The sequence below is a fragment of the Zea mays genome, chromosome 2 (assembly GCF_902167145.1).
Source record: "Zea mays cultivar B73 chromosome 2, Zm-B73-REFERENCE-NAM-5.0, whole genome shotgun sequence".
NCBI lineage: Eukaryota > Viridiplantae > Streptophyta > Magnoliopsida > Poales > Poaceae > Zea > Zea mays.
The window spans coordinates 28,249,162-28,321,250 of NC_050097.1; the positions used below are offsets into that span (position 1 = coordinate 28,249,162).

General features: G+C 42.7%; 2 protein-coding genes across 5 annotated transcripts; one reads left to right on the forward strand and one right to left on the reverse strand.

Annotated features, from left to right (window-relative positions):
- The first annotated feature begins 34,536 nt into the window (after nt 1-34,536).
- On the forward strand, nt 34,537-35,613 carry LOC103646190 (alpha-amylase/subtilisin inhibitor). The gene has a single exon (XM_008670912.3). The coding sequence runs from the start codon at nt 34,641-34,643 to the stop codon at nt 35,307-35,309; it is 669 nt and encodes a 222-aa protein (XP_008669134.1). The 5' UTR covers nt 34,537-34,640; the 3' UTR covers nt 35,310-35,613.
- Nucleotides 35,614-36,061: 448 nt separating this feature from the next.
- On the reverse strand, nt 36,062-39,400 carry LOC100193629 (uncharacterized). 4 transcript variants are annotated; one of them, XM_008668974.3, is made up of 12 exons: nt 39,134-39,400; nt 38,835-38,932; nt 38,645-38,723; nt 38,467-38,561; nt 38,292-38,363; nt 38,096-38,205; nt 37,543-37,653; nt 37,363-37,455; nt 37,169-37,237; nt 36,894-36,982; nt 36,534-36,631; nt 36,062-36,435 (listed from the first exon to the last, which is right to left on the reverse strand). In XM_008668974.3, the coding sequence occupies exons 1-12, from the start codon at nt 39,369-39,371 to the stop codon at nt 36,316-36,318; spliced, it is 1,272 nt and encodes a 423-aa protein (XP_008667196.1). In that variant the 5' UTR covers nt 39,372-39,400; the 3' UTR covers nt 36,062-36,315. The 4 variants fall into 4 exon arrangements, with proteins under 4 accessions (XP_008667196.1, XP_008667195.1, XP_020402994.1 ...); XM_008668973.3 differs by having other exon boundaries at nt 36,062-36,438; XM_020547405.1 differs by lacking the exon at nt 38,835-38,932 and having other exon boundaries at nt 36,062-36,438; nt 38,645-38,799; nt 39,134-39,277.
- Nucleotides 39,401-72,089: the final 32,689 nt, after the last annotated feature.

Here is a 72,089-nt window from a genome sequence, read left to right on the forward strand (position 1 = left end):
TAATAAATTTATGGATTCACATATCATGTTAGAAATGGCTCATGAGGTTGTGTTAACTAATTTGAAATCATACCAACCTCACATGTGCACATGTGTTGAAATTGAAACTATATTACCATGTGCTAACAAATGTTGCTCTCAAGAAAGCCAATCTTCCATTGAGCTAGACATTTCAGGAATTAGTGATATTTCTATCACACAAGAAAATAAAGAGCTCAAGGAAGAAGTTGGAATGCTAAGAAGGAGCTTAACTCGTTTGAAGGGAAAGTGTCATGCTCAACCTTCTCAAGATAACCATGATAATGTGGTGAAAAAGCTTGAGAAGGGGACAACCGTAGCATGCACAAAACCCCTTCAAAAGAATACCAAGCTTTCCAAGAAGGGCATGAGCAAAATCCATGGTGAGAAAATTAATGCTCATATGATTTGCTCTAACAATGTACCTATGTGCTTCAACAAAGAAAGATCAAAGAGAAGCGATAGGAGATGCTATGGATGCAAGGAGAAGGGCCATGAAATTGATTCATGCCCCCACATGAAGAATCAAGACCTTGCACGATCAAGAAAGATGACCATAAAAAAGGATGAAAGCAAAATGCAAAAGCATTGCAAGGACAAGCATCGCATTTGCTACAATTGCCGTGAAAAAGGTCATCTATTCAAGGTTTGTCCAAAGGGTAAAACTCCTAAGCCTAACATGTCAATACATTCAAATATGCTTAGGAGACCCAAATTTGACTCTTGTGCTAGAAAGGTGATGAGTTCACCACATTCTAGGACCAAGGCTATTTGGGTGCCTAAGTCCTTATTGGCTAACCTTGATGGACCTATCATGAGATGGGTACCAAAATGTACTTAATAAGTTTTGTAGGTACCCAGAGATGATATGAAGCTTTGGGGTGCTTGAGCGGTTTAACTCAATTCTTACCTCAAGCTATCAATCTTACATTGTCTATCCTTTAAGATTGACCCAAAGATGAATTGAGTTGTTATATCACTAACTTCATATTCATCTCTAGCAAGAACTTGTGTTGTAGGGAATAAGGATTAATCTTTGTGGGAATCAAGCAAAAGGCCTACAACCAAGTGATATCCAAAGGATGGTAACAATTAATTCTTAAGTGCACATTGCTTTTAATTGGTATATTCCTTGTGTCTTTTGTATCCACATAGGAAAAATGAAGCACTTGAGAATGAACTTAAAAGATTTTACCTTGCTTTGGAAAGGATCTAATTATATGGTAGATTGCAAGTTCATATTTTTATATTGTGACAATCTACATGCTTTAAATTGATTGTATGTATCTTGTGGCATATTTCAAGTTAATCATCATATTATTGCCATAACCTAGACATAAAGAGTATTATCCCATGTTCTTAAATGAATAGAGTGCTAAGTAAGAAATTCAAATTCTTAAAGCACTTACCAAAAGGGAAATTCTCTATATGACTAGAGTTGTGAGACTAATGTTTTTATCTAAGTGATTTATGTAGTTTCACAACATGAGAATGTGTTTCTCAAATGGAGTGTGCCATTCAATCTATGCGTACATTTTAAAATTTGAAATGAGGTTTATTGTGAAAAAATTATTTTAAAATTCATTCCTAGCTCAACTGGTTTGACCAGCTGAACTTTCTAGTTCAGCTGGGAAGACCAGCTGAACTTCAGTTCGGCTGGTATTCACCAGGAAACCCCCTGGCTGAAACCAGTTGAACTGGTGTCCAGGACCGGTTGAACCGGTCTGGCACAGTTTGTCCGGCCAGTCTGACCATTTTTTTCGGACTGCGTCAGCCCTTTTTCAGACGCCTTTTTTCAGTCTGCAACAGCACCTTTTCAGCTTTATTTTTGCAGACTTTTACTGTTTCATTTGGTATATGACCAATTATAGTTCCTTTCAAGTGGCATTCTTTCAATTGGTAATAATCTATTTTATGAAGAAAAAAAATGTCAATATGAAAGTTAAATTCTTTTTGGCTTAAATTTGTAAATTGGTGCATATTATTAATTCACTCATCCATGTGCATTAATTTAAAAGGAATTTAATTTATGCCTTTTCGCCTAATAAATGATGATTTGTTTGCCATTCATATATAGATATCATCATTCATTAAATACTTCCTTGTACTACTAATACCTCTTTTCAAAGTGTTTTATCGACTAGTTTTAAAAGGAAAAGAGATAACAAAGAAGGAAGTCTCCACAAATGATGAAAAGAAGAATGCTAAAGTGACACCACCACAGATAGTAAGATCTTTCAAATTGGTATAACAGATGGTACGCTCTACTTGGTGGTAAGTATTCTTAAGGATAAGTTAATTCATTGCAAATTTGTCATGCCTTGACCATGATATGTAATGTACTCCTCATGAGACTCTTAACTGAATCGAAAGTGCATGTGGCAAGTCATTCAAATACTTGATGCACATATCTAGTGGGAGAACATTATATATCTTGTGTCATAGAGAATAAGTTTCCCTTGAGTAAGCTATACTAAGACAATCCAGAATGGTAAATTTGTATCTCATTCATATGGATTGTAATCTTTGTTTTCTAAATAGCTACTCTTGATGCAGTTTAAAATTCCCTTATCGTTAAATCTAAAAGTGCATAAGAATACTTTTTGTTGATATTCATCACATACATATGCACTAACATGGATATGATTTTTAAACTGTAAAAGGTACAATTAGTGATCCATACTCTCTAAATTTTGGAAACCCATATTTTGATATCTTAGAAATCTACTTCAATCGATATCCATATGCTTCACATTGAATTGGATCACTAAGTTGTAAATTCCATGCATAACTTGTCTTTATGATATGAATGCTTGTGCGACTAACCTTGATAAGCTAGGTGCACCCAAGGTCAAGCTAGGTTCATCATCAAGAAGGCAACACAATGATGTATCAAGAAAAGGAGAAAAGACTCCTATTCTTAACTCTAGTTTTTATCTATGTAATTAAATATTTACTTGAAACCATGTAAGATGGTTGTCAAGTATATGTGGGTGCCTACACAAAGAGAAAGGCCACAACAAAGATTGTGTGGGTACTCAAGGCTCTTACTACTAATCTCAAAGGACCCAATTCAAATTGGGTACCAAGATATGAGGCTTAAACTTGTTTTGCAGGATCACTCCTTCAATGGATCAAGTTGGGTGCTCGATAATGAATGTATAAATCATCTTTGGAGATAGTAGCAAGGGTGGTAACAACTGAATCTTAAGTGCAAATTATTTTCAAATCTTATCTCTTTTGTGACTTGTGTAGCCACTAAGGGAAAAGAAGCACTTGAGGATATACATCAGTTGTTGATTATGAAATAAAGGTCTAATTGGAAGTTGAATGAATATTATCATATGGTGAACAATCCAAAATTATGTGATGTATTCTCTATCTAGTTAATTTGGATTTGATTCTTCTATATTAGACACACACCATAATATGGATTAAGTCATCCCTCTAGGCTTCATTGAATAACCATGCATATTATCCATGTCATTCAAAATATATTGTGCATGAGGGTTCAAGGAAATTTAGTCTATATTATGAGGTTTCTCTATTTTAGCAACTCGCTTGCCTCCCACATATAAAATGGTTGCTAAATAAGAAACTAGTGCTTGTGCTACTAATGCCATCTCTTATGTTGAGTTTATCCATAGAAAATCTATGTTAAGAGATGGTGCTTGTTTTACATTGGATAAACCACAAGCTTAAAGGATACTATTCAACTAAAGTAAGATGAAGTTGATAAGAGGCCAAGGTATGAAAACTTCCTCTCCTTCAGTTGTTTTAGTATTCTATCCTTAGTGGGATGTTCCATAGTATAGGTTAATTTCCTTGCAATATAAATTGTTCAATAGTGCATATAACTTTGACATCAACTATATGTGTGCACTAATTTAAAGGAATTTAATCTATCTTTTTGGGTTTCAAGAATGATGATTCATTTTCCATCCACATATAAGGATTATCATTTGTGAAACCCTCCCTTGTGTTTCTAATGCTCTCTTTTCTAAGTGTTTAAATAAGGTCCTTCCAAGTGCTTTCAAGATGGATTCAAAATCCACGGATATAAGAGTCTTGGGTGTTTCAATCATTGAGTTTCAATGGGTCTCATATCAAGTTTGATTGAACCAAGCCAAGATCAATGAAGTTCAAGATCGCCTGGTTGGATGAAATCATAAAGAGAAAAGAAATCACAGTGATTCAAGAAGGGAGTTACACTTTTTGTCAACCTAATAATGAAGATGTAGTGACATATTTATATGATATCCTTCATTATGAGGTTTAAGGTTCATATTAGCATGCTTTACCCTCCAATATTTCAATTGATATACTTTTAGTTCTTAAACTTTTAATTGGTTTAATTTTCATCATCTATGTAAAGCATGTTATGTTAAACCAAGATATAGTGCAAACATCTCCTTTAACCTCGCATTGTTAATGTGCATAAGTGTACTTTGTGTACTCTTGCATGCACAAATTGAGGGGGAGTTTAGCCTATATCTTGTGAGGCTAATGATTTCTTCAAGTTCATGTTTTGTAGTCTCACACCTTGGAGAACATCAAATGAGGATGAGTGGTTCCAAGGAAATGATCAAATATTTACCACATGTCACCCCATGGATTAGTTCTATTGGGGAATGATATGTGTTCTCTAGCATAAATTCAATTGTTTCATATATATTATGCCTTGACCAAGATATATGATGAACTCCTCTAAGAATCTTATTTGAATCAAGTGCATGTTACAAGTAATTCGAATACTTGATGCATACATTTAGGGGGAGCTCATTCTATATCTTGTGTCCTTAAAGACTAACATTTTCTTTTAGTGAATTTGTGTAGTTCTTTGAAGAGAATGAGTTTCTCTTGATCGTTTAAAGAGGATAAGTTTCTCTTTGAAATGTCAAGCCTATCAAAAGCTAAGATAGAAATTCATGATTATAATGAAGACCATATGGCATGGAACAGAGGTGTGTCACTCCATGAACTATTGTATTACATTTGTGTATCTAGGCTCTTACAAGTTAGTGTATGCATATATATGCAATATCTTAAGTCACATCATAAAGTTGCACTTGAATCTTGGCTTAAAATATTGCATATCATGTCGATTAGTATACCGTTTGATTATGAGTAATTCCTTAAATTGGTGCAATTTCATATTTTCATACTTTATTTGTACCAAGGTTCAAATTGTAGAACTTAATCCCCTGGCCTCACAAGTCCAAGTGCATAAGCTAAACAAGTATTCATCACTTGTATGCACACATTTAGGGGGAGAATGGTCTATAATTTGCATCTTTGAGACTAACTTCATTTTCAAGTCTATTATGTGTGTAGTCTCAAATTAGAAAGGAATCTTCAAGCAAAGACAATCGCTTCCACTGCAAATTTTGATGAGTATCAAAGATTCTTTGCTCCAATAAATGTAACTTCTATACATTTCATAAGAGAATGAGTTTCTCTTGTATATGCTACTCCAACGTCATCTAAAATTGGTAAATATGTATCACATCTTTTTGGATTACAAATATCTGAAGTAGCATAGCTTATAGATTCTCCTGTCTAGAACTTAATTGATTAAATAGTGCACATGTTCCTTATGTTGCATGATTATGTTCAGTTGATACTCCTTTTATGCTAATGGTACTATAAATTTCAAATAAGTACTCTCAACATATATCAATTGAATTCATATATATATATGTGTGCACTAAAACTTGAGGAGAACTTAGTGTAATATGCTATTAGTGATCTATTTATCTATCAAATTGTATCAATTGGTGTTTTTCAATTGATATTTTTCATACATGATCACTAGTTGCATAATCCATACTTGTGCAATTTTCATGTTGCCTCTTGTTGTGATAAGAAAATGCTAGGTGACATCTAGACTCCAGGTATCAAGATTTATCTTTCAGTTAGTATGACAATCTTAATTTGATATCTTGGACCTATGTCACAATTATGCCAACAAGAGCTTGCAAATGAATTCTAAATCCAACACAAGTCTGGAAACCCCTTGAAAAGGTAAAACGCAAAGGTACATCACTTATGACACTTATCCATTACCTTTGTGCCATCTAAGGATCCCTTTCATGATAGTGTGTTCACATCTCGCTTAATCATAATTTCGATCCTTTATATTCTTTGTATCCTTTTGGAGATTTATGACAAAGGGGGAGAAATTTTGTATTAAAGCTTACCTTTAGTCTTATGTAACTAAGTGTTAGAAGACTTTTAAAAAGGGGAGAAATAATTAACAAAAGGGGGAATCATAAGAAAAACATAATATGTAGAAAATTGGTAAGTGCATTCTTTGTCATGAGCATCACGTTTATTTTATGACACACTGCACCCAATGAATAGTATGATATAAGTTGTCTCCATACTTTGACCTAAATATGTGCTTTTGGCATTTGAGTACAAAAGTGTTGTTTTCTGAAATGCCCATATTTAGGGGGAGGAAACTATATCATAGGATTCAAAATCTTATGTAAGCTTTAAATGTGTTGTCATCAATCACCAAAAAGGGGGAGATTGAAAGTGCATTCATCCCTTTTGTGAGTTTTGGTGATTTGGATAACAACACATTTAAAGGTCTAACGAGTTTGCTAAGTGTTGAACAGGAAATTCAGTATGATGAACATACTTGAATAGTGTATAATGATCAGTGAACAAAGGTTCAACACGAGGTTATATAACCAATGAGACAATGCAAATGGATATAATATGATCTCTACATTGGTTTGAATATATGGACAAGACCTGAGAAATCACTACATACATATGATCAAAATAGAGGACAAAGTGATTTAGAGGATTGGTCAAGCCAAAGAGAATAAGATATGAGGAATCGTGAATTGGCTTGACCATATTACTATCAGTCCATATATGCTTCTATGAGAATCAAACTAGAGCTTGATTGTTCTTAACGGTTATATCTAGAAGACATTCAAGCAAGGTTCACAATATTGAAGAAATGATTCTCTCAATGGTTGATCAATATGATGTGACTCAAGAATGGCTTGATAGGGTGAAGATAGCAAGGAAAGGGCTTCGAGGAACTAAGCGAAGGTGAAGGCCAAGTGATGGCTTGTAGACCGAGGTACCATGGCTAAGGTGAAGAAGAGAGTACTTGCACTAAGTCGATGAACTAATCAGCTATGAAGAGTTATAACATGTTGATGCATCAGTAAGGTGACTTGAAGCCATGATTTGAACTCATATAAGGTGATATGGTACAAGTCACAGGGTTTGATTTGAGTTTGCTTCAAAAGGTGAGACAAAGATGTTTGTGATCCTTATGAAGAAATGCCATGGAGAAATCACACATGAGACACCAATGACTCAAGGAGTTTACTTCATTATATTTTATTTAACTTGAGTATAGGAATTGTCGTACTATAAAGGGGGATCCAAAAAGAAGGTTGGTGTTTGCCAAAGCTCAAACCTCTATATTCAAAAGCTATTTTTGAAAAGCAAAAATCTCTTTAACGTTCTATGGTTGACCGTGGTTAGGGTTGAGAAACCTAGAGTGTTCTTGCTGAAAAGCAGCTGAACTTCTTCAACTGCAGCTGAGCTTTCCAGCTGAACTTGACTTCAGCTGAGTTGAGCTTCTTCAGCTGCAGCTGAGCTTTTCAGCTGAGCTGAACTTCAGCTGAGTTGAGCTTTCTCAACTTCAGCTGAACTCAACTTCAGCTATGAACCTCTTTGACCATACACCAGCTGAACTTGCCTCCGGGCAGTTGAGCTGGGGTTTTCTCTCCTAAACTCTCTGGTCAAGACCAGTTGAACTGGTCCTGAGGGGCAGTTCAGCTGGTCTCTGACCCCTCTGACCTCTGACCAACAGTCTGCAAGTCAGACTGGCAAACAGGTCGCCAGAGGTGTCAGGGGCGGTTCAACCGCCCCCCCTGGGCGGTTCAACCGGTGTTGGTCAACTTTGACCAGTCTGCGGTCAGTCTGCGCGTCAGTCTGCCAGTCAGACTGGCAGACAGGCTGCCAGGCCTGCCAGGGGAGGCTCAACCGCCCTAGGGGGAGGCTCAACCGCCCTCAAACAGAAAAATCGGCCCAACGGCTAGTTTTGAGCTCCAACTATATATACTACCTCCTACCTCTCTCCCCAAAGCAGTGAGCACGATTTGAACTCCATTTCTAACCCAAGAAACACCTCCCTCTCCCTCACACACATCTCTTGCCTCTCCCATTTCAAATCTTTGGAGAGGAATCTTTGAGTGAGCTTGAGAGCTGCGGTTTTTGTGCTTCATCTCTAAATCTCTCTTGTTCTTCTTCATTCGAGCTTTGGTACAACATCGAGTTCTTTGTGGATTCATTACTCTTGGAGCTTCTAGCTCCTAGACGACTAGGTGTCTCTTGTGAGTCTCCAAATCTTGTGGAAGACCACAAGAAAGTTTGTATTACCCGCTCGTTTGAGCAAAGATTATTGTGTGGGCTTGACCTTTGTGGTCGGCAAAGGGAGGATTAGGGTTGAAAGAGACCCGGCTCTTTGTGGGCGCCTCAACGAGGAAGTAGGGCACCTTGGTGGTGTGACCGAACCTCGGGATAAATCTTGTGTCTCTTGTATTCTTGGTCATTGTGCTTATTTGTGTTCTTCGTTCTCTCACCATTGTGTGGAAGATTTGTTTATATATTTTTGGTGTGTGGATTTTGAGAAGTGCCCTTCTCAGATCTACTACCTTGAACCCTGTGGATCATTTAGAACATCTCATTTCCAAAGTTAACTGGGTGAATTTCGAGATCAATTCAGTTTTACCCAGTTTGCTTCTAGTTTTGGTTGAAAAAGTTTTAACTTGCCTATTCACCCCCCCTCTAGGCAACTTTCAATTGGTATCAGAGCCTAATCCTCGTTCTAACGCTTAACCGCGTGAGGAAAGATCATGTCGGGGGGACTAAGAAACGAAAGTGCTTCTAAGCTTGAAAAAGTTGAGGTTGCCTCGACTTTATCTTTTGGTGCAGATATTGATCCTAGGGCAATAGATCTTGCCATGAAAATTGCCGAAAGGATGTTCCTCAAAATGAAGGAAGATGAGGCGAAGAACAAGATTGAAGAAGGTGAAAATGATCGATGGAGACCAAACGACGAATCCACCTCTTCACAAGGTTCGTCTTTCAAATCCACTTCTCATATGTGCTTTATTGCTAATGGGAGTGATAGTGAAAGCGAAAGTGAGGATGAGGAGGAGCAAGAAAGTGATAGTGAAGATGAGGATGATCTTCAACAATTCTTCGCTCAGCTAAGCAAGAAACATCGGATGAGCTTGCTTAAACTCATGAAAAGAGCGGAAGAACAAAAAGAAATGCTTCATAAGCAAGAAGACTTCCTCATCAGAAAAATTGAAGACTTAGAGAAGTTGACCAAAGAGCATGAGAAGCTAAAGTGCTCTCATGATGATTTGGTCCAAAGGTATGAAGACATTTCAATTGAGCAAATTAAAGCTGTTAATCATTCATCATATATTGCTCAATTAGAAAATAAAAATGCTATGTTCAAGAACACGATAGAAAGGCTAAATATTGAAAATCTAGCTTTGCAAGAAAAACATGATATGATTGTGTGCTCTCATAATAAATTTATGGATTCACATATCATGTTAGAAATGGCTCATGAGGTTGTGTTAACTAATTTGAAATCATACCAACCTCACATGTGCACATGTGTTGAAATTGAAACTATATTACCATGTGCTAACAAATGTTGCTCTCAAGAAAGCCAATCTTCCATTGAGCTAGACATTTCAGGAATTAGTGATATTTCTATCACACAAGAAAATAAAGAGCTCAAGGAAGAAGTTGGAATGCTAAGAAGGAGCTTAACTCGTTTGAAGGGAAAGTGTCATGCTCAACCTTCTCAAGATAACCATGATAATGTGGTGAAAAAGCTTGAGAAGGGGACAACCGTAGCATGCACAAAACCCCTTCAAAAGAATACCAAGCTTTCCAAGAAGGGCATGAGCAAAATCCATGGTGAGAAAATTAATGCTCATATGATTTGCTCTAACAATGTACCTATGTGCTTCAACAAAGAAAGATCAAAGAGAAGCGATAGGAGATGCTATGGATGCAAGGAGAAGGGCCATGAAATTGATTCATGCCCCCACATGAAGAATCAAGACCTTGCACGATCAAGAAAGATGACCATAAAAAAGGATGAAAGCAAAATGCAAAAGCATTGCAAGGACAAGCATCGCATTTGCTACAATTGCCGTGAAAAAGGTCATCTATTCAAGGTTTGTCCAAAGGGTAAAACTCCTAAGCCTAACATGTCAATACATTCAAATATGCTTAGGAGACCCAAATTTGACTCTTGTGCTAGAAAGGTGATGAGTTCACCACATTCTAGGACCAAGGCTATTTGGGTGCCTAAGTCCTTATTGGCTAACCTTGATGGACCTATCATGAGATGGGTACCAAAATGTACTTAATAAGTTTTGTAGGTACCCAGAGATGATATGAAGCTTTGGGGTGCTTGAGCGGTTTAACTCAATTCTTACCTCAAGCTATCAATCTTACATTGTCTATCCTTTAAGATTGACCCAAAGATGAATTGAGTTGTTATATCACTAACTTCATATTCATCTCTAGCAAGAACTTGTGTTGTAGGGAATAAGGATTAATCTTTGTGGGAATCAAGCAAAAGGCCTACAACCAAGTGATATCCAAAGGATGGTAACAATTAATTCTTAAGTGCACATTGCTTTTAATTGGTATATTCCTTGTGTCTTTTGTATCCACATAGGAAAAATGAAGCACTTGAGAATGAACTTAAAAGATTTTACCTTGCTTTGGAAAGGATCTAATTATATGGTAGATTGCAAGTTCATATTTTTATATTGTGACAATCTACATGCTTTAAATTGATTGTATGTATCTTGTGGCATATTTCAAGTTAATCATCATATTATTGCCATAACCTAGACATAAAGAGTATTATCCCATGTTCTTAAATGAATAGAGTGCTAAGTAAGAAATTCAAATTCTTAAAGCACTTACCAAAAGGGAAATTCTCTATATGACTAGAGTTGTGAGACTAATGTTTTTATCTAAGTGATTTATGTAGTTTCACAACATGAGAATGTGTTTCTCAAATGGAGTGTGCCATTCAATCTATGCGTACATTTTAAAATTTGAAATGAGGTTTATTGTGAAAAAATTATTTTAAAATTCATTCCTAGCTCAACTGGTTTGACCAGCTGAACTTTCTAGTTCAGCTGGGAAGACCAGCTGAACTTCAGTTCGGCTGGTATTCACCAGGAAACCCCCTGGCTGAAACCAGTTGAACTGGTGTCCAGGACCGGTTGAACCGGTCTGGCACAGTTTGTCCGGCCAGTCTGACCATTTTTTTCGGACTGCGTCAGCCCTTTTTCAGACGCCTTTTTTCAGTCTGCAACAGCACCTTTTCAGCTTTATTTTTGCAGACTTTTACTGTTTCATTTGGTATATGACCAATTATAGTTCCTTTCAAGTGGCATTCTTTCAATTGGTAATAATCTATTTTATGAAGAAAAAAAATGTCAATATGAAAGTTAAATTCTTTTTGGCTTAAATTTGTAAATTGGTGCATATTATTAATTCACTCATCCATGTGCATTAATTTAAAAGGAATTTAATTTATGCCTTTTCGCCTAATAAATGATGATTTGTTTGCCATTCATATATAGATATCATCATTCATTAAATACTTCCTTGTACTACTAATACCTCTTTTCAAAGTGTTTTATCGACTAGTTTTAAAAGGAAAAGAGATAACAAAGAAGGAAGTCTCCACAAATGATGAAAAGAAGAATGCTAAAGTGACACCACCACAGATAGTAAGATCTTTCAAATTGGTATAACAGATGGTACGCTCTACTTGGTGGTAAGTATTCTTAAGGATAAGTTAATTCATTGCAAATTTGTCATGCCTTGACCATGATATGTAATGTACTCCTCATGAGACTCTTAACTGAATCGAAAGTGCATGTGGCAAGTCATTCAAATACTTGATGCACATATCTAGTGGGAGAACATTATATATCTTGTGTCATAGAGAATAAGTTTCCCTTGAGTAAGCTATACTAAGACAATCCAGAATGGTAAATTTGTATCTCATTCATATGGATTGTAATCTTTGTTTTCTAAATAGCTACTCTTGATGCAGTTTAAAATTCCCTTATCGTTAAATCTAAAAGTGCATAAGAATACTTTTTGTTGATATTCATCACATACATATGCACTAACATGGATATGATTTTTAAACTGTAAAAGGTACAATTAGTGATCCATACTCTCTAAATTTTGGAAACCCATATTTTGATATCTTAGAAATCTACTTCAATCGATATCCATATGCTTCACATTGAATTGGATCACTAAGTTGTAAATTCCATGCATAACTTGTCTTTATGATATGAATGCTTGTGCGACTAACCTTGATAAGCTAGGTGCACCCAAGGTCAAGCTAGGTTCATCATCAAGAAGGCAACACAATGATGTATCAAGAAAAGGAGAAAAGACTCCTATTCTTAACTCTAGTTTTTATCTATGTAATTAAATATTTACTTGAAACCATGTAAGATGGTTGTCAAGTATATGTGGGTGCCTACACAAAGAGAAAGGCCACAACAAAGATTGTGTGGGTACTCAAGGCTCTTACTACTAATCTCAAAGGACCCAATTCAAATTGGGTACCAAGATATGAGGCTTAAACTTGTTTTGCAGGATCACTCCTTCAATGGATCAAGTTGGGTGCTCGATAATGAATGTATAAATCATCTTTGGAGATAGTAGCAAGGGTGGTAACAACTGAATCTTAAGTGCAAATTATTTTCAAATCTTATCTCTTTTGTGACTTGTGTAGCCACTAAGGGAAAAGAAGCACTTGAGGATATACATCAGTTGTTGATTATGAAATAAAGGTCTAATTGGAAGTTGAATGAATATTATCATATGGTGAACAATCCAAAATTATGTGATGTATTCTCTATCTAGTTAATTTGGATTTGATTCTTCTATATTAGACACACACCATAATATGGATTAAGTCATCCCTCTAGGCTTCATTGAATAACCATGCATATTATCCATGTCATTCAAAATATATTGTGCATGAGGGTTCAAGGAAATTTAGTCTATATTATGAGGTTTCTCTATTTTAGCAACTCGCTTGCCTCCCACATATAAAATGGTTGCTAAATAAGAAACTAGTGCTTGTGCTACTAATGCCATCTCTTATGTTGAGTTTATCCATAGAAAATCTATGTTAAGAGATGGTGCTTGTTTTACATTGGATAAACCACAAGCTTAAAGGATACTATTCAACTAAAGTAAGATGAAGTTGATAAGAGGCCAAGGTATGAAAACTTCCTCTCCTTCAGTTGTTTTAGTATTCTATCCTTAGTGGGATGTTCCATAGTATAGGTTAATTTCCTTGCAATATAAATTGTTCAATAGTGCATATAACTTTGACATCAACTATATGTGTGCACTAATTTAAAGGAATTTAATCTATCTTTTTGGGTTTCAAGAATGATGATTCATTTTCCATCCACATATAAGGATTATCATTTGTGAAACCCTCCCTTGTGTTTCTAATGCTCTCTTTTCTAAGTGTTTAAATAAGGTCCTTCCAAGTGCTTTCAAGATGGATTCAAAATCCACGGATATAAGAGTCTTGGGTGTTTCAATCATTGAGTTTCAATGGGTCTCATATCAAGTTTGATTGAACCAAGCCAAGATCAATGAAGTTCAAGATCGCCTGGTTGGATGAAATCATAAAGAGAAAAGAAATCACAGTGATTCAAGAAGGGAGTTACACTTTTTGTCAACCTAATAATGAAGATGTAGTGACATATTTATATGATATCCTTCATTATGAGGTTTAAGGTTCATATTAGCATGCTTTACCCTCCAATATTTCAATTGATATACTTTTAGTTCTTAAACTTTTAATTGGTTTAATTTTCATCATCTATGTAAAGCATGTTATGTTAAACCAAGATATAGTGCAAACATCTCCTTTAACCTCGCATTGTTAATGTGCATAAGTGTACTTTGTGTACTCTTGCATGCACAAATTGAGGGGGAGTTTAGCCTATATCTTGTGAGGCTAATGATTTCTTCAAGTTCATGTTTTGTAGTCTCACACCTTGGAGAACATCAAATGAGGATGAGTGGTTCCAAGGAAATGATCAAATATTTACCACATGTCACCCCATGGATTAGTTCTATTGGGGAATGATATGTGTTCTCTAGCATAAATTCAATTGTTTCATATATATTATGCCTTGACCAAGATATATGATGAACTCCTCTAAGAATCTTATTTGAATCAAGTGCATGTTACAAGTAATTCGAATACTTGATGCATACATTTAGGGGGAGCTCATTCTATATCTTGTGTCCTTAAAGACTAACATTTTCTTTTAGTGAATTTGTGTAGTTCTTTGAAGAGAATGAGTTTCTCTTGATCGTTTAAAGAGGATAAGTTTCTCTTTGAAATGTCAAGCCTATCAAAAGCTAAGATAGAAATTCATGATTATAATGAAGACCATATGGCATGGAACAGAGGTGTGTCACTCCATGAACTATTGTATTACATTTGTGTATCTAGGCTCTTACAAGTTAGTGTATGCATATATATGCAATATCTTAAGTCACATCATAAAGTTGCACTTGAATCTTGGCTTAAAATATTGCATATCATGTCGATTAGTATACCGTTTGATTATGAGTAATTCCTTAAATTGGTGCAATTTCATATTTTCATACTTTATTTGTACCAAGGTTCAAATTGTAGAACTTAATCCCCTGGCCTCACAAGTCCAAGTGCATAAGCTAAACAAGTATTCATCACTTGTATGCACACATTTAGGGGGAGAATGGTCTATAATTTGCATCTTTGAGACTAACTTCATTTTCAAGTCTATTATGTGTGTAGTCTCAAATTAGAAAGGAATCTTCAAGCAAAGACAATCGCTTCCACTGCAAATTTTGATGAGTATCAAAGATTCTTTGCTCCAATAAATGTAACTTCTATACATTTCATAAGAGAATGAGTTTCTCTTGTATATGCTACTCCAACGTCATCTAAAATTGGTAAATATGTATCACATCTTTTTGGATTACAAATATCTGAAGTAGCATAGCTTATAGATTCTCCTGTCTAGAACTTAATTGATTAAATAGTGCACATGTTCCTTATGTTGCATGATTATGTTCAGTTGATACTCCTTTTATGCTAATGGTACTATAAATTTCAAATAAGTACTCTCAACATATATCAATTGAATTCATATATATATATGTGTGCACTAAAACTTGAGGAGAACTTAGTGTAATATGCTATTAGTGATCTATTTATCTATCAAATTGTATCAATTGGTGTTTTTCAATTGATATTTTTCATACATGATCACTAGTTGCATAATCCATACTTGTGCAATTTTCATGTTGCCTCTTGTTGTGATAAGAAAATGCTAGGTGACATCTAGACTCCAGGTATCAAGATTTATCTTTCAGTTAGTATGACAATCTTAATTTGATATCTTGGACCTATGTCACAATTATGCCAACAAGAGCTTGCAAATGAATTCTAAATCCAACACAAGTCTGGAAACCCCTTGAAAAGGTAAAACGCAAAGGTACATCACTTATGACACTTATCCATTACCTTTGTGCCATCTAAGGATCCCTTTCATGATAGTGTGTTCACATCTCGCTTAATCATAATTTCGATCCTTTATATTCTTTGTATCCTTTTGGAGATTTATGACAAAGGGGGAGAAATTTTGTATTAAAGCTTACCTTTAGTCTTATGTAACTAAGTGTTAGAAGACTTTTAAAAAGGGGAGAAATAATTAACAAAAGGGGGAATCATAAGAAAAACATAATATGTAGAAAATTGGTAAGTGCATTCTTTGTCATGAGCATCACGTTTATTTTATGACACACTGCACCCAATGAATAGTATGATATAAGTTGTCTCCATACTTTGACCTAAATATGTGCTTTTGGCATTTGAGTACAAAAGTGTTGTTTTCTGAAATGCCCATATTTAGGGGGAGGAAACTATATCATAGGATTCAAAATCTTATGTAAGCTTTAAATGTGTTGTCATCAATCACCAAAAAGGGGGAGATTGAAAGTGCATTCATCCCTTTTGTGAGTTTTGGTGATTTGGATAACAACACATTTAAAGGTCTAACGAGTTTGCTAAGTGTTGAACAGGAAATTCAGTATGATGAACATACTTGAATAGTGTATAATGATCAGTGAACAAAGGTTCAACACGAGGTTATATAACCAATGAGACAATGCAAATGGATATAATATGATCTCTACATTGGTTTGAATATATGGACAAGACCTGAGAAATCACTACATACATATGATCAAAATAGAGGACAAAGTGATTTAGAGGATTGGTCAAGCCAAAGAGAATAAGATATGAGGAATCGTGAATTGGCTTGACCATATTACTATCAGTCCATATATGCTTCTATGAGAATCAAACTAGAGCTTGATTGTTCTTAACGGTTATATCTAGAAGACATTCAAGCAAGGTTCACAATATTGAAGAAATGATTCTCTCAATGGTTGATCAATATGATGTGACTCAAGAATGGCTTGATAGGGTGAAGATAGCAAGGAAAGGGCTTCGAGGAACTAAGCGAAGGTGAAGGCCAAGTGACGGCTTGTAGACCGAGGTACCATGGCTAAGGTGAAGAAGAGAGTACTTGCACTAAGTCGATGAACTAATCAGCTATGAAGAGTTATAACATGTTGATGCATCAGTAAGGTGACTTGAAGCCATGATTTGAACTCATATAAGGTGATATGGTACAAGTCACAGGGTTTGATTTGAGTTTGCTTCAAAAGGTGAGACAAAGATGTTTGTGATCCTTATGAAGAAATGCCATGGAGAAATCACACATGAGACACCAATGACTCAAGGAGTTTACTTCATTATATTTTATTTAACTTGAGTATAGGAATCGTCGTACTATAAAGGGGGATCCAAAAAGAAGGTTGGTGTTTGCCAAAGCTCAAACCTCTATATTCAAAAGCTATTTTTGAAAAGCAAAAATCTCTTTAACGTTCTATGGTTGACCGTGGTTAGGGTTGAGAAACCTAGAGTGTTCTTGCTGAAAAGCAGCTGAACTTCTTCAACTGCAGCTGAGCTTTCCAGCTGAACTTGACTTCAGCTGAGTTGAGCTTCTTCAGCTGCAGCTGAGCTTTTCAGCTGAGCTGAACTTCAGCTGAGTTGAGCTTTCTCAACTTCAGCTGAACTCAACTTCAGCTATGAACCTCTTTGACCATACACCAGCTGAACTTGCCTCCGGGCAGTTGAGCTGGGGTTTTCTCTCCTAAACTCTCTGGTCAAGACCAGTTGAACTGGTCCTGAGGGGCAGTTCAGCTGGTCTCTGACCCCTCTGACCTCTGACCAACAGTCTGCAAGTCAGACTGGCAAACAGGTCGCCAGAGGTGTCAGGGGCGGTTCAACCGCCCCCCCTGGGCGGTTCAACCGGTGTTGGTCAACTTTGACCAGTCTGCGGTCAGTCTGCGCGTCAGTCTGCCAGTCAGACTGGCAGACAGGCTGCCAGGCCTGCCAGGGGAGGCTCAACCGCCCTAGGGGGAGGCTCAACCGCCCTCAAACAGAAAAATCGGCCCAACGGCTAGTTTTGAGCTCCAACTATATATACTACCTCCTACCTCTCTCCCCAAAGCAGTGAGCACGATTTGAACTCCATTTCTAACCCAAGAAACACCTCCCTCTCCCTCACACACATCTCTTGCCTCTCCCATTTCAAATCTTTGGAGAGGAATCTTTGAGTGAGCTTGAGAGCTGCGGTTTTTGTGCTTCATCTCTAAATCTCTCTTGTTCTTCTTCATTCGAGCTTTGGTACAACATCGAGTTCTTTGTGGATTCATTACTCTTGGAGCTTCTAGCTCCTAGACGACTAGGTGTCTCTTGTGAGTCTCCAAATCTTGTGGAAGACCACAAGAAAGTTTGTATTACCCGCTCGTTTGAGCAAAGATTATTGTGTGGGCTTGACCTTTGTGGTCGGCAAAGGGAGGATTAGGGTTGAAAGAGACCCGGCTCTTTGTGGGCGCCTCAACGAGGAAGTAGGGCACCTTGGTGGTGTGACCGAACCTCGGGATAAATCTTGTGTCTCTTGTATTCTTGGTCATTGTGCTTATTTGTGTTCTTCGTTCTCTCACCATTGTGTGGAAGATTTGTTTATATATTTTTGGTGTGTGGATTTTGAGAAGTGCCCTTCTCAGATCTACTACCTTGAACCCTGTGGATCATTTAGAACATCTCATTTCCAAAGTTAACTGGGTGAATTTCGAGATCAATTCAGTTTTACCCAGTTTGCTTCTAGTTTTGGTTGAAAAAGTTTTAACTTGCCTATTCACCCCCCCTCTAGGCAACTTTCACTAGTGGTCCATTCCGAGACAAGCGAAATCGCTGTAAATGTAATAATGGAGTCTCGGGATGTGACATTCTTTGAGAGCATCTTCCCTATGCGGGATAAGGAAGTAGTAGCCCCAGATGGTCCATCTCGGACATATTCTCTGCCCTCGAGTGTCCATGACCAGACTCCAGATTTGGAGTTAAGGAGGAGTAAGAGACAAAGGACTGAAAAGTCTCTGGGTGATGATTATATTATCTATCTAGTGGATGAAGAACCACGCTCCCTCACAGAGGCATATACATCTCCGGATGCAGAGTACTGGAGGGAGGCTGTCCGTAGCGAGATGGATTCAATCATCTCGAACGGAACTTGGGAGATAACTGATCTCCCAGCTGGTTGCAAGCCTGTGGGCTGTAAATGGATCTTTAGGAGGAAGAGGAGACCTGATGGTACTATTGAAAAGTACAAGGCCCGTCTTGTGGCTAAGGGTTTTACTCAAAAGAAAGAGGAGGATTATTTTGATACTTATTATCCGGTGGCTCGATTGCCCACAATCCGTGTGCTTATAGCGCTGGCAGCTGCGTATAAACTTCTTGTTCATCAAATGGACGTAAAGACAGCATTCCTAAATGGAGAGCTGGAAGAGGAAATTTATATGCAGCAACCAGAAGGATTTGTGGTTAAAGGACAAGAGAGCAAAGTGTGTCGCTTGATTAAATCCTTATACGGTCTTAAGCAAGCTCCCAGACAATGGCATGAGAAGTTTAATAATACTCTGACCACTGCCGGGTTTTGTGTAAACGAAGCCGACAAGTGTGTGTATTATCGCTTCTCTGGGGGCAAAGGTGTCATCATGTGTTTATACGTTGATGACATATTGATATTTGGGACCGATTTGGAGGCTATCATGGAGACAAAATTATTCCTCTCCAAGAACTTTGATATGAAGGACTTGGGTGAAGCTGATGTTATACTGAACATCAAGCTGATAAAGGGTGAGGATGGGATTACTTTGTCACAATCCCATTATATGGAAAAGGTCCTGACTCACTTTGGACATATGGACTGTAAACCAGTCACCACGCCCTATGATCCATCCTACACGCTCAGTAAATATGAAGGCGAGCCTGTGAACCAGCTACTATATTCGCAGATCATCGGATCTCTCATGTACCTGAGCAGTGCAACTAGACCAGATATCTCATATGCAGTATGCAGACTGGCTCGTTATTCGGCCAGTCCAGGAGATAGACACTGGGTAGCCTTGTACAGAGTGCTTCGGTATTTGAAGGGAGCGATGAATCTTGGTATTAAATATACCGGATTTCCGTCAGTACTTGAAGGATTCAGTGATGCAAACTGGATCTCTGACTCGGATCAAATGAAGTCTACAAGTGGCTATGTGTTCACTTTAGCTGGTGGGGCCATGTCATGGAGATCGTCTAAACAATCAGTGTCGACACGTTCCACCAAGGAGGCTGAATTAGTTGCACTTGATTCAGCAGCATTGGAGGCTGAATGGTTGAGAGACCTATTGTCAGACCTTCCAATGCTAGCAAAGCCGATACCGGCTGTCCTAGTATACTGTGACAACACTTCTGTGTTGCTGAAAGTGAACAGTAGAAAGGACAACCAAAAATCCTCGAGGCATATCAGAAGACGACTTGATTCATGTCGGCATGCTAGAGAGACGGGTGTAATAACCGTAGATTACATCAAGTCTGAAAGGAACCTTGCTGATCCTTTCACCAAAGGGCTGGCTCAATGTCACACCCGGTTTTTAGAAGGCAAACCGAATGCGAACCATGTACGTGCCAGGATCAGTTATTCACGTACACAGCAGTTACATAATATGGACATCATCACACAGTGCTCAAAATAGTATTAATAAGGGAAATAGTCGATTACATCATACGTCTGAGACGTCCATATGGTTCTTACAATAAATCAAAGTGCGGAAAAGAAACGTAGATAACACGGCCTTCACAGGCAGCCGACTGGGGGTTGCCGCTAACCCACACCTAGAACTTGTCGTAATCTTGGAACTCCTGGAAGTCTCCTTCCACAGCTTCATCTTCGCCTGAGCAGTGGTTGCAATGCTGACAACCTGGGGGGGGGTTTGGTGTGTAGAGCAAGGGTGAGTACACATCAACATACTCAGCAAGTATCCTGTTTGGCTGTAGTGGACTAGCTTTATGTGGGGATAAGTCAAGCAGTTGCTTTTAGTTGGTCAGATTATTATTTACTAGTAGAAAGCCAAGTTTTAGCATTACCCAAGTTATTAACCCGATGTATCCTTTCCAAACGGAAAGAATACCACTTACCAGCACCATAGTCATAACCAAAACCATCAATCTCATTGCCACCTGTACCAAAATATCTCTGATCAAGTATCACTAATCACTGGAGCTCCCTTGGCCGCTCATAACCGCGAGCACGGCTGATATATCAGTTTCATAACACTCTGCAGAGGTTGTGCACTTTACCCACAAGCCGTGATTCCCTCTCTAGCCCGGGCTTGCAAGACCCTTATTCACTCCCGAGGTGAATGGCCAGGGATTCACTACGAAGCCTTTACAAAGATTCCCCGGGGCTGTAGCCACCCGTTAGGTTTCCTAAATGCACCGCACTCCTCCCCAAGGGGCGAACCCAAACTTGGCAGAGCGAGCCGCATACACCGAGCCCCATTGACGGCACGACGGCTAAGTGAACTACACCCCGGATCCTCTAATTATTCAGCTAAGGGCACCCCATTCCACCCTCATGGTTGCACTGTTTTCCCGGGCGGTCATCCATAGAACAGGTCCTTACGGAGAGGCACTCGAGAAACCGCTCGAGTCCCCTTGAAAACCACAAGTATAATCATAAAGAAGAACGGGAAAACAGCGTATCATAGATAATCACATCATGTTCATTGATTAGAGTTGAGCAATAGCATCAGACTAAGTAGTAATAATCCGACCCAAATAGGTAAACAAGGACATGGATAACAAAAGCTAGTCAATCCTTAGGTATAAAGGTGTAATGCGGGAGGTGAATTAAAGAATGAATAGGACATAGATAGGTCAAAGGACACTTGCCTCCACCAACCGACTGCTGCTCAGGGGCTTCTCCTGCGAATTCCTCGGGCTCTTCGACCGGATCGTTCTCTATGCGAGCGCAAACATACATACATACATCCACATATTTAATACAAAAGAACAGTACACCATACAAGATAACCAATAAAGCGAATATGCATCAAGTATGACATTCGATAACGCATTTGTTATGGTTAGAAAGAAACGGGAAAGGTCTCGCAGGGGGGGTTAAATCTTATGCACTAATGACACAATTGGTTTTTTAACAAAATAATTCTGTTATACATATTTGTATATACTAATGGAAACCTAATCACTTTTAGTTGATCAACATTGCACAGGGTAAACAATTAACTACGTGAATCAATAGCATAACGGAATTTTAAATTAAACTTCCTATTTTCCCATAGCATGAACAGTGATTAGCCTACTTAAAATACAGTAATTATGATCACAGAAAGTAAATAAAATAAAATAAAAAAAATAAAAAAAACAGAAGGGGGGGGGGGGCGGTTGAACCGGCCCTAGGGCGGTTGAACCGGCCCTAGGCGGGGCGCGCAGGGGCGGCCGAGCTGGCGAGGGCGGGGCGGCCGAACCGGCGGAGCGCAGGGGCGGCCGAACCGGCGGGGCAGGGGGCGGCGCAGGGGGCGGCCGAGCCGGCCGTGGGGCGGCCGAGCCGGGCGAGGCAGGGGGGCGGGGCGGCCGAGCCGGCCATGGCGGCTGGGCTGGGCGGCGGGCGGCCGGACCGGGCGGGCAGGGAGGCGGCCGAACCGGCCATGGGGAAAGGGGAGAGGGGATGGGGGAGGGAGGAGAGGGGGAGGGGGGAGCTCACCGGGGAGGGGCGCGACGGCGAGGGGCGGTCGGCGGCAGGGGCGGCCGAGGGCGGCGGTTGGGCAGGGGGCGGCGGCTTAGGGAGAGGGAGAGAAAATGAGAGAAAATGAGAGGGAGGGAGAAAGAATTGGGGGAAAAAGGGGAGGTGGGGGGGGGGGCGGTTGGGCCTATTGGGCCCAAGGGGGGGGGCGCCAGGGGGCGGCTGGGCCGGCCGGGGTCGGCCCAGGGCGCGGGAGAGAGAGAGAGAGGGGAGAGAGAAAGAGAGAGAGAGAAGAGAAAGAAAGATCTTCTTCTCATTTTCGAAATCCGATCTTTCTACATGAATGCATTTGCACTTTCAAAGCAATCAAAAGAAATGCAAGGGCGGCATGGTGCATCAAACAACATAAAGTATTTAGGGTTTTTATACGTACGGGAATTCCAAACCGAATCCCGCTTAGAACTTTGGAAAAGGTCAAGGTTTAGCGTGGGGAAAAAGAAAAGGAAAAGGTAACGCCCGAATTTTGGCGAGTAAAGAAAAGAAAAAATTCAACTGCAAAATTCGGGGCGTTACAAACCTATCCCCCTTAAAAGAATCTCGCCCTCGAGATTCAGGGCTGGCTAGCAAAGAGCTCCGGGTACTTAGCCATCAGATCATCTTCACGCTCCCAGGTTGCTTCTTCCTCAGAGTGGTGACTCCATCTGACTTTGCACATTCTGACGGTCTTCCTTCGGGTGACTCTATCTGCAATCTCAAGGATCTGAGCTGGCTTCTCAACATAGGTCAAGTCCTCCTGGACTTCCAGACCTTCCACTGGCAACTGCTCTTCTGGCACACGCAAGCACTTCTTTAACTGAGACACATGAAAGACATTATGCACAGCAGACAAACTCTCTGGCAAACTGAGCTGATAGGCCACTTCTCCACGTCTCGCAAGAATCTGATACGGACCAATGTAGCGGGGTGCTAGCTTGCCTTTGACTCCGAATCTTCTGACTCCTCTGATCGGTGACACTTTCAGATAAACAAAGTCTCCGACTTCGAAACTCAGCTCTCTTCTTCTTGTGTCTGCATAGCTTCGCTGCCTCGATTGCGCTATCTTCAGATTCTCTCGAACCATCTTGATGTTCTCTTCGGCTTCGAGCAAAATGTCTGGCCCAAACACCTGCTTCTCTCCAGGCTGATCCCATTGCAACGGAGTTCTGCAACTCCTTCCATACAGCGCTTGAAATGGTGACATCTTCAAACTGGCCTGATAACTGTTGTTATAGGAAAATTCTGCATAAGGCAATCGCTTGTCCCATCCGGACTGATCTTGCAACGCACAGGCTCTCAACATGTCTTCAAGAATTTGATTGGTTCTTTCAGTCTGACCATCTGTCTGCGGGTGATAAGCTGAACTGAAATTCAGATGCGTGCCCAAGGCTTCATGCAACTGCTGCCAGAAATGAGAGGTGAACTGCGTTCCTCGGTCTGACACTATCTTCTTTGGCACACCATGAAGACAAACGATCCGAGACATATACAATTCTGCCAATACTGCACTGTTGTAGTTGGTCTTGACAGGTATGAAGTGGGCTGACTTGGTCAAACGGTCCACTACTACCCAGATGGAATCGTAGCCGGCTCGAGTGCGAGGCAATCCGACTATGAAATCCATACCAATTTCATCCCATTTCCACTGAGGGATCTGCAACGGTTGCAACAATCCAGCTGGTCTCTGGTGTTCTGCCTTAATTCTTCGACAACTATCGCACATAGCCACATGCTCTGCGATTTCTCTTTTCATTCCGTACCACCAGAATTTCTTCTTCAGATCCTGATACATCTTCTCACTGCCAGGGTGAATCGAATAAGCTGTCTCATGAGCTTCCTTAAGAATCAACTCCCGAATAGACTGGACATTGGGAACACACAAGCGGTCTCTGAACCATACCACTCCTTCTGCATCTTCTCGAAAGTCTTTGCCTCTGCCATCTAGAATTAATCGCCGAATCTCACTGATCTTCTCATCATTCTTCTGCGCTTCTTTGATTTCGCGCTCCAAGGTAGGTTCCAATTCAACTGTGACTCCTCGCGAATTGTTCAGAAATCCGAGACTCAACCTGTCAAACTCTTTGGCCAACTCATAAGGCATCGGGCGAGCAACCATCAGATTGACTTGACTCTTTCTGCTCAGAGCATCTGCCACTACGTTTGCTTTGCCGGGATGGTAATGAATCTCCAACTCATAGTCTTTGATCAATTCTAACCATCTTCGTTGCCTCATGTTCAATTCTGACTGAGTGAATATGTACTTCAGACTCTTGTGGTCTGTGTAAACATCGCATTTCTGTCCATACAGATAGTGCCTCCATGTCTTCAGTGCGTGAACCACTGCTGCCAACTCTAGATCATGGATTGGGTAATTCTTCTCATGAACCTTCAGCTGTCGGGACGAGTAAGCCACAACTTTTCCCTCTTGCATCAACACACATCCCAAACCTGTGTAACAAGCATCACAATACACCGAGAAGGGCTTGTGCACATCAGGCAAGACTAGGACAGGCGCTGTAGTCAACTTCTCTTTCAGCGCTTCAAAGGCCTCTTGACATTTCTGGGTCCACTTGAACTCAACTTTGTTGCCTAGCAACGCTGTCATTGGTTTCGCAATCTTCGAAAACCCTTCAATGAATCGCCGATAATATCCGGCCATCCCAATGAAGCTCTTGATTCCTCTAGCATCCGTTGGCGCTTTCCAGTTTAGAATGTCTGCCACTTTCTTCGGATCCACAGCCAATCCTTCTTTGTTGATTATGTGACCCAAGAACAGGACTTCACTGATCCAGAACTCACACTTGCTCAACTTTGCATACAACTGGTGCTCTCGCAATCTCTGCAATACCATCCTCAAATGATCTGCATGCTCTTCTTCACTTTGAGAATAAACCAGAATGTCATCAATGAATACCACCACGAACTTATCAAGATAATCCATGAATACACTGTTCATCAAGTTCATGAAGAATGCTGGCGCATTGGTCAAACCAAAAGACATCACTGTGAACTCATATAAACCATACTTGGTAATGAATGCCGTCTTCGGAATGTCCGAAGGTCGGATCCTGAGCTGATGATAACCTGACCTTAGATCGATCTTGGAGAACACACTGGCTCCTCTCAACTGGTCGAACAGATCTTCTATTCTGGGCAAGGGATACTTGTTCTTGATCGTGACTTCATTCAAAGCTCGATAATCGATACACATCCTCTTGGTACCATCTTTCTTCTCCACAAACAAGACAGGGGCGGCCCAAGGCGAGGTGCTTGGCCGGATGTAACCTTTCTCTGACAGCTCATCAATTTGCTTCTTAAGCTCATCCAACTCTGGTCCAGATATTCTGTAAGCTCTCTTGAAGATAGGGGCGGTTCCAGGAAGAAGCTCTATAGCAAACTCAACTTTCCGCTCTGGTGGCATACCCGGTAAATCCTTTGGAAACACATCTGGGAATTCAGACACAACCTTGATACTCTCAATTGGATCTGCTTCACTGCTATCGACAGCCATCTGATAACAACTTCCTTTCTTTGGCTCAGGCGGGACTAACTCGGTCACCACTTCCTCTCCTAGTGGGGACACCAACTTGATTGTCCTTTTATCACAACTGATAACTGCCTGATACTTATCCAGCCAATTCATCCCTAGGATGACATCTATTCCCTGAGTACCCATTACTATAAGGTTGGCGGGAAATGCTATCCCCCTTATTTCCACACTTACATTTAAACAAATGCTATCAGCTCGAATTCTACCACCGGCTGAGTCAATTTGAATGGGGGTTGACATGGTAGTAGTTGGAAGATTATGTGCTTCTACCCATGATGCAGTAATGAAAGAATGTGTTGCTCCAGTATCAAATAACACTTCTGCAATATGGGAATCGACTGGGAACATACCTACTGTCATGTCGGGGGTCTCCTGAACTGCTTCAGCCTCCAAGTGATTCAATCTTCCATGATTATAGCGCTGCTGAGAGCGATTGCCTGCTCCAGGCTGAGGCACATTCTGCTTTGCTGGGGCATTGGGGCCTGACTGCTGCTGGGCTGCCTTCTTCGGACATTGCATCACCCAGTGGCCTTGCTCTCCACAGTGGAAACATGCCCTGTTTCCAACTTGAGCTGGTGCTGCCTGACTGTTCTGCTGATTTGCTGGGGCAGGAAGATGAGGTGCTTGCTGATTCTGCTTTTGAAACTGACCTCCTGACTGATTGCTCTGACGGTTCTGGTACTGATGCTGAGGATACTGCCTTTGGAACTGCTGATACTGCTGACGCTGCTGATGCTGCTGAGGTGGACGCTGGTTCTGCCTGAACTGCTGAGGTTGATTGCCTGAGAAACGGAGACGGCTGCTGCTTCCAGGCTGGGGTCCACTGATCTTGCGCTTACGATCTTCCATCTCCTTGCGCTTTCTCTCTGTCATGATCGCTCTATCAATCAGGTGCTGGAATGTCGGGAAGGTGTGATTCATCAGCTGATACTGCAGAGGGTCAACCAAGCCTCTCAGAAAACGGTACTGTCGCTTGGCGTCGGTGTTGACATCTTCAGGAGCATAGCGAGACAATTGCAGAAACCTGTCTCGATACTCACTGACAGACGATGACCCTTGCTTAAGAGCCAGGAACTCCTCCTTCTTCACTGTCATCAGACCTGCAGGCACATGGTACTGACGAAAGCTACTTCTGAATTCTTCCCAGGTGATGGTGTCGGGGTCGGCATGGGTGGCGAGGTAAGACTCCCACCATGACTGGGCTGCTCCTCTCAACAGACGGGGACCATACAGAACTTTCTCCCTGTCATCGCACTGAGCGGTATGCAACTCCCGCTCCACAGTGCGCAGCCAATCTTCAGCATCCATGGGGTCAGAAGAGTGAGCGAACGTTGGTGGATGACCTCTCATGAATTCAGCACGCTTGTCTCTAGGCATCTGAGGCATCTGAGGCTGGGGTGGTGCTTGCTGCTGTTGCTGCTGCTGCTGCTGCTGAATGGCGGCCAGAGTCTGACCGATGGCTTGAACTGCCTGAGTCTGCATCAGAAACATCTGCTCGATCGACATCGGGGGCGGGGGCGGCAGGTGCTGCTGCTGGGGCACCTCATCCTGCGGAGCGGCTCGCTCCTGCTGAGCACGCCTTCCTCCTCTACGCCTGTTCTCTGACATCTGCAGAACGCAACCACACATCAGAACTGATCTGGCAAAGCTTGCAGCATAAGAAAAGAGTATAGAATTCTCCAACAGCACTGAACAGATGAGCATCTTCACTGATCTCCAACACAGACCACACAGCTTCTCAGATAAAGAGGAAAGGAGAATAATGGGTTTCCCAACTATATAACTAACTTTATTGACATAGTATGTAAACCAAAATGCAGGGGATACCCACACTCTGGTGACAATCATTACAAAGATCCAAACCAAACATAGTTCATCATGACAAACATAAATGCACAGGATATAGCAAACTACCCTGTCTAACTAAAACTAACTAAGACCGAGACTAACGCTAAGACTGAAGCTTCTATGTATATATTTATTTCGTATTAATTACAAGATCCAACTCTAACGATCTATGGTTCTAGGTTTATCTTGGTCTTGCAGGCGGGATTGCCATAAGACTGGTGTCCACGCTGAGGTGAGCGGTACGGGTGCTGAGTCCCAACGGGAGCGGGGGAACCACCATCCAGATAACGACGTTCCGCGCGCTCAGCCCGCAGCAGGGCGATCTCAGCACGAGCCCTACTCAGCTCGTCTAATGCATGGTCCAGCTCCGTGTTTAGCACGGCGGCTAGGTTGACTGTGCTGCTCAACCTAGGATTGCCCTCACCGACAGGTGAGACAATCACGCCTCCTGTGCTGCCAGATGAACGGCGGGGGTAATACTTCAGGTCAAGACCGTCAGCTGCCCCACCGAAAACCGAGCAGTAGTGCGAAAGCGCACGCCGTGCAGCATCTTGCATGGCTGCCTCAGCTGAGTCCCGCTCAGAGATAGAATAGTGCTCTGAACAGGCCTCTGCACCCTGGAGACTGTCCTCCGGGCAGCGCACCAAGCAAGTTGCCTCCCAGCGGTCCGGGTAGACCCCGCGACTATGCTGGTAGACCACACAGCGATACTCGACGGACCAAGTATGCCGGTCAAATGCCCGACGTAGCAGGGTGTCGAGCGCATCATGGAAGTGACACCCGCGAGCAGCGTCGCGAGTGATGGGTCGAGCAACCCATCCTTCCGGCTCAGGGTTAGCAGAGAAGTCGGTGTCGTGGCTCGAGCTGTCGTCGCCACCTCCGTCGTCTGGGTCTCCTCCAGCAGCTACTCCAGAAGCTGGGACGCCCAGTGGTGGTGCAGGGGGCGGCTCCAGAGGAAGCACAGGAGAGCAGCTCCTCACAGACTCTATCTCCTGGTGGAGCGAGAAAGAAGAGCCCTGCTGCTCCTGTCGTCGACGTTCCTGCTCCTCACGCAGGCGGTGGTGTAGTCTCTCCAAGTGGCTGGACTGTCCGGCCACGGGACGGCGAAGCGGACGCTCAGCAAGGCGGGAGGGTAAGAAGGGGATGACTGACTTTCGTGCAGTGTGTCTAAGTCGAGCCATCTACAAAAGACATCGCAAGCAAAAGGGCGAGAACAGAATTAATATGACCAGCAAGTAATGAATCATAAATAAATGAAGGATCAGAATAAAACATAATTTTCAGCAAGGTATAATATGTAGTAGAACATAGGTTTGGTCAGTAGGACCAACTTTTGAAGGGATATCAAAGTCAAGGAAGAGACAGAGGTCTATAATCCTTAGAACGACCATTCTACTCTAGGTTAGCGGTCCTACAGTCAGCACGGCTTTGATACCACTTATGTCACACCCGGTTTTTAGAAGGCAAACCGAATGCGAACCATGTACGTGCCAGGATCAGTTATTCACGTACACAGCAGTTACATAATATGGACATCATCACACAGTGCTCAAAATAGTATTAATAAGGGAAATAGTCGATTACATCATACGTCTGAGACGTCCATATGGTTCTTACAATAAATCAAAGTGCGGAAAAGAAACGTAGATAACACGGCCTTCACAGGCAGCCGACTGGGGGTTGCCGCTAACCCACACCTAGAACTTGTCGTAATCTTGGAACTCCTGGAAGTCTCCTTCCACAGCTTCATCTTCGCCTGAGCAGTGGTTGCAATGCTGACAACCTGGGGGGGGTTTGGTGTGTAGAGCAAGGGTGAGTACACATCAACATACTCAGCAAGTATCCTGTTTGGCTGTAGTGGACTAGCTTTATGTGGGGATAAGTCAAGCAGTTGCTTTTAGTTGGTCAGATTATTATTTACTAGTAGAAAGCCAAGTTTTAGCATTACCCAAGTTATTAACCCGATGTATCCTTTCCAAACGGAAAGAATACCACTTACCAGCACCATAGTCATAACCAAAACCATCAATCTCATTGCCACCTGTACCAAAATATCTCTGATCAAGTATCACTAATCACTGGAGCTCCCTTGGCCGCTCATAACCGCGAGCACGGCTGATATATCAGTTTCATAACACTCTGCAGAGGTTGTGCACTTTACCCACAAGCCGTGATTCCCTCTCTAGCCCGGGCTTGCAAGACCCTTATTCACTCCCGAGGTGAATGGCCAGGGATTCACTACGAAGCCTTTACAAAGATTCCCCGGGGCTGTAGCCACCCGTTAGGTTTCCTAAATGCACCGCACTCCTCCCCAAGGGGCGAACCCAAACTTGGCAGAGCGAGCCGCATACACCGAGCCCCATTGACGGCACGACGGCTAAGTGAACTACACCCCGGATCCTCTAATTATTCAGCTAAGGGCACCCCATTCCACCCTCATGGTTGCACTGTTTTCCCGGGCGGTCATCCATAGAACAGGTCCTTACGGAGAGGCACTCGAGAAACCGCTCGAGTCCCCTTGAAAACCACAAGTATAATCATAAAGAAGAACGGGAAAACAGCGTATTATAGATAATCACATCATGTTCATTGATTAGAGTTGAGCAATAGCATCAGACTAAGTAGTAATAATCCGACCCAAATAGGTAAACAAGGACATGGATAACAAAAGCTAGTCAATCCTTAGGTATAAAGGTGTAATGCGGGAGGTGAATTAAAGAATGAATAGGACATAGATAGGTCAAAGGACACTTGCCTCCACCAACCGACTGCTGCTCAGGGGCTTCTCCTGCGAATTCCTCGGGCTCTTCGACCGGATCGTTCTCTATGCGAGCGCAAACATACATACATACATCCACATATTTAATACAAAAGAACAGTACACCATACAAGATAACCAATAAAGCGAATATGCATCAAGTATGACATTCGATAACGCATTTGTTATGGTTAGAAAGAAACGGGAAAGGTCTCGCAGGGGGGGTTAAATCTTATGCACTAATGACACAATTGGTTTTTTAACAAAATAATTCTGTTATACATATTTGTATATACTAATGGAAACCTAATCACTTTTAGTTGATCAACATTGCACAGGGTAAACAATTAACTACGTGAATCAATAGCATAACGGAATTTTAAATTAAACTTCCTATTTTCCCATAGCATGAACAGTGATTAGCCTACTTAAAATACAGTAATTATGATCACAGAAAGTAAATAAAATAAAATAAAAAAAATAAAAAAAACAGAAGGGGGGGGGGGCGGTTGAACCGGCCCTAGGGCGGTTGAACCGGCCCTAGGCGGGGCGCGCAGGGGCGGCCGAGCTGGCGAGGGCGGGGCGGCCGAACCGGCGGAGCGCAGGGGCGGCCGAACCGGCGGGGCAGGGGGCGGCGCAGGGGGCGGCCGAGCCGGCCGTGGGGCGGCCGAGCCGGGCGAGGCAGGGGGGCGGGGCGGCCGAGCCGGCCATGGCGGCTGGGCTGGGCGGCGGGCGGCCGGACCGGGCGGGCAGGGAGGCGGCCGAACCGGCCATGGGGAAAGGGGAGAGGGGATGGGGGAGGGAGGAGAGGGGGAGGGGGGAGCTCACCGGGGAGGGGCGCGACGGCGAGGGGCGGTCGGCGGCAGGGGCGGCCGAGGGCGGCGGTTGGGCAGGGGGCGGCGGCTTAGGGAGAGGGAGAGAAAATGAGAGAAAATGAGAGGGAGGGAGAAAGAATTGGGGGAAAAAGGGGAGGTGGGGGGGGCGGTTGGGCCTATTGGGCCCAAGGGGGGGGGCGCCAGGGGGCGGCTGGGCCGGCCGGGGTCGGCCCAGGGCGCGGGAGAGAGAGAGAGAGGGGAGAGAGAAAGAGAGAGAGAAAAGAGAAAGAAAGATCTTCTTCTCATTTTCGAAATCCGATCTTTCTACATGAATGCATTTGCACTTTCAAAGCAATCAAAAGAAATGCAAGGGCGGCATGGTGCATCAAACAACATAAAGTATTTAGGGTTTTTATACGTACGGGAATTCCAAACCGAATCCCGCTTAGAACTTTGGAAAAGGTCAAGGTTTAGCGAGGGGAAAAAGAAAAGGAAAAGGTAACGCCCGAATTTTGGCGAGTAAAGAAAAGAAAAAATTCAACTGCAAAATTCGGGGCGTTACACTCAAAAGCCAATCCAAGCAGCGTGTATGGGAATGGGACTCGTACCCTGTTAGCGGTTTCAACTGCGGATAACTGTCCTGTGTGACCGGAGATCCCGAGATCCAGGCTCCAGGAAACGAAGCACTGTGGAACCAAGAGCACAAAAGATAAAGAGTCTCATGAGCTGCTGTGCTCTGACTGTATGGCAGGTTGAGCGATATGCTCTTAATGAAGTCAATGCTATAAGCAGGGAAATTGTCCTACAGAATTTCCTTAACGATTTCACCTATATGAGCTGACTGTGGGGTCGCAGTCCAGGAGAGAATGGGGTTTTCTCTCTAGTGAGCTCATGAATAGATATTAAAGGGCATGACCGTAACGCCCTGCCCCGTAAGAGAAGCAGATAATCTGCCTAGTACTATGTGCCTTTTGTGCGAAGATTCTCACACTAGGGTTTGTGGATCAAGGCGTAGTCCTCCGCTTACTCGTGCAGGGTTGGAGTACACTGGGATAGGCTTTGGTTCAAACCTAACAAGTACCTCTGCCGAAAAGTAGTATATAAACAGTACGGGAGCTCAATGACATTGATCAGAAAATAACAGTGAAAATGGTGGGGATTGCTGTTCATTTGAAGGGATTTTCCCTTTATTTTCTTTATTGAAAATATGAGAAATGAAATTAAAAAAAAGGAGAAATGGCCACCCGCTAGGCCGCTACCAGGCCGGTTGGGCCGAGCAGCCCAGCAGGGCAGCCGGCTGGTAACAAAAGGTAGGGCACGTCGTGCCTTACGCAGGAGGCAAGCGGCCAGGGGGCCTGTGGCGGCGGCAGCTTGTGCTGTTCCGATCTGGGCGGCGTATCCTGCCGGAGCTCTCGCGATATGGTTGCTGCTCCTCCTCTCGGCTCCATATATGGAGGCTTGTTCCCCTGGCTGGCGCTCCACGGGAGAGAAGCTGGTTCTCTGTTCTTCTCCCACTCACTGTTTCAATCGCAACTCGCTCGATCCACTGCTCCACCAGTGGCTGCTCCACGGAGGTTGTGCTGCTCGTGCGCAGTGAGGCTCTCCGGTGCTCTATTGCTTCACCAGTGCGCGTGTGTGCTGCGGTTGATTCTCTGGTCTCTGTCCACCGTGGCCTGGTGCTTGGGCTCCCTGCTGCGCGGTGTTCCTCTTCTCGGGCCGGTGCCGTGGACGTCTCCCTCGGCTCCGGCAGCGGCTCTAGTATCTCCGTCAACCTCCCGCCGTGCAGGTCCGGACGTGGGCGGCGGAATTGGTTTTCTGGGACAGAACCTTGTGTTCGCTGAGCTGGTCTTCCCACGTAGACAATCTACGTGCTGTGAGTTACCCGTTGCCTCGCTTTATTTATTGAGTAATTTTGTGCAATCTGCTAGTATTATTTACTTGGGTGTGATTGCACAATTTGTGGGCGGATTTGATTGCTCGATGATGATAGCGGTGTAGTGAGACGACGTGACAGTCTGGGTTTTAGTGTGTTGTTATTTTCAGCATTGATATTATTTGTGCCTAGTTATTTCTTACTATTGTGCAAGCTGATTATTTAAGTTCATTATTGTTCCTTAATTCTTATGCACACTGTTTTGATCTTAATATTCATGCTTGATTTCTAGGCTCATAATATTTGTTCTAAAACCCTGATTTGGTAAGATAGGACTGTCACGTTAGTCGAGGATCTCTGATCACCTTTTAGCGTTGGAGGGCTGTTTATTACAGCAACCCGCTACTTTGAGAGCAATAGTTTAAGATAAACAATTATGTTTATTTGTTTAATCTGCCTTCTTCATCTGCAAGCCATGTTTAATTTTGAAATGGACCTGTGTAGCTATTTTACATGATTACATGTCTTAGAATTGCTACTGTTCATTGCTGCTATAATTTCATATGGTATTTATCTGAGTTATATGATTGTTTTATTCGGAATTAGAATATTTAATCTATTTAAATATGAAGGAAGCATGTCACTTATTTCTCTAAATTTACAACAACCCATGGGTACCCGCTAACCCGATGGTACGGGTTTGGGCAAAATCTCAAACCCGTCATGGGTACGGGTTTTTTAATGGGCATAGAAATTTTTCACGGGTACGAGTTTGGGACGGCAAAACCCAGCGGGTTTGTACCCGTTGCCATCTCTAGGTGGCACGGAGGGATGGAGCCAGAATTTATTTTAGGATAGACTAAACTAAATTGATACAATATAAAAGTCTCTTCTACACTATACATTATACATTTTAAATTTTAGGAGAGACTCTAATTGGCTCAAAGGTGGAGCAGGCAGAAAAGAAACAAGAGAGCTGCAGAACGGAAGGTAGATTCCGAATGCGGCTGATTTTCATCGGAAAACGCACGCAAGAGCGCTTGTAAAAGCGTCCAAGCGGTGGGTGATGCAAACAAGCTGATCCCAGCAAACTAGTATAGCGTTTCCCTCCCTGTGCGCGGGCGGCGTAGGCGAAACAAAACAGGTTGCTTGGGGGCCAAAACAGCGTCTGCAAGCGCGTATCAAGCAAGCCAGACTTGAAATCGATTTTTTCTCAGTTTCGTTGACCATCTGACCAGTGCGTGCACGGAAAACAAGGAATTGACTTGACGTCACGTACAAATCCAGAAGGAAGAAAAACTGGCGACTCCACTCCTGAGCAGTATATAAAATACCAAATAACGGTACTCATCCATTCATCAGAGTATTCGAACCCAGTCACAGAGACACACTTGACACTACTGTTCTCCTCATCCTACGTACGCACTGTTTCATTTCAGCCATGCCCATGAGCATCCCCCGCGCGGCGCACCTCCTTGTGCTCCTCTCCGTTCTAGCCATCTCCCTCTCGTCGTGCGGCGCCGCCGCAGCGTTGCCGGTGTACGACACGGACGGCCACGAGCTGAGCGCCGACGCGGACTACTACGTCCTCCCGGCACCGCCCCGCGGGAGCGGCGGCGGCGGCGGCGGGCTCACCATGGCCCCCAAGGGCCTGCACCCGTGCCCGCTCTTCGTCGCGCAGGAGACGGACCCGCTCCGCAAGGGCTTCCCCGTGCGCTTCGCGCCGCTGCAGCAGGACCAGGGTGGCAGCGACCGCGCCGTGCGCGTCTCCTCCGACGTCGGCGTCCACTTCGCCGCCGCGACGACGTGCGTGCAGACCACCGAGTGGCACGTCTCCGGCGACGGCGCCGCGCCGCGGTCGGGCCGTCGGCTCGTCCTCACCGGCCCGGTCCTGTCCTCGAGCCCGAACGGACGGGAGAAGGTGTTCCGCGTCGAGAAGCACAGCCGCGGGTACAAGCTGGTGTGGTGCGGGGGCTCCAGCGCGTCGACGTCGTGCCAGGACCTGGGCGTGTTCAGGGACGATGGGGACCGCCGCGCGTGGCTCGGCACCACCGAGACCGACCGGGCTCATGCCGTCGTGTTCCAGAAGGACACCACCATGCATGCTTGATGCGGTGCTTCGTTTCGTATGCGTAGTGCGTAGCAGTTGCTCTTGCTCAACTCGACTCTGGTTTACAAATAGTTTGCCAAAATAGCTTAAACTCCGCCAACAGAGACCGTACGTGAAGCTAAAAAACAGCTCTGCCGGTGAATTGGAGCTATGACAAACAGAGTCTAAATTGGACCCAGATAAAATCAATAGAAAACAAGAAATCATGCAAGCAGAAGATCCGAGGAACAACAATTTCTTCTACTTGTTTCTCATGAATTGAATCATTATTAACAATGGACCCTTGCGCTAATGCGCTTGATCACGTCTCGCAATCCATCTCTCTTGTTCTGTGGAGAGCGTGGGGGCATCAACCCCATGATCTGTTCTTGCAGGCTCCTGTTGCTGAATTCATTTTCGGTTTGGAGTTCTGTTGCTCGCGTACTGACTACTCCCTCCGTTTCGTTTTAGTTGTCGCCGCTAGTGCAAAACAAAACGAGTCATAATAGTTGTCATTCTAGTTGAAGTAAAAATAAACTACATTTTTTGCCTCTTGCAGCAGGTGTTTACGAGCTAAGGTCAGGCAAAATGCCAAGACCTAAGCCGAGACTTGTGGGAGGGCAAAATTATCAATTCATAGGTTCCTTAATTTGCACGAAGCTGTTGAAAACGAAACTGAGGGAGTACCTCTGTTCGCCTGAGGTTCAAACTTTCAGCACTTCTCTCGCGTTCGTGACACACTGAACTGGTTTCGTTGTCTTGCAGCTAGACAATTTAGGCAATTAAAAAATGGTACTGAGTATGAGCAGTCAAATATACACATCAAAGACCGTACAAGGTCATACGTATCGAGCATTTGTTTTACAAGAAAGCCCATGCGTCCGTGCAGGATTCATGAGCCTTGTAGTGTTGTTCGCTATTTTCGTGGACTCATAAAGGAGACATGGCCACATGGGACTATGGGAGAATGCCCACGGTGGAAAAAAAAATCACTACCCAGGCTCAGCTGCATTTGAATGTCCAGCAACTAAAGCCTCATGTCTGCAGGTCCAGGACCCAGGATGCCTTTCTCAGGGTCTATGGGAAGCACATCCGCATGCGAGCGTCTCCCATCTTCCACTGACGCCTGCTGTGGCTGGAGCCACTCCTGCTGTTCAGTCAAAGTGTTAGACCAACAACATTTCCAATGAAACAGAAAATAAAAACATACAACTAGCTACTGAGCACAGAAGAAATAGACCAGACCTCTTCGTGACCTTTATCAGGATCAGGCAAGTCGGGAGTTACAATCGGTGGTATTGCCTCTGGATCAGGCTTCTGGAACACAAATGCTGAATACAAGCCTGCGAAAACCAGCTGAAACATTGAGTATACTGGGACCTTACAATCCAATGCAGCAAAAGTTAGAATTCTAAAAAAAAGGGGCAGACCCACTGCTGGAGGCTCGCACATGAGTGAGGTCCGAGGAAAGGATAAAGCAAGACAAGTCTCCTCCCCGCAAATGCGGAGAGGCTGCTTTAAACCCATGACCTAGTGACTCAGTGAGACAGCTCTCATCGTTGCACCAGGCCTGCCCTTCTAAAAAGAAAAAGAATTCTACACCACCTAAAATGTCGTAGGAACGAGCAACAAGCTTCCCTCGAGCATCCAAAAAACTTGCACCGTAACCACCAAGCATTGGAGCGAATTGTGTTCTGGATCAGTCACAACCAAGAGTCAAATACGGTCTCGGACATCGAACATTGTTTGGTAGTAACCATGTCGCATTTACTGGGACAGCAGGCGATGAATGGAGTAAATTGAAGAGATGGAAATAAATTACAAAAAGACACTCTACAGAGAACCAACAGAAAAATGGTTGCATGAAAATAGCATGCTACCTGTTATCATCATAAAACTCGGTTAAATTCTGGATCTCCACATATTCAAGTCCAGCTTCCCTTGATAATCTGTTTCAACACAACCTAGCATTGTGAAAACTCTCATCACCCTACTTGCTTGAATTTACAGAGGTTCTAGGTTATAATGATAGCGGGATATACGACAAAATGTTGAAAGTAAATGAGAGAAGAACCTCATAAGGGTGGGAAAGTGGACCAGGCACTGATTCTCAAACACCGCGTCACTCGCGAATTTGAGTTGATACTTCTTTCCAAAAAAGGGAAACCTGCACCATATATCACACGATACATGGTCAGGAAGTCAGTGTAACAAAAGTTTCTAGGTGTATTTAGTATACAATTTCAGCTCATACTTCTCTTCCTCGACTTCAAAGGTAATGGTATAGTTCTCTGAGCGAATGCTATTTGGAACAGTCTTCAAACCCTTATTATGTGAAGCCTCAACATTCTTTTGATATTTTGTCCTACAGAATATAAAACAACCAACTTAGAAAGATTTAAGCCGCTACCTGGGCTGCAGCTGTAAAGCCCAGCTGTTCAGCAGCCCATGCAGCGCAAGCAAAAAGAGCAGCCGTCTGTCCCTGGTGCTACACTTGGTTGCATCCACTGCTGGTTACTGGTCTGGCTGCTGCAGCTGCTTGCTGGCTGCTGCCGCTGCAGCCACAGCACAGCTGCAGCCACTTATCCGCAGCACCCCCAAAGAACATTGTTTGGTCAAGCACATTGCACACTAAATTTGTACTGGAGAATTTAAAGTTTACTTGCAATGAAGAATAAATGCTAGCCTATATAATTTACTTGGTTGGCAGATGGCCACAAAAGCTTAGAAGATAATTTATTTTGGAGGAGAAAAGGAGAAGACGTTAGGACATAAGAACAAAATTCACGGTATTGTGGTGAGCATACCATATTGTAGATGAATCTGGAGTTATGCCAAAGAAGTAGCCTCCAGGTTTGAGAAGTGATGATACATTGTTCAGAAGCTTCTTTGCCTGTTCTTCATTCTCAAAGCATAACTATCTTTCGAAAAGTATAAAATATAAAGATTAGCAAAGCTCACAAGCATATCATATTCTACAGTTCTAGAGAACAACCAACTCGCCTGCAAGTGCTGCATACAGCAAACCATATCTGCTTGGATGCCCTTTTCCTGCACTTGAGCTTCAAAACCATCCTGCCATGCAATTGTAACGCACACCAATTGTCAGCTCGAAAGACTGCTGTGCCAGCGCCTTAGCGCATTTGTTTGTGTTGGAAGGCATAGAGGGAGAGTCTACATCAGAAGGATCCAACTCGATGAATTCAGCAGTGAAAGGTTTCCTCCTGTTCTCCCATAGCTCACGGGCATAGTTGACACCCGATGCAGAGGCATCTGTTATAGAAATAATCAAATTAATTTGTTGAGAGTGTAACCAAGAGATCATAGAGGGCTGAGGCTAGTGAAAGGCAGCCTACCGATGCCTATGTAGTGGCCAACCTGGGCATCACACCACTTGTCTGTATCCATTCCACCGTCGCAATACAGGTCACAGACCTTAGGCATTTGGCAACCAATAAATGTAAAATTACTTTCAGGATTCCTCCGGAGTTTCTCGCTAATTTGGAATGAACTGAAGATCATAAAAGAGAGGAGCATATAGCAGACCGTAGCATAAGGAAAGGCAAAAATTTTGATGATGGCACTCTTGGCAAAGTCATATAGACGAAGATGTGGAGATTGTGGTGGCACCGCTACATTCATCTCTGCAATTACATGTAAGCAGATAACCAGCGGCGAGGTCGAGACAGAACACGGGCGGATTAGTAGAGGGACGGGTGTACATGCACACCAATGGCTTTTGCAAAAAGTTACTAGGAATCGAATAGCCAGATAGCTTGAGGTAGTTTGCGAACTCGGTTTCGCACAGCTAACAGGGAAGAGAAGGGGGGTGAGATTGGGAATACCTGCTGGGCGCTCTTCGCCGGCGAAGAGGTCGGCGAAGGCCTTGGCACCTGGTGTAGGGCGGCGGTGGCGGGAGCCCAAGCAGAACCCGATTTGGGAAGGGGGAAGCTCGATCTGGGCTGAGAGCTGTCGGGATGTCGGCGGTGAGAGACAGGCGGCGGCTACGACGTATGGACGAGAGAGTTGCGAGGAGGAGAACGGGAACGAGGCAAAGCGGTGAACCTTGGGCCAAATATACATGAAAATTTATACTTGCTGCCACTGTCTTTTCTCTGTAGTCTCTTCTTTCTTCTCTTCTCACTTCTCTACTCTTCTATCTCTACCTATCCACACTAAAAGGAGATTGTGGAACCAAATTCCAGAGAAAATTGGCTACATAACGTTAAAAGATTGCATATTCAAAGTATACAGTTTAAAGGTCTGATCTTAACTATCTATCATTAAAAAATTATAATGTTACATGTTTCTACCCATTTCGGCAGCTTCTGTGTTACACACGCATAAAGTGGCAGCATAGCAGCTCCACCATAGCGGTAGGCGGTAGCATAGCAGCATGAAACTCAAATAAATAATAGTTTTAATTAGAAAAGCTAAGTTTATGTACAAAACCTGAAACGCTGGTTTTATAGACTTTGCATATTTTTTGACATATTTTGGTGAATTTAGAAAACTAATAATATTATAAAAAATATTACCAGTAGAATTCATGACGACACTCTCAACGAACAATCCGAAGATGAGGAGAAGATGAGCACGGATGTGATGATGTCCACACGAAGACATAGAAGAAGCGCTAGGCGTCAACGATGTGGAGGATCCGTCGCCAGAGAGATGGATCCGCTTGAAGCTCATGGCCCTCTGCCGGTTGCGGAGGAAGAGATGGATCCACGACGCCTGTGCTACTATCGAAATCGGAACTATTGTTCTCCTTGTCGTTTATGTTGACAAGCTGCTTGAAGTTCATGGCCCTCTGTTGGCTGCGGAGGAAGAGATGGATCCACCAGCGTCTGCGCTATCGTCGTCGACGGTGGAACTATTGTTCTCCTTGTCGTTTGTGTTGACAAGTTGTTTGAAGCTCATGTCCCATCATCGTCCGCGGAGGAAGAGATGCCTCGTGGGCTACCACTATCGTGGGCTGCGCCGCTACGACGCAGGTGAGCATGAGCAGGCCAGGCTGGTGTCGGTGGTGGAGCTTTAGAATAGCCATGGATTTGTGACGTGGACATGGTCGTTTGACGGTATTGAAAAGAGGCATGAAACTATGCACAATAGTCTGATGTTGGCAAAGTTAACATAAATTGTATAGATCTATAACATTGTCATCTTTCGGTGGCATATATCAAAGAAGCAATCTTTTAATGGTGCATTATCAAACATGCAATATTTTGATGCTAAATTAATTACATGTTATAATTTATCTACACGTATAACAACCATGTTTGTTTCCACTTCAAAGAGTCCCGCTTATATAGAATATAGTCTTTTTTGAGAAGTCGCTTTCTAAAGAATCTATTGTGGGCAAAATTGAAGTCTTTGGCAATCTTGATTATAACCATTTTTTATAATATCTCGTTTTGGAGTTGATGGCGAGCAGAAAGCAATGGAAAAATATGTTTACCTACACATAAAATGTTATGGTCATAAGTTAAATCAATGTCGTTAGCCAAAAGCACATTTAGTTTTTAATGCATACAACAAACAACCATAGCAACAACAATTGCATCATGCAAAGCACCTATGTCACTATCATATCTTATGACATTACCAACTAGCACGATATGTTGCTTGCATTACTGCAAGTGTCATGGGTATCCGACTCAAAATATACATCACTCATGGTATTGTCCCTAATAAAATTGTGAAGAGCCATGCAAGCAACTATTATCTTTGATTGTTTGCTCACAGGATAACTAGGGGTGCAAGAGAATGCACAACTTCATAATTAGCACTCTAAATGACTGCTCAATCACATTTCAAAGGAATGAATGCACATGATTAAAAACTTCTTTTGATCCTTGTGGTTGGTGGCCATGTTGCCATTCAGAAATGTGATCTATTTGTCCCTTGTACAGTGCAAAAAATCATTTTATATTAGGATATCCAGAGTTCACGAGATAATATTTTTCCTACATTTTGAAAGACCAAAAGTTTAATTCAAAGCAATGGAATAAATTAGGACACAATTTGTAATAGACTGATTGTAATTGCTCGTGTACCATTAGGAGGGTGAAGAAATTGTTCTTTGTATGTGAGCAAAGTGTCCAACAGTACGCGAGTGTCATGAATTAATTCAAGCCATCCAATGACCGCAAATGTGAACCTCATATCAAAGTCACAAACTACCATGACATTTTGTGAGGGATAGCCATGTCGACCAATATATTTAATTTGTTCACTTGTAGGTACAGTTACTGGTATGTGTGTACCATCAATTGCACCAATGCAATCTTTAAAATGAGACCAAAACTTTGCTTCTAGTAGCTTAGGGAGAATTGTACCAAATCGTTGATCTTTAGGCCTAACAATGTCAACAACCAACCTAATGATAGATTTTAGAATAGCTGTAAACTTCATGCTAACAGTTTTTAGTGAGTGACCAAACTTATTTTTGATCTATCTAAAAGATAGAGGTGCACCACATGCCCACAAAAACATACCTAATGCTTCTTTGCTACACATCCTTGATTTCAAGCCATAATTGTTTATAATGTATCATGAAGGTGTAGGAAAACTGACTTTCTCATCCTAAACATGTTATAGCACTCAATTGGTGTTTGAAGTTAAATTTTCTATTCGTTGAATTCTGATCGCTGAATTTATACCATACGAATTGGCTTATTTTTTATGTCACGTAGTCCCATACATTCCAAAGCAACAATAGCCACCATAAAAGTCTTCATTAGAATCACTGACATACTCATTCTCCCTTAAAGCAGTAGAAATACTCATCATAAAAATAAACAAATTGCAGCATGCAAAAAGGTCATATATTAAGAAAAAATTAAAACTGATTTTGCATCTCTCATGCATAGAATGTCACACACCAAAAAGATGAAAATGGTCTCTTACACACTGAATATATATGGTCACAAACATTCAGAAGTAAATGATAAATGGTCTCAAACATAGAGTAGGAAACAAAACAATACTAATGGGTATTCTTATCCTCCCATGCCATTCTAAGCCTATTTAATCTACAATCTGATGTCTTCAAAGTAATGAAGACATCACGAATGTCTTTCTTTTTCAAAAATAGTGTAGCATAGCAGTGTTCATCACTCCCTTCTTTAGCCCCATCATTAATAACTTGGTCTAACATATTAACAATTTCATGTCTCACATGATCAACAATTGGTGAAGTGGTTGAATGTTTGATGATCTAGGCCTTCATCTCATATGCCTCCAGAAAATGTTTGATGCAACGATATTTGAAATTATTATTCTTTCCCTTAGAGGAACAAAGAGCTAGCCTCTTCCTAGAACTAGGGATGACATTTGCACCATGTCCCCCCTTGCCATCATTGTCCCCCTCAAGTTGAACATCACCACTATCATTACCCGCACCACTCGTAGGAATGAATGAAGTCTCATTTGTAACAATAATAGCATCAAACATGATCCTCATTCTCAAGTGGAGAATCTCTAAAAGTTATACAGCTAGGCGTAACCTAAAACTAGAGCACATGCATATCCCATTACTTAATCTATTTTAGGAAATAAATTGTGTGCATGAATTATAAAAAATAGGATGTTCGCTCACTTCACTTTGTTATGTCCACCATTCATCACTAGCAATGATACATCCTATTGCAGGACGCCACCCCAAACCAGCAAATCTAATGTTCAGTCTTCTACTATGTATATTTCTTTTTTAGGACATTCCATATCTTCTTCATTTGGCCTTCATCATATGGCCTTTGGTACACTCAAACAATTTCCTTACAAGATTTGCATATCTCACACTATTCAAGCATTGTTGTGGCCTATTATGAGTAAGGACTTCTTCCACACATATATCATTGAAAACCTTTGAAAGGGAAATGTGCCCTTGGGCCATTTCTAAGTATTTTGGTGATTTAGTGTCCAACACAAGGGCTTAAGTGTTAAATGATGGACAAAGTACAAATCAAGTATAAAGGTATGTTTCTCAGACTTAGTACATTGTTTTAGAGACTAATGTATTGTGTCTAAGTGCTGGAAACAGGAAAAATCAAGTTGAAATTAAAGATGGCTTTGTTCAGCCAAAGTCAGCTCTGTCTGGGTGCACCAGACTGTCCGTGCGCCAGGCTGGCTCAAGCGAACTTGCTGCTCTCGGAAGTGATTAACGGCGTACGGCTATAATTCACCGGACTGTCCGGTGTGCACCGGACTGTCCGGTGAGCCAACGGTCGGCCGGGCCAACGGTCGACCGCGCGATCCGCGCGAGACACGTGGCCAAGCCAACGGTCAGAAGGGGGCAATGGACTGTCTGGTGTGCACCGGACAGTGTCCGGTGCGCCAGCGGCTCCAAAGCGCCAACGGTTGGCTTCGCCAAAGAAGGAAAGAAATCCGCACCGGACTGTCCGGTGCGCCAGGCGACAGAAGGCAAGAATTGCCTTCCTGGAATGCACTCAACGGCTCCTAGCTGCCTTGGGGCTATAAAAGGGACCCCTAGGCGCATGGAGGAGCACATCAAGCATTCTCTAAGCATTCCTAATCACCAAGACTTCGACTCCGCGCATTTGATTCTTTGTGATGGCAACTAGAGCTTCATTTGTGTTGTGAACTCGCCGGGTTCTGTTGTGAGCTCTTGTTGTGACTTGTGTGCGTGTTGATACTCTGATTTCGTGTCTTGTGTGCATTGCTCATCCCTCCCTTACTCCGTGCTTCTTTGTGAACATCAAAGTGTAAGGGCGAGAGGCTCTAAGTTGTGGAGATTCCTCGCAAACGGGATATAGTAAAGCAAAGCAAAACACCGTGGTATTCAAGTGGGTCTTTGGACCACTTGAGAGGGGTTGATTGCAACCCTCGTCCGTTGGGACGCCACAACGTGGAGTAGGCAAGTGTTGAACTTGGCTGAACCACGGGATAAACCACTGTGTCTATCTGTGATTCATCTTCTTGTGGTTATCGTGTCTTGCAAAGACTCTTCTCTAGCCACTTGGCTTTAATTGTGCTAACTCCTAATCAAGTTTTGTGGATTAAGTTTCAAGTTTTTACAGGATCACCTATTCAACCCCTCTAGGTGCTCTCAATTGGTATCGGAGCCGTTCTCTTCAAGAAAGGGACTAATCGCCCGAAGAGATGGATCCTAAGGGCAAGGGGATTGTGATCAATGATAAGGAGAAGGAGTCCTTCGTCAACGAGCCTAAAGATAACAAGCCTACCGACTCGGGCTCGGGCAACAAACGAAAAGATGGGAAGAAGAAGAAGACAAGGCGCATCAAGGAGATCGTCTACTACGACGACAACGACGAGTCCTCTTCTTCCCAAAAGGATGACGACAACAACTACGAGAAAAAGAAGACGGTTAACTCAAACTTCTCTTTCGATTATTCTCGTATTCCGCATAGCTCAAATGCACATTTGCTTTCCATTCCACTTGGTAAACCTCCTCATTTTGATGGAGAGGACTACGGATTTTGGAGTCACAAAATGCGTAGTCACCTATTCTCTCTCCATCCTAGTATATGGGAGATAGTAGAGAGTGGAATGAAATTTGATAGCTCAGATAGTCCTTTATTTATAAATGAACAGATTCATAAAAATGCACAAGCTACTACTGTGTTGTTAGCCTCATTGTGCAGGGACGAGTACCATAAGGTGAGCGGCTTGGACAATGCCAAGCAGATCTGGGACACCCTCAAGATCTCACATGAAGGGAACGACGTCACCATGCTCACCAAAATGGAGTTAGTGGAAGGCGAACTCGGGAGATCCGCGATGATTAGAGGGGAGGAGCCAACACAGACGTACAACAGGCTCAAGACCCTCATCAACAAGATAAGGAGCTACGGAAGCACGCGATGGACGGACCACGACGTTGTCCGCCTAATGCTAAGGTCCTTTACCGTCCTTGATCCACATCTTGTGAACAACATTCGTGAGAATCCTAGGTACACGAAGATGACGCCCGAGGAGATCCTTGGAAAGTTCGTAAGCGGGCGGATGATGATCAAGGAGGCTAGATACGTCGACGATGCATTAAATGGCCCAATCCAAGAGCCTCAAACTATTGCTCTCAAGGCAACAAGGAGCAAGGAGGCGCTACCTAGCAAGGTGGCGCAAGTTGAGGCGGTCGGGCTTAATGATGAAGAGATGGCCCTCATCATCAAGCGATTCAAGACGGCGCTAAAGGGTCGCAAGGAGCACCCCAACAAGAACAAGACGAAGGGGAAGCGCTCCTTCTTCAAATGTGGTAAGATTGGTCATTTTATCGCTAACTGTCCCGATAATGATAGTGACCAGGAAAAGAAGAGTGGAAAGTGGAAAAAGAAGAAGAACTACAAGAAGGCGAAGGGCGAGGCACATCTTGGAAAGGAGTGAGATTCGGATTGCACCTCGTCAGACTCCGACAACGAAGGACTCGCCGCCGCCGCCTTCAACAAGTCATCCCTCTTCCCCAACGAGCATCACACTTGCCTCATGGCAAGGGAAAAGAAGGTAAGCACTCGTAATACTAGTACTTATGCTTCTTCAAGTGAGGATGAGTCTAGTGACGATGATGAAATAGATTATTCATGTTTATTCAAGGGCCTAGATAGAACCAAGGTTGATAAAATTAATGAATTAATTGATGCATTGAATGATAAGAATAGATTATTAGAAAAGCAAGAGGATCTTTTGTATGAAGAGCATGATAAATTTGTTAGTGCACAAAATTCTCTTGCTCTAGAAGTTAAAAGGAATGAAATGCTTTGTTGTGAACTATCTACTTTAAAAGGTGTTAATGATGATTTGAATGCTAAACTAGAAGTAGCAAATAAATCTAACTCTTGTGTAGAACATGTTATAGTTTGCAATAGGTGCAAAGATTTTAATGTTGATGCTTGTAGTGAACACCTAGTTTGCATCTCTAAATTAAATGATGAAGTGACTAGTCTTAATGCCCAACTTAAGACTAGCAAGAGTGAACTTGACAAGCTAAAATATGCAAGGGATGCCTACACGATTGGTAGACACCCCTCAATTAAGGATGGTCTTGGCTTCAAGAGGGAAGTCAAGAACTTAACAAGCCATAAGGCTCCCATCTCCACCAAGGAGAAAGGGAAGGCCCCTATGGCTAGTAGTGCTCAAAGAACCATGCCTTCATGTATCATGATAGGAGACATTCTAGAAATGTTTATAGAAGTTATGATGCTTTTGATTCTCATGCTATGGTTGCTTCTAGTTCTTCTATTATGCATGATAGAAATTTAGCTAGGAGAAATGTTATTAATTACATGCCTAGAAGAAATGTTGTTCATGTTTCTAGGAAAATAATAAATGAACCTTCTACAATTTATCATGCTTGCAATGCTTCATTTGCAATTTGTAGAAAGGATAGAAAAGTGATTGCTAGGAAACTAGGGGCAAAATGCAAGGGTGATAAAACTTGCATTTGGGTCCCTAAGGATATTGTCACTAACCTTGTAGGACCCAACAAGAGTTGGGTACCTAAGACCCAAGCCTAAATTTGCCTTGCAGGTTTATGCATCCGGGGGATCAAGTTAGATTATCGACAGCGGATGCACAAACCACATGACGGGGGAGAAGAAGATGTTTACCTCCTACGTCAAGAACAAGGATTCCCAAGATTCAATAATATTCGGTGATGGGAATCAAGGCAAGGTGAAAGGGTTAGGGAAAATTGCTATTACATCCGAGCACTCTATTTCTAATGTGTTTTTAGTTGAGTCGCTTGGATATAATTTGTTATCTATTAGTCAATTATGCAATATGGGATATAATTGTCTATTCACAAATGTAGATGTGTCTGTCTTTAGAAGAAGTGATGGTTCACTAGCTTTTAAGGGTGTATTAGACAGCAAACTCTATTTAGTTGATTTTGCAAAAGAGGAGGCCGGTCTAGATACATGCTTAATTGCTAAAACTAGCATGGGCTGGCTGTGGCATCGCCGCTTGGCACATGTGGGAATGAAGAACCTTCACAAGCTTCTAAAGGGAGAACACGTGATAGGACTAACTAATGTTACCTTCGAAAAAGATAGACCTTGTGCAGCTTGTCAAGCAGGGAAACAAGTGGGAAACTCTCATCATGCCAAAAATGTGATGACAACATCAAGACCCCTGGAGTTACTTCATATGGACCTCTTCGGACCCGTCGCCTATCTAAGCATAGGAGGAAGTAAGTATGGTCTTGTTATAGTTGATGATTTTTCCCGCTTCACTTGGGTATTCTTTTTGCAGGATAAAACTGAAACCCAAGGGACCCTCAAGCGCTTCCTAAGGAGAGCTCAAAACGAGTTTGAGCTCAAGGTGAAGAAGATCAGAAGCGACAATGGGTCCGAGTTCAAGAACCTTCAAGTGGAGGAGTATCTTGAGGAGGAAGGAATCAAGCACGAGTTCTCCGCTCCCTACACACCACAGCAAAATGGTGTGGTAGAGAGGAAGAACAGGACGCTTATAGACATGGCGAGGACGATGCTTGGAGAGTTCAAGACCCCCGAGCGCTTTTGGTCGGAAGCCGTGAACACGGCTTGCCACACCATCAACCGGGTCTACCTTCATCGCCTCCTCAAGAAGACTTCGTATGAGCTACTAACCGGTAACAAACCCAATGTTTCATATTTCCGAGTTTTTGGGAGTAAATGCTACATTCTAGTGAAGAAGGGTAGGAATTCCAAATTTGCTCCCAAAGTGGTAGAAGGGTTTTTGTTAGGTTATGACTCAAATACAAAGGCGTATAGGGTCTTCAACAAATCATCGGGTTTGGTAGAAGTCTCTAGCGACGTTGTATTTGATGAGACTAATGGCTCTCCAAGAGAGCAAGTTGTTGATCTTGATGATGTAGATGAAGAAGACGTTCCAACGGCCGCAATGCGCACCATGGCGATTGGAGATGTGAGGCCAATGGAGCAAAAGGAGCAAGATCAACCTTCTTCCAACAATGGTGCATTCCCCAACTCAAGAAGATGAACAGGTTCATCAAGAGGAGGCGTGTGATCAAGGGGGAGCTGAAAGTTGCCTAGAGGGGGGTGAATAGGCAAGTTAAAACTTTTTCAACAAAAACTAGAAGCAAACTGGGTAAAACTGAATTGATCTCGAAATTCACCCAGTTAACTTTGGAAATGAGATGTTCTAGTTGATCCACAGGGTTCAAAATAGTAGATCTGAGAAGGGCACTTCTCAAAATCCACACACCAAATATATATAAACAAATCTTCCACGCAATGGTGAAAGAACGAAGAACACAAACACACAATGAGCAAGAACACAAGAGACACAAGATTTATCCCGAGGTTCGGTCACACCACCAAGGTGCCCTACTTCCTCGTTGAGGCGCCCACAAAGAGCTGGGTCTCTTTCAACCCTAATCCTCCCTTTGCCGACCACAAAGGTCAAGCCCACACACTAATCTTTGCTCAAACGAGCGGGTAATACAAACTTTCTTGTGGTCTTCCACAAGATTTGGAGACTCACAAGAGACACCTAGTCGTCTAGGAGCTAGAAGCTCCAAGAGTAATGAATCCACAAAGAACTCGATGTAGTACCAAAGCTCGAATCAAGAAGAGCAAGAAGGATTTAGAGATGAACCACCAAAATCGCAGCTCTTCAATCTCACTCAAAGATTTCTCTCCAAAGATTTGAAATGGGAGAGGCAAGAGGTGTGTGAGAGAGAGTGGGAGGTGTTTCTCAGGTTGGGAATGAAGTTTTGTGCGTGCTCTACTGTGGGGAAGAGTGTGGGAGGTGTATATAAAGGTGCTCCCAAAAGCTGGTGGCCGTTGGGGAAATCTGACTGAAATTCGGTTGAACCGGTTTCAAATTCGGTTGAACCGGATTCCACCAGTCGGTTTTCGGTTCACTGGCGGACTCAGCCGGAGACTGGACCAGACTCAAATTCGGTTGAACCGGTTTCAAATTCGGTTCAACCGGTTTCAAATTCGGTTGAACCAGATTCAAAATTCGGTTCAACCGGTTTCAAATTCGGTTGAACCGGATTCAAAATTCGGTTGAACCGGTTTTCCAAAAAATCTGCACATGACTTTTTCTGACAGGACTGACTGGCAGACTGGCAGTGACAGAGGGGAACAGTGCAGAAACCGGTTGAACCGGTTTTAGGTCCGGTTGAACCGGTTTTTGAACTATTGCACAGATTTTGAGAAAAACAAAGTGAAACCAGGGTAAAATGGAAGTTTTAGATCAAGGATTTTGAGCTTTAGTATCAACACCAACCTTCTTTTTGAATCCCCCTTGATAGTACGACGATTCCTATACTCAAGTTAAATAAAATATAATTAAGTAAACTCCTTGAGTCATTGGTGTCTCAAGTGTGATTTCTCCATGGTGTTGCTTCATAAGGATCACAAACATCCTTGTCTCACCTTTTGAAGCAAACACAAATAGAGCCTGTGACTTGTGCCATTTCACCATATATGAGTTCAAATCATGGCTTCAAGTCACCTTACTGATGCATCAACATGTTGTAACTCTTCATAGCTGATTAGTTCATCGACTTAGTGCAAGTACTCTCTTCTTCACCTTAGCCATGGTACCTCGGTCTACAAGCCGTCGCTTGGCCTTCACCTTCGCTTAGTTCCTCGAAGCCCTTTCCTTGCTATCTTCACCCTATCAATCTATTCTTGAGTCACATCCTATTGAGCATCCATTGAGAGAATCATTTCTTCAATATTGTGAACCTTGCTTGAATGTCATCTAGATATAACTGCTAAGATCAATCAAGCTCTAGTTTGATTCTCATATATTCATATATGGACTAAAAGTAATATGGTCAAGCCAATTCACGATTCCTCATATCTTATTCACTTTGGCTTGATCAATCCTCTTAATCACTTCAACCTCTATTATGATCATATTTATGCATAGTGATTTATCAGGACTTGTCCATATATTCAAACCAATATAGAGACCATATTATATCCATTTGCATTGTCTCACTGGTTATTTGACCTTGTGTTGAACCTTGTTCACTGATCATTATACACTATTCAAGTATGTTCATCATACTGAATTTCCTGTTCAACACTTAGCAAACTTGTTAGACCTTTAAATGTGTTGTTATCCAAATCACCAAAACTCACAAAAGGGATTAATGCACTTTCAATCTCCCCCTTTTTGGTGATTGATGACAACACATTTAAAGCTTACATAAGATTTGATAAATAAGATTTTGAATCCTATGATATAGTTTCCTCCCCCTAAATATGTGCATTTCAGAAAATACCAATTTTGTACTCAAATGCCAAAATGCCAAAACCACATATTTGGGTCAAAGAGTGAAGACAACTTATATCATACTATTCATAGGGTGCTTTGTGTCATAAATAAACGTGATGCTCATGACATATTATGCACTCATCAATTTCCTTCATCTTATGTTTTACTTATGATTCAACCCCCTTTTATCAATTATTTCTCCCCCTTTTCAAAAGTCTTCTTACACTTAGTTACATAAGACTAAAGGTAAGCTTTAATGCACAATTTCTCCCCCTTTGTCATAAATCTCCAAAAAAAAGATATAAAGAATATAAAGGATAGAAATTATGATTAAGCGAGATGTGAACACACTATCATGAAAATGATCCTTAGATGGCACAAAGGTAATGGATAAGTGTCATGAGTGATGTACCTTTGCGTTTTACCTTTTCGAAGGGGTGTTCCACACTTGTGTTGTATTTAGAGTTCATTTTGCAATCTCTTGTTGGCATAATTGTGACATAGGTCCAAGATATCAAATGAATATTGTCATACTAATTGAAAGATAAATCTTGATACCTGGAGTCTAGATGTCACCTAGCATTTTCTTATTATAACAAGAGGCAACATGAAAATTGCACAAGTATGAATTATACAACTAGTGATCATATACGAAAAATATCAATTGAAAACCACCAATTGATACAATTTGATAGATAATTAGATCACTAATTGCATATTACACTAAGTTCTCCTCAAGTTTTAGTGCACACATATATATGAATTCAATTGAAACCTGTTGAGATTACTTATTTGCAACTTAAAGTACCATTGGCATACAAGGAGTATCAATTGAACATAATCATGCAACATAAGGAACATGTGCACTATTTAATCAATTAAGTTCTAGACAAGAGAATTTATAAGCTATGCTACTTCAGATATTTGTAATCCAAAAAGATGTGATACATATTTACCATTTTTAGATGACGTTGGAGTAGCATATACAAGAGAAACTCATTCTCTTATGAAATGTATAGAAGATACATTTATTGGAGCAAAAAAAAATCTTTGATACCCATCAAATTTTCAGTGGAAGCGATTGTCTTTGCTTGAAGATTCCTTTCTAATTTGAGACTACACACATAATAGACTTGAAAATGAAGTTAGTCTCAAAGATTCAAATTATAGACCATTCTCCCCCTAAATGTGTGCATACAAGTGATGAATACTTGTTTAGCTTATGCACTTGGACTTGTGAGGCCCGGGGATTAAGTTCTACAATTTGAACGTTGGTACAAATAAAGTATGAAAATGTGAAATTGTACCAATTGAAGGAATTACTCATAATCAAAAGGTATACTAATAGACACGATATGCAATATTTTAAGCCAAGATTCTTGAGAAGTTAGCATGTTTGACTCATATCTCACAAAGATGACTTAAGACTAACTTATGACATCACCACAAGAGGTATTAATCAAATATCTAGAGATTCTTTAATCGTCACCACAAGTACAACCTTATGGTGTGACTTAAGATATTGCATATACATGCACACACTAGCATGTAAGAGCCTAGATGCACAAAATGTTATACAATAGTTCATGGAGTGACACACCTTTGTTCTACGCCACATGGTCTCCATTATAATCATGAATTTTTATCTTAGCTTTTGATAGGCTTGATTCTTTACAAAGCAAGATAGTTTTCATTGATGTCCATCAGTCTTCATCATGATTGTAACATGCACTTGATTCAATTAAGATTCTTAGAGGAGTTCATCATATATCTTGGTCAAGGCATAATATATTTGAAACAATTGAAATTATGCTAGAGAACACATATCGTTCCCCAATAGAACTAATCCATGGGGTGACATGTGGTAAATATTTGATCATTTCCTTGGAACCACTCATCCTCATTTGATGTTCTCCAAGGTGTGAGACTACAAAACATGAACTTGAAGAAATCATTAGCCTCACAAGATATAGGCTAAACTCTCCCTCAATTTGTGCATGCAAGAGTACACAAAGTACACTTATGCACATCAACAATACGAGGTTAAAGGAGATGTTTGTACTATATCTTGGTTTAACATAACATGCTTTACATAGATGATGAAAATTAAACCAATTGAAAGTTTAAGAACTGAAAGTATATCAATTGAAATTCTAAAGGGTAAAGCATGCTAATATGAACCTCAAACCTCATAATGAAGGATATCATATAAATATGTCACTACATCTTCATTATTTGGTTGACAAAAAGTGTAACTCCCTTCTTGAATCACTATGATTTCTTTTCTCTTTATGATTTCATCCAACCAGGCAATCTTGAACTTCATTCATCTTGGCATGGTTCAATCATACATGATATGAGACCCATTGAAACTCAATGATTGAAATAACCAAGACTCTTATATCCGTAGATTTTGAATCCATCTTGAAAGCACTTGGAAGGACCTTGTTCAAACACTTAGAAAAGAGAGCATTAAAAACACATGGGAAGGTTTCACAAATGATGATCCTTATATGTGGATGAAAATGAACCATCATTCTTGAAACCCAAAAGGATAGACTAAATTCCTTTAAATTAGTGCACACATATAGTTGATGTCAAAGTTATATGCATTATTGAACATTTTATATTGCAAGGAATTTAACCTATACTATGGTACATCCCACTAAGGATAGAATACTAAAACAACTGAAGGAGAGGAAGTTTTCATACCTTGGCCTCTTATCAACTTCATCTTACTTTAGTTGAATAGTATCCTTTAAGCTTGTGATTTATCCAATTTAAAACAAGCAACATCTCTTAACATAGATTTTCTATGGATAAACTCAACACAAGAGATGGGATTAGTAGTACAAGCACTAGTTTCTTATTTTGCAACCCTTTATATGTGGAAGGCAAATGAGTTGCTAAAATAGAGAAACCTCATAATATGGACTAAATTTCATTGAACCCTCATGCACAATATATTTTGAATGACATGGATAATATGCATGGTTATTCAATAAAGTCTAAAGGGATGGCTTAATCCATATTATGGTGAGTGTCCAATAAAGAAGAATCAAATCCAAATTAACTAGATAGAGAATACATCACATAATTTTGGATTGTTGACCATATGATAATATTCATTCATCTTCCAATTTGACCTTTATTTCATAATCAACAACTGATGTATATCCTCAAGTGCTTCTTTTCCCTTAGTGGCTACACAAGTCACAAAAGATAAGATTTGAAAATAATATGCACTTGAGATTCGGTTGTTACCACCCTAGCTACTATCTCCAAAGATGATTTATACATTCATTATGGAGCACCCAACTTGATCCATTGAAGGAGTGATCCTGCAAAACAAGTTTAAGCTTCATATCTTGGTACCCAATTTGAATTGGGTCCTTTGAGATTAGTAGTAAGAGCCTTGAGTACCCACACAATCCTTATTGTGGCCTTTCTCTTTGTGTAGGCAACCACATATACTTGACAACCATCTTACATGGTTTCAAGTCAATATTTAATCACAAAAAAAACTAGAGTTAAGAATAGGAGCCTTTTCTCCTTTTATTAATACATCATTGTGTTGCCTTCTTGATGATGAACCTACCTTGACTTTGGGTGCACCTAGCTTATCAAGGTTAGTCGCACAAGCATTCATATCATAAATACAAGTTATGCATGAAATTTACAAGTTAGTGATCTAATTCAATGTGAAGCATATGGATATCGATTGAAGTAGATTTCTAAGATATCAAAATATGGGTTTCCAAAATTTAGAGATTATGGATCACTAATTGTACCTTTTACAGTTTAAAAATTATATCCATGTTAGTGCATATGTATGTGATGAATATCAACAAAAAGATTCTTATGCACTTTTAGAATTAACGATAAGGGAATTTTAAACTGCATCAAGAGTAGCTATTTAGAAAACAAAGATTACAATCCATATGAATGAGATACAAATTTACCATTTTGTATTGTCTTAGTATAGCTTACTCAAGGGAAACTTATTTTCTACGACACAAGATATATATAATGTGCTCCCACTAGATATGTGCATCAAGTATTTGAATGACTTATCAAATGCACTTTCAATTCAATGAAGATTCTCAAGAGGAGTACATTACATATATTGGTCAAGGCATGAAAAATTTGCAATGAATTAACTTATGCCTAAGAATACTTACCACCATATAGAATGTACCATTTGTTATATCAATTGAAAGATCTTACTATATGAGATGGTGTCATCTAAGTATTCTTCTTTTCTTCAATTGTGGAGACTTCCTTCTTTAGCTTGTTATCTCTTTTCCTTTTAAAACTAGTAAAAAAAGCACTTTTAAAAGAGGTATTAGTAGTACAATGAAGTATTTAATGAATGATGATATTTATATATGAATGTCAAATAAATCATCATTTATGAGGCATAAAGGCATAAATTAAATTCCTTTTAAGTTAATGCACATGGATGAGTGAATTAACAATATGCACCAATTTACAAATTTAATCCAAAAGGAATTTAACCTTCATATTGACATTTCTTTTCATAAAATAGATTATTACTAATTGAAAGTATGCCACTTGAAAGGAACTACTATTGATCAACTACCAATTGAAGCAATTAGTTCCATACCTTTGCCTTGAGCATTCCTAATCTTTCTTTTAGGTGAAGATTAACCTTTAAAGCTTGTGATTTTACTAACTTAAAGAGCACAATCTCTACTTATGAATTTCATGAAATAACTTAAAAGAGATTACATAAGTAACACAAGCAATAGTTTCCTATTTAGCAACCTCTAGTATATGAATGACAAGAAGGTTACTAAAATAAGAAAACCTCATGATATGAACTAAATTACCCTTACAAGCATTATGCATAACATCAATTGAAAAAAAAGATGAAAGTAGCATGATTATTTAATTAAGTTTATAGGGCAACTCTAATTCATAACATGGTGAGTGATTAATGTAGAAGACTCAAAACCAATTTAAACAAGAATGAATACATCACATAGTATTGGTTCGATCTTCTTTGAATGTTGAATGGCACACTCCATTTGGGAAACACATTTTCATGTTGTGAGACTACATAAACACTTAGATAGAAACATTAGTCTCACAACTCTAGTCATATAGAGAATTCCCCATTTGGTAAGTGCTATAAGAATTTGAATTTCTTACTTAGCACTCTATTCATTTAAGAACATGGGATAATACTCTTTATGTCTAGGTCATGGCAATAATATGATGATTAACTTGAAATATGCCACAAGATACATACAATCAATTTAAAGCATGTAGATTGTCACAATATAAAAATATGAACTTGCAATCTACCATATAATTAGATCCTTTCCAAAGCAAGGTAAAATCTTTTAAGTTCATTCTCAAGTGCTTCATTTTTCCTATGTGGCTACAAAAGACACAAAGGAATATACCAATTAAAAGCAATGTGCACTTAAGAATTAATTGTTACCATCCTTTGGATATCACTTGGTTGTAGGCCTTTTGCTTGATTTCCACAAAGGTTAATCCTTATTCCCTACAACACAAGTTCTTGCTAGAGATGAATATGAAGTTAGTGATATAACAACTCAATTCATCTTTGGGTCAATCTTAAAGGATAGACAATGTAAGATTGATAGCTTGAGATAAGAATTGAGTTAAACCACTCAAGCACCCCCAAAGCTTCATATCATCTCTGGGTACCTGCAAAACTTATTAAGTACATTTTGGTACCCATTTTTGGATGGGTCCACCAAGGTTAGCTAATAAATACTTAGGCACCCAAATGGCCTTTGTGCTAGTTTTAGGTGAACTAATTACCTTTCTAGCACAAGTGTCATTTTTGGGTCTCCTAAGTGAGTATGAATGAATTGACATGGTAGGCTTAGGATACTCACTAATGGGACAATCCTTGCATAGGTGTCCCTTTCTTCGGCAAGTGTAGCAAATCTGATTTTTAATTTTGCAAGACTCCTTTTTGCCTTGCTTCTTGTTTGCTACATGGTTAGTGAGCCTCTTTCTTTCTAAAGTTAAGCCATTATCCTTTGTGTAGGGACATGACTTAATCTCATGTCCCTTCTCATGACATTGATAACACTTTCTAGTGCATCTTCTCTTATTTGGAAGAGTGACTTGTTTGTTACCTTGTGTGGAGCATGTGGAGGCGTGGTTGAGGCACTTGTCATGAGCTTTGGCTTTCTTCTCTTGATGTTTGCTCATGTCCTTCTTGGAAAGCTTGATATTCTTTTGAAGGGGTTTTGTGCATGCTACTATTGTCCCCTTCTCAAGCTTTTTCACCATATTATCACGGTTATCTTGAGAAGGTTGAGCATGACACTTTCCCTTCAATTGAATCAAGCTCCTTTTTAGCCTCTCATTTTCTTCCTTGAGCTCATTGTTTTCTTTTGCATAGGAAACATTACTTGTTCCTGAAAAATCTAGCTCAATGGAAGATTGGCTTTCTTGAGAGCAACATTTGTTAGCACATGATAATATAGTTTCTATTTGAGTACATGTGCATATGTGAGGTTGGTATGATTTCAAATTAGTTAACATAACCTCATGAGCCATTTCTAACATGATATGTGAATCCATAAATTTATCATGAGAGCACACAAGCATATCATGTTTTTCTTGCAAAGCTAGATTTTCAATATTTAGCTTTTCTATCGTGTTCTTGAGCATAGCATTTTTATTTTCTAATTGAGCAATATATGATGAATTATTAACAACTTTAATTTGCTCAATTGAAATGTCTTCATACCTTTGGACCAAATCATCATGAGAGCACTTTAGCTTCTCATGCTCTTTGGTCAACTTCTCTAAGTCTTCGATTTTTCTGATGAGGAAGTCTTCTTGCTTATGAAGCATTTCTTTTTGTTCTTCCGCTCTTTTCATGAGTTTGAGCAAGCTCATCCGATGTTTCTTGCTTAGCTGAGCGAAGAATTGTTGAAGATCATCCTCATCTTCACTATCACTTTCTTGCTCCTCCTCATCCTCACTTTCGCTTTCACTGTCACTCCCATTAGCAATAAAGCACATATGAGAAGTGGATTTGAAAGACGAACCTTGTGAAGAGGTGGATTCGTCGTTTGGTCTCCATCGATCATTTTCTTCTTCAATTTTGTTCTTCGCCTCATCTTCCTTCATTTTGAGGAACATCCTTTCGGCGATTTTCATGGCAAGATCTATTGCCCTAGGATCAACATCTGCACCAAAAGATAAAGTCGAGGCAACCTCAACTTTTTCAAGCTTAGAAGCACTTTCGTTTCTTAGTCCCCCCGACATGATCTTTCCTCACGCGGTTAAGCGTTAGAACGAGGATTAGGCTCTGATACCAATTGAAAGTTGCCTAGAGGGGGGGTGAATAGGCAAGTTAAAACTTTTTCAACAAAAACTAGAAGCAAACTGGGTAAAACTGAATTGATCTCGAAATTCACCCAGTTAACTTTGGAAATGAGATGTTCTAGTTGATCCACAGGGTTCAAAATAGTAGATCTGAGAAGGGCACTTCTCAAAATCCACACACCAAATATATATAAACAAGTCTTCCACGCAATGGTGAAAGAACGAAGAACACAAACACACAATGAGCAAGAACACAAGAGACACAAGATTTATCCCGAGGTTCGGTCACACCACCAAGGTGCCCTACTTCCTCGTTGAGGCGCCCACAAAGAGCTGGGTCTCTTTCAACCCTAATCCTCCCTTTGCCGACCACAAAGGTCAAGCCCACACACTAATCTTTGCTCAAACGAGCGGGTAATACAAACTTTCTTGTGGTCTTCCACAAGATTTGGAGACTCACAAGAGACACCTAGTCGTCTAGGAGCTAGAAGCTCCAAGAGTAATGAATCCACAAAGAACTCGATGTAGTACCAAAGCTCGAATCAAGAAGAGCAAGAAGGATTTAGAGATGAACCACCAAAATCGCAGCTCTTCAATCTCACTCAAAGATTTCTCTCCAAAGATTTGAAATGGGAGAGGCAAGAGGTGTGTGAGAGAGAGTGGGAGGTGTTTCTCAGGTTGGGAATGAAGTTTTGTGCGTGCTCTACTGTGGGGAAGAGTGTGGGAGGTGTATATAAAGGTGCTCCCAAAAGCTGGTGGCCGTTGGGGAAATCTGACTGAAATTCGGTTGAACCGGTTTCAAATTCGGTTGAACCGGATTCCACCAGTCGGTTTTCGGTTCACTGGCGGACTCAGCCGGAGACTGGACCGGACTCAAATTCGGTTGAACCGGTTTCAAATTCGGTTCAACCGGTTTCAAATTCGGTTGAACCAGATTCAAAATTTGGTTCAACCGGTTTCAAATTCGGTTGAACCGGATTCAAAATTCGGTTGAACCGGTTTTCCAAAAATCTGCACATGACTTTTTCTGACAGGACTGACTGGCAGACTGGCAGTGACAGAGGGGAACAGTGCAGAAACCGGTTGAACCGGTTTTAGGTCCGGTTGAACCGGTTTTTGAACTATTGCACAGATTTTGAGAAAAACAAAGTGAAACCAGGGTAAAATGGAAGTTTTAGATCAAGGATTTTGAGCTTTAGTATCAACACCAACCTTCTTTTTGAATCCCCCTTGATAGTACGACGATTCCTATACTCAAGTTAAATAAAATATAATTAAGTAAACTCCTTGAGTCATTGGTGTCTCAAGTGTGATTTCTCCATGGTGTTGCTTCATAAGGATCACAAACATCCTTGTCTCACCTTTTGAAGCAAACACAAATAGAGCCTGTGACTTGTGCCATTTCACCATATATGAGTTCAAATCATGGCTTCAAGTCACCTTACTGATGCATCAACATGTTGTAACTCTTCATAGCTGATTAGTTCATCGACTTAGTGCAAGTACTCTCTTCTTCACCTTAGCCATGGTACCTCGGTCTACAAGCCGTCGCTTGGCCTTCACCTTCGCTTAGTTCCTCGAAGCCCTTTCCTTGCTATCTTCACCCTATCAATCTATTCTTGAGTCACATCCTATTGAGCATCCATTGAGAGAATCATTTCTTCAATATTGTGAACCTTGCTTGAATGTCATCTAGATATAACTGCTAAGATCAATCAAGCTCTAGTTTGATTCTCATATATTCATATATGGACTAAAAGTAATATGGTCAAGCCAATTCACGATTCCTCATATCTTATTCACTTTGGCTTGATCAATCCTCTTAATCACTTCAACCTCTATTATGATCATATTTATGCATAGTGATTTATCAGGACTTGTCCATATATTCAAACCAATATAGAGACCATATTATATCCATTTGCATTGTCTCACTGGTTATTTGACCTTGTGTTGAACCTTGTTCACTGATCATTATACACTATTCAAGTATGTTCATCATACTGAATTTCCTGTTCAACACTTAGCAAACTTGTTAGACCTTTAAATGTGTTGTTATCCAAATCACCAAAACTCACAAAAGGGATTAATGCACTTTCAGGAGCACAAGATGATCATGTAATGGAGGAAGAAGCACAACCGGCACCTCCAACCCAAGTTCGAGCGATGATTCAAAGGGATCATCCCGTCGACCAGATTTTGGGTGACATTAGCAAGGGAGTAACTACTCGTTCTAGATTAGTTAATTTCTGTGAGCATTACTCTTTTGTCTCTTCTATTGAGCCTTTCAGGGTAGAAGAGGCCTTGCTAGATCCAGATTGGGTGTTGGCCATGCAAGAGGAGCTCAACAACTTCAAAAGAAATGAAGTTTAGACACTGGTGCCTCGTCCCAAGCAAAATGTTGTGGGAACCAAGTGGGTGTTCCGCAACAAACAAGACGAGCACGGGGTGGTGACAAGGAACAAGACACGACTTGTGGCAAAAGGTTATGCCCAAGTCGCAGGTTTGGACTTTGAGGAGACTTTTGCTCCTGTGGGTAGGCTAGAGTCCATTCGTATTTTGCTAGCATATGTCGCTCACCATTCTTTCAGGTTATTCCAAATGGACGTGAAGAGCGCTTTCCTCAACGGGCCAATCAAGGAGGAGGTGTACGTGGAGCAACCCCCTGGCTTCGAGGATGAACAATACCCCGACCACGTGTGTAAGCTCTCTAAAGCGCTCTATGGACTCAAGCAAGCCCCAAGAGCATGGTATGAATGCCTTAGAGACTTTTTAATTTCTAATGCTTTCACGGTCGGGAAAGCCGATCCAACTCTTTTTACTAAGACTTGTGATGGTGATCTTTTTGTGTATGCATGTGTGCTAAGACTTGTGATCGATGACATAATATTTGGTTCTACTAATCAAAAGTCTTGTGAAGAGTTTAGCAGGGTGATGACTCAAAAGTTCGAGATGTCGATGATGGGCGAGTTAAGCTATTTCCTTGGGTTCCAAGTGAAGCAACTCAAGGATGGGACCTTCATCTCCCAAACGAAGTACACACAAGACTTGATCAAGCGGTTTGGGATGAAGGACGCCAAGCCCGCAAAGACTCCAATGGGAACCGACGGACACACCGACCTCAACAAAGGAGGTAAGTCCGTTGATCAAAAGGCATAGCAGTCTATGATAGGGTCTTTACTTTATTTATGTGCTAGTAGACCGGATATTATGCTTAGCGTATGCATGTGTGCTAGATTTCAATCCGATCCAAGGGAGTGTCACTTAGTAGCCGTGAAGCGAATTCTTAGATATTTAGTCGCTACACCTTGCTTCGGGATCTGGTATCCAAAGGGGTCTACCTTTGACTTAATTGGATATTCAGACTCCGATTATGCTGAATGTAAGGTCGATAGGAAGAGTACATCAGGGACGTGCCAATTCTTAGGAAGGTCCCTGGTGTCGTGGAGTTCTAAGAAACAAACCTCCGTTGCCCTATCCACCGCTGAGGCCGAGTACGTTGCCGCAGGACACTGTTGCGCGCAATTACTTTGGATGAGGCAAACCCTCAGGGACTTTGGCTACAATCTGAGCAAAGTCCCACTCCTATGTGATAATGAGAGTGCTATCCGCATGGCGGATAATCCTGTTGAACACAGCCGCACAAAGTGTCACACCCGGTTTTAGAAGGCAAACCGAATGCAAACTATGTACGTGCCAGGATCAGTTATTCACGTACACAGCAGTTACATAACATGGACATCATCACACAGTGCTCAAAATAGTATTAAAAGGGAAATAATAGTCGATTACATCATACGTCTGAGACGTCCATATAGTCCTTACAATAAATCAAAGTGCGGAAAAGAAACGTAGATAACCGCGGCCTTCACAGGCAGCCGACTGGGGGTTGCCGCTAACCCACGCCTAGAACTCGTCGTAGTCTTGGAACTCCTGGAAGTCTCCTTCCACAGCTTCATCTTCGCCTGAGCAGTGGTTGCAATGCTGACAACCTGGGGATGGGGGGGGGGGTTGGTGTGTAGAGCAAGGGTGAGTACACATCAACATACTCAGCAAGTATCCTGTTTGGCTGTAGTGGACTAGCTTTATATGGGGATGAGTCAAGCAGTTGCTTTTAGTTGGTCAGATTATTATTTACTAATAGAAAGCCAGGTTTTAGCATTAACCCAAGTTATTAGCCCGATGTACCCTTTCCAAACGGAAAGAATACCACTTACCAGCACCATAGTCATAACCAAAACCATCGATCTCATAGCCACCTGTATTAAAGTATCTCTGATCAAGTACCACTAATCACTGGAGCTCCCTTGGCCGCTCATAACCGCGAGCACGACTGATATATCAGTTTTCCAAACACTCTGCAGAGGTTGTGCACTTTACCCACAAGCCGTGATTCCCTTTCTGCCCGGAGAGAGCTACTCCCCATTGACCACTACCTAGGTGGCCTAGCAGGACATCACTACGTAGCCTTTACAGAGATTCCCCGGGGCTGTAGCCACCCGTTAGGTTTCCTAAATGCACCGCACTCCTCCCTAAGGGGCGAACCCAAACTTGGCAGAGCGAGCCGCATACACCGAGCCCCATTGACGGCACGACGGCTAAGTGATCTACACCCCGGATCCTCTAATTATTCAGCTAAGGGCATCCCATTCCACCCTCATGGTTGCACTGTTTTCCCGGGCGGTCATCCATAGAACAGGTCCTTACGGAGAGGCACTCGAGAAACCGCTCGAGCCCCCTTGAAGACCACAAGTATAACATCATCATAAGAAAGGGGAAAACAACGTATCATAGATAATCTCATCATGTTCATTAATTAGAGTTTGAGCAATAGCATAAAGCTAAACAATAATAATCCAACCCAGATAGGTAAACAAGGACATGGATAACGAAAGCTAGTCAATCCTTAGGCATAAATGTGTAAAGCGGGGGGTGAATTAAATAATGAATAGGACAGAGATAGGTCAAAGGACACTTGCCTTCACCAAACAGATGCTCAGGGTCTTCAACTTTGTGGAACTCGAAGAGTTTGATCTCTTGGTCACCGAAGCTTGACCGTTGATTCCTCAAAGTTCGGAAATGGGTCGCAGTTCGTTCACGAGGTGTAATGAATACAAACAGACACAAGTAAACATATACTTGCATAAGAACATTACACCATACAAGATAAAATATTATAAAGTACGCGCAAACGTCAAGCGACAACACGTGCGGACAGCACGCGCGACACTCGCGAAATAGCACATGCAATATGCGCGAGCAACACGCGGTGAGACGTGCGACACACGTGAAAGGCGCGTGAGAAACACATAATTAACATTATAAACTTGATTCGATTGAGCTCTTAATTAAATGGCCGATAAATAAATAGGAAATCACTTATTTAACATTAATGGAGTGACACAACAATTTTATTAAAGTGCGCGAATAGCGACTCCCGCTAATAACGCGATGATATGCTAGAATCGCTAATCGATACCGCATTCCTATTAAATTAGAATGTCATTTTATTAACCATTAGACAAGTAAACAATACATTAGTTAGCCAAAACCTGTGATGCGACAACATACTATTATTAACGTGCATTCGGCATGATCACGAAGTTATCACAATTAGAACATGATCAGATGTATCTGTTATGCATACACATTGAATACGTACTCGTTCACGATTCGATACGATGGGGATCTCACGTGGCCACAGCCCATCTCACCCACGAACTGGTCCCGCGCGACGTGCAAGGGCGCGAGCAGCCGTGCCGAGGCTGCTCGAGCCGCGCTGGTCGAGCGAGGGCGCCGCGAGTTATGTCGTGGCCACTCCTGGGCGAGTCGTGAGCACACAGGCCACGCCGCGCACAAGGGGGGGGGGCCCTCGGCCACAATGCACACCCGAGGAGAACCAGCCGGGGAGGCCGTGGCTGGGCCGCGCGACGGCGCGCCGGGCCGAACCGCGCAACGCCGCCACGCCGGGGTCGCTGTCACACCCGGTTTTTAGAAGGCAAACCGAATGCGAACCATGTACGTGCCAGGATCAGTTATTCACGTACACAGCAGTTACATAATATGGACATCATCACACAGTGCTCAAAATAGTATTAATAAGGGAAATAGTCGATTACATCATACGTCTGAGACGTCCATATGGTTCTTACAATAAATCAAAGTGCGGAAAAGAAACGTAGATAACACGGCCTTCACAGGCAGCCGACTGGGGGTTGCCGCTAACCCACACCTAGAACTCGTCGTAATCTTGGAACTCCTGGAAGTCTCCTTCCACAGCTTCATCTTCGCCTGAGCAGTGGTTGCAATGCTGACAACCTGGGGGGGGTTTGGTGTGTAGAGCAAGGGTGAGTACACATCAACATACTCAGCAAGTATCCTGTTTGGCTGTAGTGGACTAGCTTTATGTGGGGATAAGTCAAGCAGTTGCTTTTAGTTGGTCAGATTATTATTTACTAGTAGAAAGCCAAGTTTTAGCATTACCCAAGTTATTAACCCGATGTATCCTTTCCAAACGGAAAGAATACCACTTACCAGCACCATAGTCATAACCAAAACCATCAATCTCATAACCACCTGTACCAAAATATCTCTGATCAAGTATCACTAATCACTGGAGCTCCCTTGGCCGCTCATAACCGCGAGCACGGCTGATATATCAGTTTCATAACACTCTGCAGAGGTTGTGCACTTTACCCACAAGCCGTGATTCCCTCTCTAGCCCGGGCTTGCAAGACCCTTATTCACTCCCGAGGTGAATGGCCAGGGATTCACTACGAAGCCTTTACAAAGATTCCCCGGGGCTGTAGCCACCCGTTAGGTTTCCTAAATGCACCGCACTCCTCCCCAAGGGGCGAACCCAAACTTGGCAGAGCGAGCCGCATACACCGAGCCCCATTGACGGCACGACGGCTAAGTGAACTACACCCCGGATCCTCTAATTATTCAGCTAAGGGCACCCCATTCCACCCTCATGGTTGCACTGTTTTCCCGGGCGGTCATCCATAGAACAGGTCCTTACGGAGAGGCACTCGAGAAACCGCTCGAGTCCCCTTGAAAACCACAAGTATAATCATAAAGAAGAACGGGAAAACAGCGTATCATAGATAATCACATCATGTTCATTGATTAGAGTTGAGCAATAGCATCAGACTAAGTAGTAATAATCCGACCCAAATAGGTAAACAAGGACATGGATAACAAAAGCTAGTCAATCCTTAGGTATAAAGGTGTAATGCGGGAGGTGAATTAAAGAATGAATAGGACATAGATAGGTCAAAGGACACTTGCCTCCACCAACCGACTGCTGCTCAGGGGCTTCTCCTGCGAATTCCTCGGGCTCTTCGACCGGATCGTTCTCTATGCGAGCGCAAACATACATACATACATCCACATATTTAATACAAAAGAACAGTACACCATACAAGATAACCAATAAAGCGAATATGCATCAAGTATGACATTCGATAACGCATTTGTTATGGTTAGAAAGAAACGGGAAAGGTCTCGCAGGGGGGGTTAAATCTTATGCACTAATGACACAATTGGTTTTTAGCAAAATAATTCTGTTATACATAATTATATATACTAATGGGAACCTAATCACTTTTAGTTGATCAACATTGCACAGGGTAAACAATTAACTACGTGAATCAATAGCATAACGGAATTTTAAATTAAACTTCCTATTTTCCCATAGCATGAACAGTGATTAGCCTACTTAAAATACAGTAATTATGATCACAGAAAGTAAATAAAATAAAATAAAAAAAATAAAAAAAAACAGAAGGGGGGGGCGGTTGAACCGGCCCTAGGGCGGTTGAACCGGCCCTAGGCGGGGCGCGCAGGGGCGGCCGAGCTGGCGAGGGCGGGGCGGCCGAACCGGCGGGGCAGGGGGCGGCGCAGGGGGCGGCCGAGCCGGCCGTGGGGCGGCCGAGCCGGGCGAGGCAGGGGGGCGGGGCGGCCGAGCCGGCCATGGCGGCTGGGCTGGGCGGCGGGCGGCCGGACCGGGCGGGCAGGGAGGCGGCCGAACCGGCCATGGGGAAAGGGGAGAGGGGATGGGGGAGGGAGGAGAGGGGGAGGGGGGAGCTCACCGGGGAGGGGCGCGACGGCGAGGGGCGGTCGGCGGCAGGGGCGGCCGAGGGCGGCGGTTGGGCAGGGGGCGGCGGCGGCTTAGGGCAGGGGTAGGGGCGGCGGCTTAGGGAGAGGGAGAGAAAATGAGAGAAAATGAGAGGGAGGGAGAAAGAATTGGGGGAAAAAGGGGAGGTGGGGGGGGCGGTTGGGCCTATTGGGCCCAAGGGGGGGGCGCCAGGGGGCGGCTGGGCCGGCCGGGGTCGGCCCACGGCGCGGGAGAGAGAGGAAAAGAGGAGAGAAAAAGAGAGGGAGGAAGAAAAAGAAAGAAAAGATCTTCTCCACATTTTCGAAATCCGATCTTTCTACATGAATGCAATTGCGCTTTCAAAGCAATCAAAAGAAATGCAAGGGCGGCATGGTGCATCAAACAACATAAAGTATTTAGGGTTTTTATACGTACGGGAATTCCAAACCGAATCCCGCTAGAACTTTGGAAAAGGTCAAGGTTTAGCGAGGGGAAAAAGAAAAGGAAAAGGTAACGCCCGAATTTTGGCGAGTAAAGAAAAGAAAAAATTCAACTGCAAAATTCGGGGCGTTACAAACCTATCCCCCTTAAAAGAATCTCGCCCTCGAGATTCAGGGCTGGCTAGCAAAGAGCTCCGGGTACTTAGCCATCAGATCATCTTCACGCTCCCAGGTTGCTTCTTCCTCAGAGTGGTGACTCCATCTGACTTTGCACATTCTGACGGTCTTCCTTCGGGTGACTCTATCTGCAATCTCAAGGATCTGAGCTGGCTTCTCAACATAGGTCAAGTCCTCCTGGACTTCCAGACCTTCCACTGGCAACTGCTCTTCTGGCACACGCAAGCACTTCTTTAACTGAGACACATGAAAGACATTATGCACAGCAGACAAACTCTCTGGCAAACTGAGCTGATAGGCCACTTCTCCACGTCTCGCAAGAATCTGATACGGACCAATGTAGCGGGGTGCTAGCTTGCCTTTGACTCCGAATCTTCTGACTCCTCTGATCGGTGACACTTTCAGATAAACAAAGTCTCCGACTTCGAAACTCAGCTCTCTTCTTCTTGTGTCTGCATAGCTTTGCTGCCTCGATTGCGCTATCTTCAGATTCTCTCGAACCATCTTGATGTTCTCTTCGGCTTCGAGCAAAATGTCTGGCCCAAACACCTGCTTCTCTCCAGGCTGATCCCATTGCAACGGAGTTCTGCAACTCCTTCCATACAGCGCTTGAAATGGTGACATCTTCAAACTGGCCTGGTAACTGTTGTTATAGGAAAACTCTGCATAAGGCAATCGCTTGTCCCATCCGGACTGATCTTGCAACGCACAGGCTCTCAACATGTCTTCAAGAATTTGATTGGTTCTTTCAGTCTGACCATCTGTCTGCGGGTGATAAGCTGAACTGAAATTCAGATGCGTGCCCAAGGCTTCATGCAACTGCTGCCAGAAATGAGAGGTGAACTGCGTTCCTCGGTCTGACACTATCTTCTTTGGCACACCATGAAGACAAACGATCCGAGACATATACAATTCTGCCAATACTGCACTGTTGTAGTTGGTCTTGACAGGTATGAAGTGGGCTGACTTGGTCAAACGGTCCACTACTACCCAGATGGAATCGTAGCCGGCTCGAGTGCGAGGCAATCCGACTATGAAATCCATACCAATTTCATCCCATTTCCACTGAGGGATCTGCAACGGTTGCAACAATCCAGCTGGTCTCTGGTGTTCTGCCTTAATTCTTCGACAACTATCGCACATAGCCACATGCTCTGCGATTTCTCTTTTCATTCCGTACCACCAGAATTTCTTCTTCAGATCCTGATACATCTTCTCACTACCAGGGTGGATCGAATAAGCTGTCTCATGAGCTTCCTTGAGAATCAACTCCCGAATAGACTGGACATTGGGAACACACAAGCGGTCTTTGAACCATACCACACCTTCTGCATCTTCTCGAAAGTCTTTGCCTCTGCCATCTAGAATCAATCGCCGAATCTCACTGATCTTCTCATCATTCTTCTGCGCTTCTTTGATTTCGCGCTCCAAGGTAGGTTCCAATTCAACTGTGACTCCTCGCGAATTGTTCAGAAATCCGAGACTCAACCTGTCAAACTCTTTGGCCAACTCATAAGGCATCGGGCGAGCGACCATCAGATTGACTTGACTCTTTCTGCTCAAAGCATCTGCCACTACGTTTGCTTTGCCTGGATGGTAATGAATCTCCAACTCATAGTCTTTGATCAACTCTAACCATCTTCGTTGCCTCATGTTCAATTCTGACTGAGTGAATATGTACTTCAGACTCTTGTGGTCTGTGTAAACATCGCATTTCTGTCCATACAGATAGTGCCTCCATGTCTTCAGTGCGTGAACCACTGCTGCCAACTCTAGATCATGGATTGGGTAATTCTTCTCATGAACCTTCAGCTGTCGGGACGAGTAAGCCACAACTTTTCCTCTTGCATCAACACACATCCCAAACCTGTGTAACAAGCATCGCAATACACCGAGAAGGGCTTGTGCACATCAGGCAAGACTAGGACAGGCGCTGTTGTCAACTTCTCTTTCAGCGCTTCAAAGGCCTCTTGGCACTTCTGGGTCCACTTGAACTCAACCTTGTTGCCTAGCAACGCTGTCATTGGTTTCGCAATCTTCGAAAACCCTTCAATGAATCGCCGATAATATCCGGCCATTCCAATGAAGCTCTTGATTCCTCTAGCATCTGTTGGAGCTTTCCAGTTCAAAATGTCTGCCACTTTCTTCGGATCCACAGCCAATCCTTCTTTGTTGATTATGTGACCCAAGAACAGGACTTCACTGATCCAGAACTCACACTTGCTCAACTTTGCATACAACTGGTGCTCTCGCAATCTCTGCAATACCATCCTCAAATGATCTGCATGCTCTTCTTCACTTTGGGAATAAACCAGAATGTCATCAATGAATACCACCACGAACTTATCAAGATAATCCATGAATACACTGTTCATCAAGTTCATGAAGAATGCTGGCGCATTGGTCAAACCAAAAGACATCACTGTGAACTCATATAAACCATACTTGGTAATGAATGCCGTCTTCGGAATGTCCGAAGGTCGGATCCTGAGCTGATGATAACCTGACCTTAGATCGATCTTGGAGAACACACTGGCTCCTCTCAACTGGTCGAACAGATCTTCTATTCTGGGCAAGGGATACTTGTTCTTGATCGTGACTTCATTCAAAGCTCGATAATCGATACACATCCTCTTAGTACCATCTTTCTTCTCCACAAACAAGACAGGGGCGGCCCAAGGCGAGGTGCTTGGCCGGATGTAACCTTTCTCTGACAGCTCATCAATTTGCTTCTTAAGCTCATCCAACTCTGGTCCAGATATTCTGTAAGCTCTCTTAGAGATGGGGGCGGTTCCAGGAAGAAGCTCTATAGCAAACTCAACTTTCCGCTCTGGTGGCATACCCGGTAAATCCTTTGGAAACACATCTGGGAATTCAGACACAACCTTGATACTCTCAATTGGATCTGCTTCACTGCTATCGACAGCCATCTGATAACAACTTCCTTTCTTTGGCTCAGGCGGGACTAACTCGGTCACCACTTCCTCTCCTAGTGGGGACACCAACTTGATTGTCCTTTTATCACAACTGATAACTGCCTGATACTTATCTAGCCAGTTCATCCCTAGGATGACATCTATTCCCTGAGTACCCATTACTATAAGGTTGGCGGGAAATGCTATCCCCCTTATTTCCACACTTACATTTAAACAAATGCTATCAGCTCGAATTCTACCACCGGCTGAGTCAATTTGAATGGGGGTTGACATGGTAGTAATTGGAAGATTATGTGCTTCTACCCATGATGCAGTAATGAAAGAATGTGTTGCTCCAGTATCAAATAACACTTCTGCAATATGGGAATCGACTGGGAACATACCTACTGTCATGTCGGGGGTCTCCTGAACTGCTTCAGCCTCCAAGTGATTCAATCTTCCATGATTATAGCGCTGCTGAGAGCGATTGCCTGCTCCAGGCTGAGGCACATTCTGCTTTGCTGGGGCATTGGGGCCTGACTGCTGCTGGGCTGCCTTCTTCGGACATTGCATCACCCAGTGGCCTTGCTCTCCACAGTGGAAACATGCCCTGTTTCCAACTTGAGCTGGTGCTGCCTGACTGTTCTGCTGATTTGCTGGGGCAGGAAGACGAGGTGCTTGCTGATTCTGCTTTTGAAACTGACCTCCTGACTGATTGCTCTGACGGTTCTGGTACTGATGCTGAGGATACTGCCTTTGGAACTGCTGATACTGCTGACGCTGCTGATGCTGCTGAGGTTGATTGCCTGAGAAACGGGGACGGCTGCTGCTTCCAGGCTGGGGTCCACTGATCTTGCGCTTACGATCTTCCATCTCCTTGCGCTTTCTCTCTGTCATGATCGCTCTATCAATCAGGTGCTGGAATGTCGGGAAGGTGTGATTCATCAGCTGATACTGCAGAGGGTCAACCAAGCCTCTCAGAAAACGGTACTGTCGCTTGGCGTCGGTGTTGACATCTTCAGGAGCATAGCGAGACAATTGCAGAAACCTGTCTCGATACTCACTGACAGACGATGACCCTTGCTTAAGGGCCAGGAACTCCTCCTTCTTCACTGTCATCAGACCTGCAGGAACATGGTACTGACGAAAGCTACATCTGAATTCTTCCCAGGTGATGGTGTCGGGGTTGGCATGGGTGGCGAGGTAAGACTCCCACCATGACTGGGCTGCTCCTCTCAACAGACGGGGACCATACAAGACTTTCTCCCTGTCATCGCACTGAGCGGTATGCAACTCCCGCTCCACAGTGCGCAGCCAATCTTCAGCATCCATGGGGTCAGAAGAGTGAGCAAACGTTGGTGGATGACCTCTCATGAATTCAGCACGCTTGTCTCTAGGCATCTGAGGCATCTGAGGCTGGGGTGGTGCTTGCTGCTGTTGCTGCTGCTGCTGCTGCTGAATGGCGGCCAGAGTCTGACCGATGGCTTGAACTGCCTGAGTCTGCATCAGAAACATCTGCTCAATCGACATCGGGGGCGGGGGCGGCAGGTGCTGCTGCTGGGGCACCTCATCCTGCGGAGCGGCTCGCTCCTGCTGAGCACGCCTTCCTCCTCTATGCCTGTTCTCTGACATCTGCAGAACGCAACCACACATCAGAACTGATCTGGCAAAGCTTGCAGCATAAGAAAAGAGTATAGAATTCTCCAACAGCACTGAACAGATGAGCATCTTCACTGATCTCCAACACAGACCACACAGCTTCTCAGATAAAGAGGAAAGGAGAATAATGGGTTTCCCAACTATATAACTAACTTTATTGACATAGTATGTAAACCAAAATGCAGGGGATACCCACACTCTGGTGACAATCATTACAAAGATCCAAATCAAACATAGTTCATCATGACAAACATAAATGCACAGGATATAGCAAACTACCCTGTCTAACTAAAACTAACTAAGACCGAGACTAACGCTAAGACTGAAGCTTCCATGTATATATTTATTTCGTATTAATTACAAGATCCAACTCTAACGATCTATGGTTCTAGGTTTATCTTGGTCTTGCAGGCGGGATTGCCATAAGACTGGTGTCCACGCTGAGGTGAGCGGTACGGGTGCTGAGTCCCAACGGGAGCGGGGGAACCACCATCCAGATAACGACGTTCCGCGCGCTCAGCCCGCAGCAGGGCGATCTCAGCACGAGCCCTACTCAGCTCGTCTAATGCATGGTCCAGCTCCGTGTTTAGCACGGCGGCTAGGTTGACTGTGCTGCTCAACCTAGGATTGCCCTCACCGACAGGTGAGACAATCACGCCTCCTGTGCTGCCAGATGAACGGCGGGGGTAATACTTCAGGTCAAGACCGTCAGCTGCCCCACCGAAAACCGAGCAGTAGTGCGAAAGCGCACGCCGTGCAGCATCTTGCATGGCTGCCTCAGCTGAGTCCCGTTCAGAGATAGAATAGTGCTCTGAACAGGCCTCTGCACCCTGGAGACTGTCCTCCGGGCAGCGCACCAAGCAAGTCGCCTCCCAGCGGTCCGGGTAGACCCCGCGACTATGCTGGTAGACCACACAGCGATACTCGACGGACCAAGTATGCCGGT

Bases quoted from the DNA above. Each gene is read 5' to 3' on its own strand.
- LOC100193629 (XM_008668973.3), bottom strand. From the start codon at position 39,371: ATGTATATTTGGCCCAAGGTTCACCGCTTTGCCTCGTTCCCGTTCTCC. The intron at 38,206-38,291 runs GCGAGTTGGTTG...TTCGAAAGATAG, and splicing joins GCTGTATGCAGCACTTGCAG to TTATGCTTTGAGAATGAAGA. The intron at 36,439-36,533 runs GTCTGGTCTATT...TTGACTGAACAG, and splicing joins CTGATAAAGGTCACGAAGAG to CAGGAGTGGCTCCAGCCACA.
- LOC103646190 (XM_008670912.3), top strand. From the start codon at position 34,641: ATGCCCATGAGCATCCCCCGCGCGGCGCACCTCCTTGTGCTCCTCTCC.